Source organism: Zea mays, chromosome 4, assembly GCF_902167145.1.
Source record: "Zea mays cultivar B73 chromosome 4, Zm-B73-REFERENCE-NAM-5.0, whole genome shotgun sequence".
Lineage (NCBI taxonomy): Eukaryota > Viridiplantae > Streptophyta > Magnoliopsida > Poales > Poaceae > Zea > Zea mays.
The window spans coordinates 174,827,029-174,899,117 of record NC_050099.1 but is presented as its reverse complement, the minus strand read 5'-3'; the positions used below and the strand labels follow the sequence as shown (position 1 = coordinate 174,899,117).

General features: G+C 44.2%; 2 protein-coding genes across 31 annotated transcripts in view; one reads left to right on the top strand and one right to left on the bottom strand.

Moving 5' to 3' along the window:
* The window catches only part of LOC103654098 (DUF2146 family protein), a 6,532-nt gene extending 1,500 nt beyond the window's left edge, over positions 1-5,032 (top strand). The window contains exons 2-10 of one of the 13 annotated variants that reach the window (XM_035967414.1): positions 1-2,406; positions 2,612-2,665; positions 2,800-3,127; positions 3,214-3,408; positions 3,504-3,649; positions 3,866-4,060; positions 4,188-4,333; positions 4,403-4,515; positions 4,784-5,032. The exon at positions 1-2,406 is cut by the window's left edge and continues 402 nt beyond it. In XM_035967414.1, the coding sequence (XP_035823307.1) occupies positions 1-2,406; positions 2,612-2,665; positions 2,800-3,060 (2,721 nt within the window). In that variant the 3' untranslated portion in view covers positions 3,061-3,127; positions 3,214-3,408; positions 3,504-3,649; ... (2 more) ...; positions 4,403-4,515; positions 4,784-5,032. Of the gene's footprint in view, positions 2,407-2,611; positions 2,666-2,799; positions 3,409-3,503; positions 4,061-4,187 lie in introns of all 13 variants that reach the window. The other 12 variants (XM_008680920.4, XM_008680921.4, XM_020552697.2 and 9 more) reach the window with 12 other exon arrangements.
* Positions 5,033-45,218: 40,186 nt separating this feature from the next.
* Positions 45,219-57,495, bottom strand: LOC103654097 (pentatricopeptide repeat-containing protein At5g14770, mitochondrial). 18 transcript variants are annotated; one of them, XM_035967407.1, is made up of 5 exons: positions 56,341-57,477; positions 54,228-56,231; positions 53,991-54,049; positions 45,497-45,711; positions 45,219-45,338 (listed from the first exon to the last, which is right to left on the bottom strand). In XM_035967407.1, exons 1-2 carry the CDS (start codon positions 57,461-57,463, stop codon positions 56,092-56,094), a joined length of 1,263 nt encoding a protein of 420 aa, XP_035823300.1. In that variant the 5' UTR covers positions 57,464-57,477; the 3' UTR covers positions 45,219-45,338; positions 45,497-45,711; positions 53,991-54,049; positions 54,228-56,091. The 18 variants fall into 18 exon arrangements, with proteins under 18 accessions (XP_035823300.1, XP_020408280.1, XP_035823297.1 ...); XM_020552691.2 differs by having other exon boundaries at positions 52,728-54,049; positions 54,228-57,491; XM_035967404.1 differs by having other exon boundaries at positions 54,228-57,491.
* Between the last annotated feature and the right edge of the window lie 14,594 nt (positions 57,496-72,089).

Here is a 72,089-nt window from a genome sequence, read left to right as displayed (position 1 = left end):
CCTGATGGACTACCAAAACAGAGCTTAGCTTCAAAAAGTTCTGGTTCAGTAATTATGCTTTCCCGGGCAGCAAACAAATCTGAGGGCAGTTCAGGCAAAAAACTGCATTCGTCACTGGAGGGACAGATCCGTGTCTTGATCAAGAAGTGCAGGGTGCTTGCAGGCATGGAGCCTGGACATATTGGCCCAAGGGGCGTAAGTAACATGAGTCATCATTTACCCCTGTTCTCACTCGATACCTCGAGGGTAGTTGCACTGTTGGAACGGTATATTAATAAGAAACAGGAACCACTGGACACCATTGCAGGACTATTTGAAGATTCTTTGTGCTCCAAATCGCCATTGGATATTCTTTCGCTCGAAAACAACTACCATCCAACAAACCATGATGACTTTCAGTTGATCAAGGATTTTATATTTCGGCAGTCTGATGCGCTGAGAGGGAAAGGGGGATATTCAAGCAATGCAAGTGCCGGGTCTGTTGCAGGTGTTGGCATGGTGGCTGCTGCTGCTGCAGCAGCTGCAGCATCAGCTGCATCTGGGAAACCAGTTAATGCACCTGACCTCCCTACTTTTGATAAATGGTTGTCCATAAGTACCTCTATTCTAACTGCACTGTTGAGTGGAAGAAATGTGCTGAGATGTCAGTCTGAAAGCAAGACTCATACAAGTCCTACTGAGAAGAATGGCCAACTTCCTGTAGGATCTAATGCTATTGAGATCGCATTATCGTGCTTGGAAAGTAACAATGGGCTGAACATGAAATTTTCTTCATCATGGTGTCAAAGGGTGCTTCCAGCTGCTAAGGAGATATACCTGAAAGGTTTGCCTGCCTTTTACCCCACAAGAATGCATGAAGTGCAGCTACAGAAGGCATTGCGGTCCTTTGGCTCAATGGTTAAAGGACCAGCAGTCAGGGTATTCTCAAAGAAGCTAGAAGATGAGTGCCGGGCAATATGGGAATCTGGAAGGCAGCAATGTGACGCTGTTAGCCTAACTGGCAGACCATGTAAGCACCGCAGGCATGGCGATTTCTTTTCATCAGATGCAATGGAGCAACATTCTAGTGGATATGTCTTCCTCCATGCATGTTCCTGTGGCCGGTCACGCCGCCTTAGAGATGATCCTTTTGACTTTCAGACAGCCAACGTGTCTTTTAATTGTTTCCAAAATTGCGATGACCTATTACCTACCCTTGCGCTTCCAAGAGGCAGCAATGATGGTTCATTTTCAGTATCCTCTTGGTGCTTGGTGCGTCTTGGAGGAGCAAGGTACTACAAGCCAACAAAAGGACTCCTTCAAAGTGGATTTAGCTCCAAGGAGAGGTATCTTCTAAGGTGGATTGTATCTGTTCATAAGGGGCAAGTGAGAAATGACATTCGTTCTAATACTATTACTTCATCCGCAAGATCTGGTATGAACCCGCAGACTCCCCCAATAGTCACTGGTGAAGTAAAATCTGCCATAACCCAAGTCACAGCACAAATTAAATATGCAAAGCTTGAAAATTCTGGAAAACAAGCTGAAGTTGAACCAGTGAGCAACTTAGGCATTAATTTTGGTAAAGGTCTGCCAAATTTTACTATGAAAAAGCCCTTTTCTGAAGTTGTTGCTGGCACCACATCAAAAGATACCGAGTTTCCTGCTCTTCAGCAGACAAGGCCACCAAAACCTGGTGGTCGAAAAGATGAGCAGCGTCAAATGAATATAGTAGACCAGACTAATGGCCGAGGTCATGTGGCTGTCAGCCAAGGGTCTGTAGCTGAAACTGAATCGGCAAAAGCAAGCAGAAACAAGAGTAGTGAAAATGCTGATGGGAAGCCCTTTTTACAGATAGGGAGCAATATAGTACCAGTGATTGCTGGAAATGAGACTAGAGAAACTAGTCAGCCAGTACAACAGTTTGTTGTGTATATTGGATTTGAGCATGAGTGTCCCTATGGTCATCGCTTCTTACTGTCAGAGAAACATATGAAGGAGATCGAGTCTTCCTGTTTGCAGTATCAAAGACCTCATCTAAACAAAGAAGCAGAAGTCAAGCATGCACAAAAGTTGCTCCAAAATGCATCTGGTTTAATAGCATCTGCAGTGGACATAAACAGTGCACGGAAAAACAGTAAGCCATTGGAATCATCAGGGAGAAACAGCCAGCAGCAATCACTGCAGCTGAGGATTGATGCAGAGACCTCACAGCCTTCTCCTCGGCTTTCAGATCCACAGAATGCCAAAAGGTGGGAGCATTATTTTCGAAGCGTTACAATTGATGATGGTGGAGAAGCATTTTCACTGATGAACAGAAACTTGCCAATATATATGCGCTGTCCACATTGCAAGGTCTCAGAAAGGAAGGAACATCAAGATGTAAAGTTTGCTGGTGTTGTGTCTCAACTTCAGCGGATTTTCATTGTGAGTTATAATGTTCTGACTGAAGTCTTTTTTTTGTCATAGTATCATCATTCACAATCTTACAGCAGGGGAATAGATTTTAGTTGCTCCCTGTTTCGTGTAGTACCCATTGAATTGAAGTTGAGACATGTTTCTTGTAGTATCCATAGGGACATTGTTCTGTAATCTTGTCTTCCTACTAATATCTAGGTTCTTTTTAATGCAGGTGACACCTGATTTCCCTGTTCTGTTGGCAAGCTGCCCACTTGTACAGTTTGAGGCAAGTACGCTCACCTATATTCAGCAGTGTTAAAGACATAATTTCCTTTACTCACACATAGAGTAGTTATGGGAAGACATTATTTTAACCTAGATGTAATGAAGTTATTGCCTTTTCCCTTTTTCTTGCATCAGGGGTCATGTTTGCCATCAAATGTCTCTGATCATGATCGAGAAGGATCATTCAGTATTGGGTGCCGAGTTATCCTCCCACCTGAGAGCTTTCTTACTATGAGGCTTCCCTTTGTCTATGGTGTTGAGACAAAGGAGGGAAGTAAATTTCCCCTCAAATACTTTGAGCGACAACCAGAACTCACAGCATGGCTTGTTGCAGGCACAGCCCTGCAAATCGTGTCGGTAGGGGATGTCACTGAGAAAGAAACCGTTATGAAGTGATAGACATGTCATATAAAGCTTTACTGGCTTTAGCATGTTCTAGTCATATATCAGTGATTTGCTATCGGTGAGATGATAATAACTTCTCTTTTCTTTCCTGCTTTCTTCCCCCACATAGTTTTTCTTAGTTCTCCTTTGTTTTGAATACTCAAGGCATTGAATAGGTCTGTTGATGGTTATATTCTGTCTGAAGTTTTCACTTCTACTCCTGAACTTGTGCTGCTAAGCTGTTGACACAACTATTGCTTGCTTTCACTGTGCTGGAAGCATTGTGAAATAGAAGTTCCGCTGATATCTGCCTGACCTGGATGGTGTATATAGATGCAAGCAGAGGGGGCAGGCCCACAGGTACAAGTTTGGCAGTTGTGTACTTTCATCCTTTTGATACCACGGTACTTGGCACACTGGTTCATTGCTAAACATGATATGTGTAACTGATGCAGGCAATCACGCCGTTCTTGTCTTTGTACATGAAAGGTGCCAGGAGGTTAAGTTTAGCTGGTTATGTAAAGGTCCGCTTTTTGAGGACCTGTCCAGTGGATCAATCCCATTCCTAGACTGGTTTGCCTTGAGGCTTGGAGATTTTGTAGTAAGACTATTAGTTCAATTGAGCTGTTTGTCCAGTTGATGAGTTGTTTTATTCCTAGGCTTGTTGAGAAATCTGGCCTTGGAATATAGAACCCAGAAGAAAGGATTTTTCTGAATGATGTTGTAGCAAACGGTTGCTTGAGATGCATGATCTCCTCAAATAAACTTGACTGATCTGCCTGTATCCCTTATTCTTTCTTGTATATAATGTATGCAGTACAGGTATTTCCCCGCAGTCTTTGGAGAAGAAGATGGATTTGTGAAGTGATAGCACAAAAAAAAAAGTCATCAGGCGCTTCTGGTGGTAGACTGGAGACTGGGCTGGAGAAATGTTGGAGCTGGAAGGAAACGCACGGATGGCTCCTGCTTGACAAGTGTAAAGGCAGGCGGCAAGCAGGGACGTCGAGTCGAGGTCTGCCCTTTTTTGTTGTTGTTTTTCACCTGCAAAACAGGCGTTTCCATGTGATATGAATCATTCCAGAATGGCCGCCGCTGGACTGGACTGGAGGCGTGACACGTTTGGGTTTATACTCATGCAGGCCCCGGCCGGCTCCAAGAGCTTCTTTCTCCAATCCAATCCAATCCAATCCAGAACCCTGACTGCAGTCCATGGTATTGTAGCGCTACCATTTGTCCACGTCCGATGGGTGAAGTGAAGCATGACTGACTGACTGCATGGGTTTGAGTGAGTTGCTTGGACAAGTGGCTGTGTGTGGTGCTGCTACTGCTACCTAACCTTTTGCTTGGCCGATAGATAAGAATACCGGACTGATGGATGGAAGTGGATGTGAACAAACAGCTGGTTGGCTCAGGGCAGGCTCCACACCACCAACGGCCGGAGCAGATGGACATGGACGTCTCACTTAGGTTAGCTAGCTTCTTTTCCTTTGTGACCGTGATCTGCTACTGCAGGAAACCATGCATGATTCACAAGCAGCTAGCAGCCTCCAGTCATATTCCTCTTTATTTTATTTTTTTATATAAAAAAAAGAAAGAGGAAAGCAGGATGGGAGCTGCACGTGATGTTCCGTGCTTGCACGAGCAGGATGGTGTGGAGCATGTGACGTGTAGGCTGGAGCTTGGCTTGGCTTAGAGGTTACTAGCTAGCTCACTCTGAATGATCTCCATTCTTCAGGAGGAGAAGGCAGATGCGGCAGAAGCACCAGCACACTGAATGCAATCATTCAATACTCATCTACAGCTAGCCAAGATGTGAGAAGAGAGCAAGGAAGAATTGTCAAGCCTCCCACGTTTCCCCAATCTTCTCTCTTCTTTTCATTTCCCCACTTTTAATATGTTTATTTTCCTCTTATTTGCAACAGCTCCTTTAATTATATAGCAACATTTTTTTTAAGATATAGTAGTATATATATTAATTTTATCATATCTCTAGTCCGAATACCACGCAAAAGTAGCTAGTAAGTAGGATGTACCAACTAGCTACAGCAGTGTATAATAAAGAAAAAAGTCGTTGGGCGGTCGATGGAGTAATGCACATCATATACGTACAGCTTGGTACAAAACGACCGCAAATTCACAAGGCAAAGCGTCGTACAATGTGCACAAGTCCATCTCATATACATCTTTCCAAAAAAAATCTTTCACATATATACTTGACTCTGGCTACCAAGCCTCTAAATATCCCAAAAGGACATAACAATGTTAGGAAACAAATGAACCTTTCAATTAGCATAGTTGTTAGGACCTGTATGGCTAGAGGGAGGTGAATAGTCTATAAAAGTTGTTCTATAACTCATAATTATCACTAGAGCAAAGTTGATTAGTATGAAATGTAACACATAAGTGTATACTTTAGATTGCTCTAATTTATTCTATGCATGCATGCCCCCTAAACAAGACTAGTGGCTTCATTTCTAGTATATATTGATTGAAGCAAGCTACTTGCAAGAAATATCAATATAACGATTAAAACTATGTAAAATCTACACAATACCAGACAAGCAGTGTTAAATAATAAGTAGATAGATGTAATTGCAAAGGTGATGTTTTTGGTGGCACATTCCTTATTGGAAACATTTTCCATAATCCACCCTCCCTCTTCCATATATAGGAGTTATGCTTGGAAAAGTCTAGTTTTTTTACTATATATATATATATATATATATATATATATATATATATATTGTTCTCTTTGAAATATGTGGAATTCAAAAAAATGTGTGTGTACTTATCAATCTTTCATCCTTTATCTCCGACCAGTCTGATCCCTTCGCCATTGAAATTGATGAGCACTGGAGTAAGCGTACCGATTCAAAACAACATTATTGTTGCTAGTTGGGGCACTTTTGTGTCTACAGGAGGATAAAACAGAGGACAAACACCATATAGGGTAGGATCACCAAATAGGGGGGGAACAGAGGAGGAACACCATATATCAATACAGGTATGAAGGAGTGAAAGGGAAATGTGCCCTTGGGCCATTTCTAAATATTTTGGTGATTTAGTGTCCAACACAAGTGCCTAAGTGTAAAAGGTGGACAAAGTACAAATCAAGAATAAAGGTACGTTTCTCAGACTTAGTACATTGTTTTATGGACTAATGTATTGTGTCTAAGTGCTGGAAACAGGAAAAATCCAATTGAAAATGCCTTGGCTCGAGCAGCCAAGACTTTGCTCACTCTGGAGCACCGGACTGTCCGGTGGTGCACCGGACAGTGTCCGGTGCGCCAGGCTGGCTCGAGCGAACTGGCCGCTCTCGGGAATTCACCGGCGACGTACGACTATAATTCACCGGACTGTCCGGTGTGCACCGGACTGTCCGATGAGCCAACGGTCGACCGGGCCAACGGTCGGCCGCGCGATCTGCGCGGGACACGTGGCCGAGCCAACGGCTAGAAGGAGGCACCGGACATGTCCGGTGCGCCAACGGCTCTCAGGCTGCCAACGGTTGACTGCGCCGTTTATGGAAAGAAACCGGGCACCGGACATGTCTGGTGTGCACCGGACTGTCCGGTGCGCCAATCGACAGAAGGCAAGATCAGCCTTCCTAGATTGCTCTCAACGGCTCCTAGCTGCCTTGGGGCTATAAAAGGGACCCCTAGGCGCATGGAGGAGTACACCAAGCATTCCTACAACATTCCTAAGCACCAAGACATCGATTTCGCGCCTTTGATTCTTTGCGATAGCAATTAGAGCTCTAGTTGAGTGGTGAACTCATTGAGTTGTATTGTGAGCTCTCGTTGCGACTTGTGTGCGTGATGTTGCTGTGATTTCTTGTCTTGAGTGCGTTGCTAATCCCTCCCTTGCTCCGTGTTTCTTTGTGAATTTCAAGTGTAAGGGCGAGAGGCTCCAAGTTGTGGAGATTCCTCGCAAACGGGATTGAGTAAAGCAAGCAAAACACCGTGGTATTCAAGTGGGTCTTTGGACCGCTTGAGAGGGGTTGATTGCAACCCTCGTCCGTTGGGACGCCACAACGTGGAGTAGGCAAGCGTTGGTCTTGGCCGAACCACGGGATAACCACCGTGCCATCTCTGTGATTGATTTCTTGTGGTTATTGTGTTTTGACTCCTCTCTAGCCACTTGGCAATTATTGGGCTAACACTTAACCAAGTTTTTGTGGCTTAAGTTTCAAGTTTTACAGGATCACCTATTCACCCCCCCTCTAGGTGCTCTCAATTGGTATCGGAGCCGTTCTCTTCACAAAGGGACTAACCGCCCGAAGAGATGGATCCTAAGGGGAAGGGTATCGTGATCAACGATAAAGAGAAGGAGTCTTTCATCAACGAGCCAAAGGATGACAAGCCTACCGACTCGGGCTCGGGTCATAGACGAAAAGATGGGAAGAAGAAGAAGACAAGGCACATTAAGGAGATCGTCTACTACGACGACAGTGATGAGTCCACTTCTTCCCACAAGGACAACGACGACAACGACTACGACAAACGAAAGACGGTTAACTCGAACTTTTCTTTCGATTATTCGCGTATTCCTCAAAGTACAAATGCTCATTTATTATCTATTCCACTTGGTAAACCTCCTCATTTTGATGGAGAGGACTACGGATTTTGGAGTCACAAAATGCGTAGTCACTTGTTCTCTCTCCATCCTAGTATATGGGAGATTGTAGAGAGTGGAATGCACTTTGATAGTTCGGATAGTCCCATGTTCATTAATGAGCAAATTCATAAGAATGCACAAGCTACTACTGTTCTTCTAGCTTCATTGTGCAGGGATGAATACCACAAAGTGAGCGGCTTGGATAACGCCAAGCAGATCTGGGACACCCTCAAGATTTCACATGAGGGGAACGACGTCACCTTGCTCACCAAGATGGAGTTGGTGGAGGGCGAGCTTGGACGATTCGCGATGATAAGGGGCGAGGAGCCGACACAAACATACAACCGGCTCAAGACCCTTATCAACAAAATAAGGAGCTACGGAAGCACGCGATGGACGGACCACGACGTCGTCCGATTGATGCTAAGGTCCTTTACCGTTCTTGATCCTCATTTGGTGAATAACATTCGTGAGAATCCCAGGTACACCAAAATGTCGCCCGAAGAAGTCCTTGGAAAATTCGTAAGCGGGCGAATGATGATCAAGGAAGCAAGGTACGTGGACGACGCTCTAAACGGTCCAATCAATGAGCTCTCAAGGCAACAAGGAGCAAGGAGACGTAACCCAGCAAGGTAGCACAAATTGAGGCTGCCGGACTCAATAATGAAGAGATGGCCCTCATCATCAAGAGATTCAAGACGGCGCTTAAGGGTCGCAAGGGACAGCCAAGCAAGACCAAAGTCAAGGGGAAGCGCTCATGCTTCAAATGCGGTAAGATTGGTCATTTTATTGCTAACTGTCCCGATAATGAAAGTGACCAGGAACACGGGAGCAAGAGGGAAAAGAAGAAAAATTACAAGAAGGCCAAGGGCGAGGCACATCTAGGAAAGGAGTGGGACTCGGATTGCTCCTCCTCCGACTCCAATAATGAAGGACTCGCCGCCACCGCCTTCAACAAGTCATCTCTCTTCCCCAACGAGCGTCACACATGCCTTATGGCAAGGGAGAAGAAGGTATGTAGTCGAAACTCTATTTATGCTTCTTCAAGTGAGGACGAATCTAGTGATGAGGATGAAATAGATTATTCATGTTTGTTTAAGGGCCTAGATAGAACCAAGGTAGATAAAATTAATGAATTGATTGATGCCTTGAATGATAAAAATAGGCTTTTAGAAAAACAAGAGGACTTGTTGTATGCAGAACATGACAAATTTGTAGAAGCTCGAAAATCTCATGCCTTAGAAGTTAAGAGGAATGAAATGCTTTCTTGTGAATTATCTTCTTGCCATGAGACAATTTTTAGCTTAAGAAGCATTAATGATGATTTGAATGCTAAGTTAGAAATAGCTAGTAAATCAACAACTTGTGTAGAAAATGTTGTTATTTGCAATAGATGTAAAGATTTTGATATTGATGCTTGTAGTGAACACATAGCTTCTATTGCAAAGTTAAATGATGAAATGACTAGTCTTAATACCCAACTTAAGGCTAACAAAAGTGATTTTGATAAACTAAAATTTGCTAGGGATGCCTACACGATTGGTAGACACCCCTCAATTAAGGATGGGCTTGGCTTCAAGAGGGAAGCCAAGAACTTAACAAGCCATAAGGCTCCCATCTCCGCCAAGGAGAAAGGAAAGGCCCCTATGGCAAGTAGTACTAAAAAGAACCATGCTTTTATGTACAATGATAGAATACAGTCTCATAGGAGTTGTAATGCTTTTGATTCACATGCCTATGACTCTTATGCTATGTATGCTTCCAGTTCTTCCTATATGCATGGTAAAGATATGCCTAGGAAAAATATTCATCATTGAAAGGGAATTAGGCTTACACCTATTTCCTATACTAATTTTGGTGGTTGAATTGCCCAACACAAATAAATGGACTAACTAGTTTGCTCTAGTGTATAAGTTATACAGGTGCCAAAGGTTCACACTTAGCCAATAAAAAGACCAAGTATTAGGTTCAAACAAAGGAGCAAAGGGCCAACCGAAGGCACCCTGGTCTGGTGCACCGGACTGTCCGGTGCACCACCGGACAGTGTCCGGTGCACCAGGGAAGGTCGACTTCAAACTCTTCACCTTCGGGAATTCTCGGAGCCGGCACGCTAAAATTCATCGGACTGTCCGGTGTACACCGGACAGTGTCCGGTGCTCCAAGAAGTCGCGGCTCCGAACTCGCCAGTCTCGGGAATTCGTTTCGGCTGCTCCGCTATAATTCACCGGACATGTCCGGTGTACACCGGACTGTCCGGTGTGACAGCGGGGCAACGGCTACTTCGGCGCCAACGGTCACCTGCAGCGCATTAAATGCGCGCCAGAGCGCGCAGAAGTCAGGCACGCGCGAGACGGCGCACCGGACACTCTACAGTACATGTCCGGTGCGCCACCGGACATCCAGGCGGGCCCAGAGTCAGCGCTCCAACGGTCGGAACCCTAACGGTCGGGTGACGTGGCTATCGCACCGGACATGTCCGGTGTGCACCGGACTGTCCGGTGCACCATACGACAGACAGCTTTCACCAACGGCCAGATTTTGGTTGGTGGCTATAAATACCACCCCAACCGGCCACTTCAAGGAGTGGGAGCCCAAGCAACATTCCAAGTCATCTAGTTGACATACTCAAGCCCTCCCAACCACATATATTCATTGATCCATCCTATACACAAGATTTAGTCCACTACAACCAACACAAGTGCCACAAAAGAGAGAGCAAGCAATTGAGAGCTACTCAATTGAGTTTAGCCCTAGCGCCTTGTGAGATTCATTGAGAGATAGTGTGTGCTACATCTTTGTGTTCATTTGTGTGTGGAGTTTTGACTCCCATTCGAACTTCCTCCAAAGTGTTGGAGACTTGTAAAAGCTAGCAAGAGACACCAAAGAGTGTGGTGATCCTTGTGGGATCGAGAGTGATCCTTGAGAAGAAGAAGAGCTCACCGATCCTTGTGTGATCGGGGGAGAGAGGGAAAGGGTTGAAAAAGACCCGTCCTTAAGTGGACTCCTCAACGGGGACTAGGCCTTCGAGGGCCGAACCTCGGTAAAACAAATCACCCGTGTCCATTGTGTTTACTGCTTGTGATTTGTTTGTTTTTTCCCTTATTCTAAGTTTTCTTGCACCATTATTTGCTAATATCATTTGGTGTTGCTTCAAGTTAAATTCCCATTTAGTAAAGCAACACGTTGCAAGAAAGAACTTGACCTAGTGCTCTTCTCATCTAAGGCTTCTTGCTTTGTTATTCTATAACTTATTAATTGTATTGATTTATCACTCCCGCATTATTTAGCAATACTCTTTTCAAGCAAGAACTTAGTTTGTATACTCCTATATTTGTATATCTTGTTCTAACCACTAATCAAGGGATCTAGTTGGGGGATAAAGTTTTAATTTTCAGGTTTCGCCTATTCACCCCCCCTCTAGGCGACTTTCAATTGGTATCAGAGCTAGGCACTTCATCTTGAGTCTAACAACTCGAAGTGATGGCTCGTAGAAGATCCCATAAGAACAAGAAGACCCAGGAGAACAAGGAGGTAACTCTTGAGATATTACTTTCCGATTGTTCTAATTATGATTCATGGTCTACTAGAGTGATAAATGCTTTTAGAGCGGTAGACCCACAATTAGAACAAATTTTAGACAAGAGTATTATTCCTCCTAACTATGCTAGGGAAAATGCCTCCGAAGAAGATTTAAGATGTATACGCTTAAACTATCTAGCTTATGACATCTTAAGTAAATCCCTTAGCAAAGAAGATTATCATGCCTTCATAATAAAATATGACAAACCCATTTGTGATGTACATGATATTTGGACTAGAATTAAAAGCAAATTTAATAAGTCCAAACATGATAGTTCATTTTGTGCTTCTACTTCCTTTGGTATCTGTGATACTAACCCTTGCAAGGAAGAAGAAAATGAACGGTGGAGACCAAACGATGAATCCACCTCTCCAAAAGGTTTGTCTTCCCATTTCAATTCCCACATGTGTTGTGTGGCTAATGCAAATGATAGCGGAAGCACAAATGAGGATGAGGAGGAAGAAAGAAGCTTTGTGCAACTCTACGCTCGCCTAAGCCAAGAAGATAAGGCGGTCATGCTCAAGCTTCTAGAAAGAGCGAGAGAGCAAGGCGAAGCTCGTCAAAGGCTAGAAAGTATTCTCTCAATGAAGATGCAATGCTTTGACGAGTTGACTAAAGAACATGAGGAGCTAAAATGCTCTCATGTTGATTTGGTCCAAAGGTATGAAACTATTTCAATTGAGCAAGATAACGCTTTACATTGTATCGCTCAATTAGTAAATAGGAATACCTTGCTTAAGGACCAAGTAGAAAAGCTAAAGGTTGAAAATCTAGCTTTTCAAGAAAAATATGATATGCTCCTATGCTCTCATGAAAATCTTAGAGATGATCATATCATATTAAACATTGCTCATGAGGTTGTGATAGAAAACTTAAAATCTCAACAACCTCACTCATGCACATGTATTCAAATTGATACTATATTACCATGTGCTAATGCCTGTTGTCCGTCGACAAGCAAATCTTCCTTTGAGCTAGAATTTACAGGAACAAACGATGATTCATATCAAAAGCTCAAGGAAGAAAATGAGAGGCTAAAAATGAGCTTGACACAACTAAAAGGGAAGTGCATTGCTCAACCTTCTCAAGATAACCGTGACCACATGGTGAAGAAGCTTGAGACGGGAACCACCGTGGCATGCACTAAATCCCTTGAGGAAAATGTCAAGGATTTGAGGATTGCCAAGAGGAAGAAACAAAAGATGAAATTCAACACTTCCTCCAAAAGCCTCAACCACGCCTCCACAAAAGGTAACATCCAAGGTAATGATCAAGCCACACTTCACATTAAGAGGTGTAGTGAATGCTTTGAAGAGGGGCACTTGATTAGGTCATGTCCCTATATTAAGAATGGCTTGATTATTAACAAGGATGATAGACTTTGTTTTAAATGCTCCAAGAAGGGACACTTGCTTAGATCTTGTCCCCATTTAAAACAAAAAGGCATAGGGTTAGAAAAGGAAGTTTTTACTAACCATGTAGCAAGAAACAAACAAGGAAAGAAGAAAGCTTCAAAACTTGAAAAACGCCTATGCTACACATGCCGAAAGAAGGGACATCAATGCAAGGATTGTCCCATTGGTAACAATTCCACTCCTAGCTTGTCAATTAATTCTCATGTAACTAGGCAACCCAAAATTGCAACTTGTACTAGAAAGGTAATGAGTTTACCTAGTGCTAACACAAAGGACTTTTGGGTTCCTAGATCTTTGTTAACTAACCGTGATGGACTTATCAAGCGATGGGTACCAAAATATGCTTGACACGCTTTGCAGGAAAAGGAGATGATATGAAGCCTTGGGGTGCTTGAAAGAGTCCATTCGATTCTTATCAACTCAAGCCATCAATCGTCAATGATCTATATACATAATTGACCCAAGGTTATTTTTCAAATTGCTATGTCTTAAACTCATATCATCTCGAGGAAGATATTGTATGTTGTAGGAAGTGAAGAGATATCATGTGCAAAAATCAAGGCCTACAACATGGAGGAAAGCCAAAGGATGGTAACACTTATATTTTAAGTGCAAGTATTTTAGAATATCATTTCTTATGTGTCTTGTGTAGTCACATAGAAAAATTGAAGCACTTCAAATGTCTTTAAATTGATATTACCATTCTTTGAAGAATTTCCTCTCATATGGTAGATTGCATATTTATCATTTCTATTCTATGGCAATCTGAAAGGGAAATGTGCCCTTGGGCCATTTCTAAGTATTTTGGTGATTGAGTGTCAACACAAGTGCTTAAATGTGATTCAATGCCCATGGATGAACAAAGTGCAAATCTAGAGCAAAGGTATGTTTCTAAGTCTTAGTACATTGGTTTTGTGTACTAATATACTTGTCTAAGTATCAGAAACAGGAAGAAGAAGAAAAGAGGAGAGTTGGTTGTGTACAGCCAAAAGGCTGTTTCGGTCTGGGGCACCGGACTGTCCGGTGGTGCACCGGACAGTGTTCGGTGCGTCAGGCTGCCTCGGGCGAACTGGCCGCTCTCGGGAGTTGACTGGCGACGTACGGCTAAAATTCACCGGACTGTCCGGTGTACACCGGACTGTCCGGTGTACACCGGACTGTCCGGTGAGCCAACGATCGGCCGGGCCAACGGTCGACCGCGCGATCTGCGCGGGACACGTGGCCAAGCCAACGGTCGGAAGGGGGCACCGGACTGTCCGGTGTGCACCGGACATGTCCGGTGTGCACCGGACATGTCCGGTGCGCCAACGGCTCCCAGATCTCCAACGGTCGACTGCGCTGTTTAAGGAAGGAAATCGGGCACCGGACAGTGTCCGGTGTGCACCGGACTGTCCGGTGCGCCCGACGACAGAAGGCAAGGATGGCCTTCTGGATTTGTTCTCAACGGCTCCTAGCTGCCTTGGGGCTATAAAAGGGACCCCTAGGCGCATGGAGGAGGACAACTAGCATTCCTGCAACATCCCTAAGCACCAAGACATCGATTCCACGCATTTGGTTCATTGTGATAACATCTAGAGCTCTTGTTGAGTTGTGAACTTATTGAGTTGTGTTGCGAGCTCTTGTTGCGACTTGTGTGCGTGCTGTTGCTCTGATTTTGAGTCTTGTGTGCGTTGCTAGTTCTCCCTTTCTCCGTATTTCTTTGTGAATCTTAAGTGTAAGGGCGAGAGGCTCCAAGTTGTGGAGATTCCTCGCAAACGGGATATTGAAAGGCAAAGCAAAACACCGTGGTATTCAAGTTGGTCTTTGGACCACTTGAGAGGGGTTGATTGCAACCCTCGTCCATTGGGACGCCACAACGTGGAGTAGGCAAGCGTTGGTCTTGGCCGAACCACGGGATAAACCACTGTGTCATCTCTGTGTTTGATCTCTTGTGGTATTGTGTTTTGTTGTGACTCCTCTCTAGCCACTTGGCAATTATTGCGCTAACACTTAACAAGTTTTTGTGGCTATAAGTTTAAGTTTTACAGGATCACCTATTCACCCCCCCTCTAGGTGCTCTCAATTGGTATCGGAGCCGTTCTCTTCAAGAAAGGGACTAACCGCCCGAAGAGATGGATCCTAAGGGGAAGAGAATCGTGATCAACGACAAGGAAAAGGAGTCCTTCGTCAACGAGCCAAAAGATGACAAATCCAACGACTCTGGCTCGGGCCACAGACGTAAAGATGGGAAGAAGAAGAAGACAAGACGTATCAAGGAGATCGTCTACTATGACAGCGACGAGTCTACTTCTTCTCACAAGGACGACGACTACGACAAACAAAAGACGGTTAACTCAAACTTTTCTTTTGATTATTCGCGTATTCCGCACAGCTCAAATGCTCATTTGCTCCCCATTCCACTTGGCAAGCCTCCTCACTTTGATGGAGAGGACTACGGATTTTAGAGTCACAAAATGCGTACACACCTATTTTCTCTCCATCCAAGCATTTGGGAGATTGTGGAAAGTGGAATGAAATTTGATAGCTCGGATAGTCCTTCGTTTATTAATGAACAGATCCATAAAAATGCACAAGCTACTACTGTGTTGCTAGCCTCTTTGTGCAGGGACGAGTATCACAAGGTGAGCGGCTTGGACAATGCCAAGCAGATTTGGGACACCCTCAAGATCTCTCATGAGGGGAATGATGTCACATTACTCACCAAGATGGAGTTAGTGGAGGGCGAGCTCGGACGATTCGCGATGATAAGGGGTGAGGAGCCGACGCAAACATACAACCGGCTCAAGATCCTTATCAACAAAATAAGGAGCTACGGAAGCACGCGATGGACAGATCATGACGTCGTCCGCCTAATGCTAAGGTCATTTACCGTTCTTGATCCTCATCTCGTGAACAATATTCATGAGAATCCCAGATACACGAAGATGACGCCCGAGGAGGTACTCGGAAAATTCGTTAGCGGGCGAATGATGATCAAGGAGGCAAGATACGTGGACGACGCCTTGAATGGTCCGATCAACGAGCCGCAACCCCTTGCTCTCAAGGCAATGAGGAGCAAGGAGGCGCTACCGAGCAAGGTGGCGCAAGTTGAGGCGGCCGGGCTCAATAATGAGGAGATGGCCCTCATCATTAAGCGCTTCAAGACGTCGCTTAAAGGTCGCAAGGGACAGCCAAGCAAGACCACGACAAAGGAGAAGCGCTCGTGCTTCAAATGTGGTAAGATTGGTCATTTCATTGCTAACTGTCCCGATAATGAAAGTGATCAGGAAAAAGGGAACAAAAGGGAGAAGAAGAAGCATTACAAGAAGGCCAAGGGCGAGGCACATATAGGAAAGGAGTGGGATTCGGATTGCTCCTCCTCCGACTCCGACAATGAAGGACTCGCCGCCACCGCCTTCAACAAGTCATCTCTCTTCCCAACGAGCGTCACACATGCCTTATGGCAAGGGAGAAGAAGGTGAGTACTCGAGACTCCACTTATGCTTCCTCTAGTGATAATGAGTCGAGTGATGATGATGACATAGACTATTCATGCTTATTCAAAGGCTTAGATAGATCTAAGATAGATAAAATCAATGAATTGATTGATGCCTTGAATGAAAAGGATAGGCTTTTAGAAAAGCAAGAGGATTTGTTGTATGATGAACATGATAAGTTTGTAGAGGCACAAAAATCCTATGCTTTAGAAGTTAAAAGAAATGAAGTGCTTTCTAGTGAATTATCTTCTTGTCATAAAACCATTTCTACTTTAGAAGGTGTCAACAATGATTTAAATGCTAAACTAAAAGTAGCAAATAAATCTAATTCTTGTGTAGAACATGTTGTAATTTGTACTAGGTGTAAAGATTTTGACATTGATGCTTGTAGTGAACACCTAGTCTCAATTTCTAATTTGAATAATGAAGTAGCTAGTCTTAATGCCCAACTTAAGACTAGCAAAAGCGAATTTGATAAATTAAAATTTGCAAGGGATGCCTATACGATTGGTAGACATCCCTCAATTAAGGATGGACTTGGCTACAAAAGGGAAGCCAAGAACTTGACAAGCCATAAGGCTTCCATCTCCGCCAAGGAGAAAGGGAAGGCCCCTATGGCTACTAGTGCTAAAAAGAATCATGCCTTTTTGTATCATGATAGGAGACAAACTAGAAATGCTTATAGGAGTTATAATGCTTACGATGATTTTTCTCATGCTATGTTTGCTTCTAGTTCTTCATATGTGCATGTTGGTAGAAGGAATGTTGTTCATAATATGCCTAGGAGAAATGTTGTTAATATTCCTAGGAAAGTTAATGAGCCTTCTACAATATATCATGCTTTGAATGCTTCCTTTGCAATTTGTAGAAAGGATAGAAAGGTGATTGCTAGGAAGTTAGGGGCAAAATGCAAGGGTGATAAAACTTGCATTTGGGTCCCTAAGACAATTGTGACTAACCTTGTAGGACCCAACAAGAGTTGGGTACCTAAGTCCCAAGCCTAAATTTGCCTTGCAGGTTTATGCATCCGGGGGTTCAAGCTGGATTATCGACAGCGGATGCACAAACCATATGACGGGGGAGAAGAAGATGTTCACCTCCTACGTCAAGAATAAGGATTCCCAAGATTCAATTATATTCGGTGACGGGAATCAAGGCAAGGTAAAAGGGCTAGGTAAAATTGCAATCTCCAATGAGCATTCTATCTCTAATGTGTTTCTAGTGGAGAGTCTTGGATATAACTTGCTATCTGTTAGTCAATTATGTCATATGGGGTATAACTGTCTATTTACAAATATAGATGTGTCTGTCTTTAGAAGATGTGATGGTTCACTAGCTTTTAAGGGTGTATTAGACGGCAAGCTTTACCTAGTTGATTTTGTAAAAGAAGAGGCCGGTCTAGATGCATGCTTAATGGCTAAGACTTGCATGGGCTGGCTGTGGCATCGCCGCTTAGCACATGTGGGGATGAAGAACCTCCACAAGCTTCTAAAGGGAGAACATGTGATAGGTCTAACCAATGTTCAATTCGAAAAAGATAGACCTTGTGCAGCTTGTCAAGCAGGTAAACAAGTGGGAGGAGCACATCACAGCAAGAATGTGATGACCACTTCAAGATCCCTGGAGCTGCTGCATATGGACCTCTTCGGACCCGTCGCCTATCTGAGCATAGGAGGAAGTAAGTATGGTTTAGTTATGGTTGATGACTTTTCCCGCTTCACTTGGGTGTTCTTTTTGCAGGATAAGTCTGAAACCCAAGGGACCCTCAAGCGCTTCCTCAGGAGAGCTCAAAATGAGTTTGAGCTCAAGGTGAAGAAGATAAGGAGCGACAACGGGTCCGAGTTCAAGAACCTTCAAGTGGAGGAGTTTCTTGAGGAGGAAGGGATCAAGCACGAGTTCTCCGCTCCCTACACACCACAGCAAAATGGTGTGGTAGAGAGGAAGAACAGGACACTAATCGATATGGCTAGAACAATGCTTGGAGAATTCAAGACCCCCGAGTGTTTCTGGTCGGAAGCCGTGAACACAGCTTGCCACGCCATCAACAGGGTCTACCTTCATCGCCTCCTCAAGAAGACTTCGTATGAGCTACTAACCGGTAACAAACCCAATGTATCGTACTTTCGTGTATTTGGGAGTAAATGCTACATCTTAGTGAAGAAGGGTAGGAACTCTAAATTTGCTCCCAAAGCTGTAGAAGGGTTTTTATTAGGTTATGACTCAAATACAAATGCGTATAGAGTCTTCAACAAATCATCGGGTTTGGTTGAAGTCTCTAGCGACGTTGTATTTGATGAGACTAATGGCTCTCCAAGAGAGCAAATTGTTGATTGTGATGATGTAGATGAAGAAGATGTTCCGACGGCCGCTATACGAACCATGGCGATTGGTGAAGTGCGACCACAGGAACAATTGGAGCAAGATCAACCTTCTTCCTCAACAATGGTGCATCCCCCAACTCAAGGCGATGAACAGTGTAGGAAACAGGTGATGCCTAAGAGGGGGGGGGGGGTGAATTAGGACTTCTAAAACTTTTACTTAACTAGGCCACAATTAAATCCCTAGAGCAAAACCTATGCAAATAAGCAAAACTAGAATGTGCAAACTAGGTTTTGTCTAAGTGTTGCTATCTCTACCGCAAAGGCTAAGTTTCAATCTACACTAAATAAGTATGACTACAAGATTGAAACTTAAATGCTTAATGTAAATGCGGAATGTAAAGAGCTAAGTAGAGAAGCAAACTCTCGTGGATGACGCCGGTATTTTTACCGAGGTATCCGGAACCACGCAAGGTCCCGACTAATCCTCGTTGGTGCCCCTACGCAAAGGGAAGCCCACGCGAGGGCCAAGCACCACGGTCGAGTAACTCCGTAGAGAGCCACGGGCCTTCTCCACGCGCAAGTGGTGCTCCGCTTCCGGCTCCTCTCGGACGCTCCCCGCCGTCTCCACTATCGAGCTTCCGGCTGAAACACCGCGGGCCTCGTTCCCTCCGGTACACGGTGGCGGCCGTGACACAAACACGGTTGTCACGGTCTCGCAAGACTCTCGCCCCACTCGGTACAATTACAACGGCCCGCGCAAGAGCCGAGGGGTTGTGTGGTTTGTCTAAACTCACTCAACTAACTAGGATTCTCCTAGAGCAAGCGCTAATGCGGTCTAACTAACCTAAGCACTTCGCAAAGCACCTACGCTAATCACCGAGTGATTCTATTAAGCACTTGGGTGTTTGAGCACTTGGAAATGTCTACAATATGCCTTGATATGTTGCTTGGGCTCCCACCCTTGAGAATGGCCGGTTGAGGGTGTATTTATAGCCCCCAACACAATTGTAGCCGTTGGAGAAAAGCTGCTGCCCTCTGCGGCACACCGGACAGTCCGGTGTGCACCGGACAGTCCGGTGGTGCACCGGACAGCGCACTGTAGCCTGTCCGGTGCGCCTAGCCGTTGCCTGTCCGACTCCTGTCAGAGCAGGTGACCGTTGGCGCCGCAGGCTCCGGGTGCCACCTGGAACTAGCCGTTGGGCTGAAGTTCCCAGGTGCACCGGACAGTCTGGTGCGTGGGCACCGGACAGTCCGGTGTGCCACCGGACAGTCCGGTGCTCAACGCACAGACAGTCCGCAGGCAGCACACGCCTCCTTTCTTGGACTTTTCTTGATCTTCTTAATGTCTTCTTTTGAGGTGTTGCTTTCCTCAATTCCTTAGTCCAAGTAGTTCTTGCATCCTGTGAACTACAAACATAAACACTAGAAAACTTGTTAGTCCACAGATTGTGTTAATCATCAAACACCAAAACTTACTTAGCCAATTGGCCCGGGGTCCATTTTCCTTACAATCTCCCCCTTTTTGGTGATTGATGACAACACAACCAAAGCAAGCAAATAATACAAGTATTTGAATTAAAATATGCAATCTACTTGCTAAGATGCATGATTATCCCCACAATGTGGAATTATGGATTTAAGCCTCCCCCTAACTCCATAATTCACTTACTTCCTATGTTTGGACCAAATAACCAAAACCACTTGAAAAACCATTTGTAGATATAAAATTTTAAATTGGTGGTGTTTGGTGTTTGATAAAGTTTTCATTGCTTTGGTCCCTAAACTTCTCCCCCTTTGGCATCAACCACCGAAAAGGAAGACATTAAGAGCATGTAGGAAGTAAATAAGACTTGCCCTCAAGGAATTGAAACTCTTGAAGAAAAACATATGAAAACTCCCCCTAAATGAGTGTTCTCTTTTAGAAAGAAATTTCTCCCCCTTTTTAGAGACGAAGAAATACTCCCCCTGACAGAGATCATCTACTTAGGAAAAAGCATGTGAAAATTAGAGGTGCAAGTCATGATTTGAAAAGACTAACTTCCCTTATGCATAGGTAACAGAATATGAGTTAACTACTTATGCATTTTTAGCAACATGGAAGCATATGATATAAAATATGGTCTAATCAAATATTGGAGAAGACATGTAAATGATACTGAATGTAGTCTCAAAAGATACCAATTGAAGATCAATGGCGAGCTTGAGAGACATGAGAGTTCTTGGAGATTTCGCAGTGGAAGATTGTTGTCTTTCTCCGGGGACTTCATTTTCCTTACAATGAGACTATCACATGAAATAGACTTGAAAAGGTGTTAGTCTCAAAGTGTTAGATTATAGAGTAACCTCCCCCTTAAGTTGTGCATACAAGTTTTGAATACTTGTAGGAGACATGCACTTTGATTTGATATCAAGAGGGGTAAATTATCCATAATCCAAACTTTGGCACATATAAGTTAAATGATACACTTTGTAGAAATCAAAATTTTCAATTGATGCATCATTTACTATGGAGTGATATAAAAGCTATGTGTCGTGCTTTAACTAAAAATTTTAAGCCATGTAGGTTTGCTTAAGTATATGAATTAAAAACTAGCAATCCTACCATATGATTTACCTAGTATGTATGATTTTGAACAAAAGTACATAACAAATGTAATACTAGGCAAGAAAGGTAAACTAGATAAAAGATAAATAGATACGCATATCTAAAAACGAGAAATACAATAAAACTAGTTACCTTAGTCATGGGTGGGAAATTTGGGTCCAAAATTTTCACTAACCCACTTGGCAATAAACTTGATCCAATATGATGTATCCCATGATATACATCCCAACTTTGCCAAGTCTCCAAATTTCCCGCAGACCTTCGGTCCACTCACTTCCCTTTCGGGATCCAAACCTTCTTGGTGCTTTTCATGGTTGAAATTATCTCCTTTGGCACCCAGATGCGTTTGGCCCCCTTTCCTTTGTTGGCTTGCTTGTTGGCCTTGATTGCTATCACCTTTCCGTTCTTTTTCTTCTTGATCAAATATGGTGTAGCATCCTTTTTGTTCACCTTTTTGATGTAGGTGTTGGAGATTTTGCTTGATGGCTTTTGCTTGAGCTTTCGCCGTTGTTTATCCCCGATCATCGCCTTGCATTGGAAAGACTTGTGGCCTTCCATGTGGCATAGTCTACAAATCACAGTTTCTCCCTCCATAGGCTTGTTCACTCCCGCAGTGGTGTTATCCTGTGAAGGTCGGATTTGTTTGGCTTTGCCTTTCTTGTCATACAAAGCCTTGCCAAGGCGAGCCACTTCTTGCTTTAATTGTTCATTTTCCTTTGCAACCTCATCCGAACATGTCTTTACAACAATATTCTCAACAACGACTTGGTTGTAGTGGTTAGAATCATCAATTAAATCAAAGCAGGAAGTAGAAGCATCTTTCTTAATTATTTCAGGTATTTCAACTAAAGATGCTGCTGGGGTGCTACCAATGTTTTCTAGCTTAGTAGTTAGCTCATTATTGTGTATGCTAAGAATTTCCATTTTCTCTAGCAAATTTTCAATAGCTTCTTGGGAGCTAGCTAACTTAGCCTTAAGTTTTTCATTTTTTTTAATAAGGCTATCATCGGTAGCAGTGGATGGAGCACTAGATTCTAATAGCTCAATTTTAGTTGATAGCTCACTATTTAAGTTTGCAAAAGTTTCAAATTTTTCTAGCAAACCTTTGTAATCATTTTGAGAGCTAACTAACTTATTTTTCAAAGTTTTAAGTTGAGCTTTTTGCTTAGTGCAAACATCCTGGAAAAATTATACGGCTTCCGCAAGCTCATCTAGAGAGGGCTTTCCCTCACCTTCATCATTACTACTACTTACATCACTAGAGGATGGAATGCTTTTGTTACCTCTTGCCATAAGGCATTTGTGTGATGACCGTGATGATCGTGACGAGGACCGGTGGCTGTGTGTCCTTGGAGGTTCATCTTCACTTGAAGAATCATCCCAAGTTCTAACACTTGTTAGCGCCTTGCCTTTGCTCCTCTCCTTTTTGGGTTTGGCCATATTTGGACAGTTGTCCCTGAAGTGACCCTTCTCCCCACATGCGAAGCATCCTCTCTTCCTTTGCTTTTTCCTGTCAATGTTAAAGAGAAGATCCTCGACCTGCAGGGGCACACCCATTAGATTAATCTTGCGGATCATCCCCATTACCTTTCCGACGCGTCGGATCGTTTCTTCGTCCTCGGAGGATGATGTGCATGGTTGATTATCTTCATCATCATCACTTTCTTCTTCTTCCTCTTCTTCACTTGAGGAACTTGGAGTGGGAGCCTTCTTTTTGCCCTTCCTTTCATCACATGCAAAAGCATATGGTCTTGAGGAAGTTGGCTCCTCTCCCCGACTCATTTTTCGCGACATCTCGAAGGCCGCGATTTTCCCAATCACAATGGTTGGGGTCATGTTGCTCAAGTCCTCCATGTTGTGAAGGATGGTGATGATGCTCCCATATCTTTGTTGTGGTAGCAGGGAGATAATCTTCCTCACAATGTCCGCATCACCTAGCTTATTAATGCCAATAGAATTGAGCTCATTGATTATTAGATTCAAACGAGAATACATGTCTCTAACAAGCTCATCATCTTTCATAGCAAAAGAATTATACTCATTTAAGACTAGGCAATGTTTTTGCTCACGGACATTTGATGTGCCGTCATGGAGCTCATGCAATTTTAGCCAAATCTCATTAGCAGTTTTCAAGGTAAATACTTGATTAAAAATATCCATGCTAAGAGATTCATACAAGCAATTTTTGGCTCTAGCATTTAAATGAATTTCTTTTTCCTCACTCGTGGTTGGTTTCTCGGGATTCTTGAGGGGTTTTATCCCGTCACGAGTGACTCTCCAAACACCTAGATCAACGGCCTCTAGGTAACAAGCCATTCTAGCACTATAATATGGGAAGTTAGTGCCGTCGAAGTGTGGTGGCCTATGGGTATCCATCCCTTCCTCTAAAAAGCGTCGGCTCTTTTTAGCGGTGAAGCTAAAGCGTTTCAAATGAGCCAAACCGGCTCCGATACCACTTGTAGGAAACAGGTGACGCCTAAGAGGGGGGGGGTGAATTAGGACTTCTAAAACTTTTACTTAACTAGGCCACAATTAAATCCCTAGAGCAAAACCTATGCAAATAAGCAAAACTAGAATGTGCAAACTAGGTTTTGTCTAAGTGTTGCTATCTCTACCGCAAAGGCTAAGTTTCAATCTACACTAAATAAGTATGACTACAAGATTGAAACTTAAATGCTTAATGTAAATGCGGAATGTAAAGAGCTAAGTAGAGAAGCAAACTCTCGTGGATGACGCCGGTATTTTTACCGAGGTATCCGGAACCACGCAAGGTCCCGACTAATCCTCGTTGGTGCCCCTACGCAAAGGGAAGCCCACGCGAGGGCCAAGCACCACGGTCGAGTAACTCCGTAGAGAGCCACGGGCCTTCTCCACGCGCAAGTGGTGCTCCGCTTTCGGCTCCTCTCGGTCGCTCCCCGCCGTCTCCACTATCGAGCTTCCGGCTGAAACGCCGCGGGCCTCGTTCCCTCCGGTACACGGTGGCGGCCGTGACACAAACACGGTTGTCACGGTCTCGCAAGACTCTCGCCCCACTCGGTACAATTACAACGGCCCGCGCAAGAGCCGAGGGGTTGTGTGGTTTGTCTAAACTCACTCAACTAACTAGGATTCTCCTAGAGCAAGCGCTAATGCGGTCTAACTAACCTAAGCACTTCGCAAAGCACCTACGCTAATCACCGAGTGATTCTATTAAGCACTTGGGTGTTTGAGCACTTGGAAATGTCTACAATATGCCTTGATATGTTGCTTGGGCTCCCACCCTTGAGAATGGCCGGTTGAGGGTGTATTTATAGCCCCCAACACAATTGTAGCTGTTGGAGAAAAGCTGCTGCCCTCTGCGGCACACCGGACAGTCCGGTGTGCACCGGACAGTCCGGTGGTGCACCGGACAGCGCACTGTAGCCTGTCCGGTGCGCCTAGCCGTTGCCTGTCCGACTCCTGTCAGAGCAGGTGACCGTTGGCGCCGCAGGCTCCGGGTGCCACCTGGAACTAGCCGTTGGGCTGAAGTTCCCAGGTGCACCGGACAGTCTGGTGCGTGGGCACCGGATAGTCCGGTGTGCCACCGGACAGTCCGGTGCTCAACGCACAGACAGTCCGCAGGCAGCACACGCCTCCTTTCTTGGACTTTTCTTGATCTTCTTAATGTCTTCTTTTGAGGTGTTGCTTTCCTCAATTCCTTAGTCCAAGTAGTTCTTGCATCCTGTGAACTACAAACATAAACACTAGAAAACTTGTTAGTCCACAGATTGTGTTAATCATCAAACACCAAAACTTACTTAGCCAATTGGCTCGGGGTCCATTTTCCTTACAAACAGGTCCATCAAAAGGAGGCATATGATCAAGGGGAGCACAAGATAATCATGTGTTGGAGGAAGAGGCGCAACCGGCACCTCCAACCCAAGTTCGAGCGATGATTCAAAGGGATCATCCTGTCGACCAAATTCTGGGTGACATTAGCAAGGGAGTAACTACTCGATCTCGATTAGTTAATTTTTGTGAGCATTACTCCTTTGTCTCTTCTATTGAGCCTTTCAGGGTAGAGGAGGCCTTGCTAGATCCGGACTGGGTGTTGGCCATGCAGGAGGAGCTCAACAACTTCAAGCGTAATGAAGTTTGGACACTGGTGCCTCGTCCCAGGCAAAATGTTGTGGGAACCAAGTGGGTGTTCCGCAACAAACAGGACGAGCACGGGATGGTGACGAGGAACAAGGCTCGACTTGTGGCAAAAGGTTATGCCCAAGTCGCAGGTTTGGACTTTGAGGAGACATTTGCTCCTGTGGCTAGGCTAGAATCAATTCGTATTCTGCTAGCATATGCCGCTCACCATTCTTTCAGGTTGTTCCAAATGGATGTGAAGAGCGCTTTCCTTAACGGGCCAATCAAGGAGGAGGTGTACGTGGAGCAACCCCCTGGCTTCGAGGATGAACGGTACCCCGACCACGTGTGTAAGCTCTCTAAGGCGCTCTATGGACTTAAGCAAGCCCCAAGAGCATGGTATGAATGCCTTAGAGACTTTTTACTTGCTAATGCTTTCAAGGTTGGGAAAGCCGATCCAACTCTTTTCACTGAGACATGTGATGGTGATTTGTTTGTGTGCCAAATTTATGTCGATGACATAATATTTGGTTCTACTAACCAAAAGTCTTGTGAAGAGTTTAGCAGGGTAATGACGCAGAAATTCGAGATGTCGATGATGGGCGAGTTGAACTACTTCCTTGGGTTCCAAGTGAAGCAACTCAAGGACGGCACCTTCATCTCTCAAACGAAGTACACGCAAGATCTGCTGAAGCGGTTTGGGATGAAGGACGCCAAGCCCGCAAAGACTCCGATGGGAACCGACGGACACACCGACCTCAACAAAGGAGGTAAGTCCATTGATCAAAAAGCATACCGGTCAATGATAGGGTCATTACTTTACTTATGTGCTAGTAGACCGGATATTATGCTCAGCGTATGCATGTGTGCTAGATTTCAATCCGATCCTAGGGAGTGTCACTTAGTGGCGGTGAAGCGAATTCTTAGATATTTGGTTGCTACGCCTTGCTTCGGGCTCTGGTATCCAAAGGGGTCTACCTTTGACTTAGTTGGATACTCAGACTCCGACTATGCTGGATGTAAGGTCGATAGGAAGAGTACATCGGGGACGTGCCAATTCTTAGGAAGGTCCCTGGTGTCATGGAACTCTAAGAAACAAACCTCCGTTGCCCTATCCACCGCTGAGGCCGAGTACGTTGCCGCAGGACAGTGTTGCGCGCAACTACTTTGGATGAGGCAAACCCTCAGGGACTTTGGCTACAATCTGAGCAAAGTCCCACTCCTATGTGATAATGAGAGTGCTATCCGCATGGCGGAGAATCCTGTTGAGCACAGCCGCACAAAGCACATAGACATCCGGCATCACTTTCTGAGAGACCACCAGCAAAAGGGGGATATCGAAGTGTTTCATGTTAGCACCGAGAACCAGCTAGCCGATATCTTTACCAAGCCTCTAGATGAGAAGACCTTTTGCAGGCTGCGTAGTGAGCTAAATGTCTTAGATTCGCGGAACCTGGATTGAACTGTAGCATACATGTGTTTATGCCTTTGATCATGTTCATTCTGCATTTTGTTGCTTATTGTGGTGCTCAAGTTGTACAAACACTCCCTGGACCTCACAAGTCCGTTGCAAAGTGATGCACATGTTTAGGGGGAGATGTGTTACAACTTGATCCTTTGAGACTAACCATATGCTTGAGTTTGCTTGATTTAGTCTCGAAGGAGAATTGAAAGGGAAAAGGTGGACTTGGACCATGAAAGACTTCCACTGCACTCCGATGAGAGGGTAACTTATTCCAAGTTCATCTCATGAACTCTTATTGCCATTTGCTCTTAATTGATGACTTTGGTGAGGCAATGGGGTTAAAGGGCCAAAATTGATCCCGTTTTGGTGCTTGATGCCAAAGGGGGAGAAAATAAAGGCCAAAGCAATAAATGGATCAGCTACCACTTGAGAGATTTGAAAATAGGAGAGTAAAGCTTTTGGTTTGTCAAAACTCTTTCATATCTTTTGTGTCAAAAGTTGGCTTCTTGTGGGGAGAAGTAGTGATTATGGGAAAGAGGGGGAGTTTTTTTTAAATCTTTGATCAATCTCTTATGGAATGACTCTCTTTATGCTTCATCATGTGTGTTTGACTTAGAGATAGAGAATTGAGTTTGATTTGCAAAAACAAACCAAGTGATGGCAAAGGATGATCCATATATGCCAAAAACGAATCAAAATAAATTTGAGGTTTATTTGAAGTGATTTTGCACTTGTTCTAGTTGCTTTATGTTGTGTTGGCATAAATCACCAAAAAGGGGGAGATTGAAAAGGAAATGTGCCCTTGGGCCATTTCTAAGTATTTTGGTGATTGAGTGTCAACACAAGTGCTTAAATGTGATTCAATGCCCATGGATGAACAAAGTGCAAATCTAGAGCAAAGGTATGTTTCTAAGTCTTAGTACATTGGTTTTGTGTACTAATATACTTGTCTAAGTATCAGAAACAGGAAGAAGAAGAAAAGAGGAGAGTTGGCTGTGTACAGCCAAAAGGCTGTTTCGGTCTGGGGCACCGGACTGTCCGGTGGTGCACCGGACAGTGTCCGGTGCGCCAGGCTGCCTCGGGCGAACTGGCCGCTCTCGGGAGTTGACTGGCGACGTACGGCTAAAATTCACCGGACTGTCCGGTGTACACCGGACTGTCCGGTGAGCCAACGGTCGGCCGGGCCAACGGTCGACCGCGTGATCTGCGCGGGACACGTGGCCAAGCCAACGGTCGGAAGGGGGCACCGGACTGTCCGGTGTGCACCGGACATGTCCGGTGCGCCAACGGCTCCCAGATCTCCAACGGTCGACTGCGCTGTTTAAGGAAGGAAATCGGGCACCGGACAGTGTCCGGTGCGCCCGACGATAGAAGGCAAGGATGGCCTTCTGGATTTGTTCTCAACGGCTCCTAGCTGCCTTGGGGCTATAAAAGGGACCCCTAGGCGCATGGAGGAGGACAACTAGCATTCCTGCAACATCCCTAAGCACCAAGACATCGATTCCACGCATTTGGTTCATTGTGATAACATCTAGAGCTCTTGTTGAGTTGTGAACTCATTGAGTTGTGTTGCGAGCTCTTGTTGCGACTTGTGTGCGTGCTGTTGCTCTAATTTTGAGTCTTGTGTGCGTTGCTAGTTCTCCCTTTCTCCGTATTTCTTTGTGAATCTTAAGTGTAAGGGCGAGAGGCTCCAAGTTGTGGAGATTCCTCGCAAACGGGATATTGAAAGGCAAAGCAAAACACCGTGGTATTCAAGTTGGTCTTTTGACCACTTGAGAGGGGTTGATTGCAACCCTCGTCCATTGGGACGCCACAACGTGGAGTAGGCAAGCGTTGGTCTTGGCCGAACCACGGGATAAACCACTGTGTCATCTCTGTGTTTGATCTCTTGTGGCATTGTGTTTTGTTGTGACTCCTCTCTAGCCACTTGGCAATTATTGCGCTAACACTTAACAAGTTTTTGTGGCTATAAGTTTAAGTTTTACAGGATCACCTATTCACCCCCCCCCTCTAGGTGCTCTCACAATCTACATGCTTTAATTTGTTGCAAGTTCCCATGGCATGTTTTTACTCTAGTCATTCTATTATTGCCATGATTCTAGATATAGAGAGATTTTTCATGTTCCTAAAAGAACAAGGTGTTATGCAAGGAATTCAAATCCTTAGGATACTTTTAAAAGGAAAACTCTCTCTATAACTAGAATGGTGAGACTATTGATCTTATTTAAGTAACCCAAGTAGTCTCACTTATAGAGAATAAGTTTCTCTTTGGAAGCATGTAATCTAACATGAAAAGAAAAATCAATCCAATGTTTTATGATGTATTTCTACTTGCTCAAATTGGATATGATTCTTTCACATTTATCGCTTTCCAAATCATGAATTAGATTTATTCCTATAATCTCAAAGGATTATTTATGCTTATTTTATGAGTTAAAATTGAGCATAACATCATCTATGGATAATCTAGTTCATGCTATGAAGTTTCCATGTTTTAGTAATCTAGCTTTTCATTCCTTATCAAAAATGGTTACAAAAATGGAAAGTAGTGCTTGTGTTACTAACAAAGCATCTCTTGAGCTTACTTTTGAATATCTACAAAAGAAAGTGCACAAGCCTCATGGGTTGCTCTTCACCCAAAGGAAGAAAGGTAAAAGCAAAGGTATGCGAACTCATCTCTTTAATATAGTTTCCATCAATGATTGTTTACTTTAAATTATGTCTTTGTGAAGAAATAGATTCTTTATTAAATTTAAATTGGCTAAGTTATGCATTCAATCTCATTCTCATCAATGCACTTATCCATTAGAATCTATTTCACGCCTTTGCTATATTTGTTATCATATTGATTTGCTTCCAAGTAATGATTAACTAAATTCAATATGATAAAGTAAAACCTCCAATGATTATTAAAATGCTTAAAAAGTGGTCACTCATATTTCTCAAATGAAATGCACTAATGTTAAGGATTTTACTTCATGTCTGTGTGACTTATGAATGATGAACTGACTATATTTTCTATCTAAAGAGATCATCTTTCATCATATACTCCCTTATGCTATTAACATCTTTCTTGAGTATTTTCAATAAGTTTGAAAGGAAAAGGAAACAACTACAAAGGGAGGACTCTCAAATGAACGAGGAGGACATCAAGAACAACAACACCTACTTGATAATAAGGTCTACAAAACAATCAATGGTGTGGTTGTGAGTATTCTAAATACTTTCATTATGAGATTACTAGGCTTAAGTTGTTATTGCAAAATTTATGAGCCTTGATCAAGATGTACAATGCTTCTCCATATTTGTCTTTAAAGTAAATGCATCCATTCAATTCAAATACTTGATGCATATCTCTAGGGGGAGCCTCTATCTACATCTTGATTGCGTTGAGACTATTGCTTTATCTCAGTTATTTCATATAGTCTCTTGCATGAGAATGAGTTTCTCATGAAGTATGCTACTATTTTTAATTCTTGTCTTTCACTCTAAAGTAGCATATTTGCTGGATTCTCCGACTCTAAGCTTTATTGACAATTTATTGTGTATATTGTTCTTTTGATCACATATGTTATTTGTTTGATCATTGAATGACTTCAATCAACAATCATGCTTCTTAGTGCCGTATATACTATCAATCGATATCTCTCTTTATATGCACTAAGTTAAAAGGAGAATTCATGATACATTTATGCTACTTGTGATCCATTTGATATATGCTAACAATAACTTGAAAAGATCACTAGTTGTAGAACTCTCTTTTGTGCAAAATATTTCCATATATTGTCATTAAGAATAGGTCTTAAGCATCTAAGACTAAGGTCAAAGCACAATGAAGAGAGCGTCCCTATGTAAAGGTACAAAAAGGTAAAACTATCTCCTTTCATTTAAACTTGTACCTAAATCTTATTTTTCTATACTCTCTTTACATATCTTGTTTAAAAGGAAGAGAAAGCATGTCCATGCATATCCCTACTTCATATCTAGTTTAACTTCTCAAAAATTCATTCATGCTTTAATGCATCTTTGTTGAAACTAGATGAAGTGATTTAATTGTCAAAGAGCCTAAAGCTTAACCTTGTAATGAGGATAAGCTGCCTTTATTCCAAAGGTGGATGGTCCTTAAGTCTCTTTGAAATCTTCAAGGGTAAATGCTTGAAATGTTTACAACATGCTTTCATAAGTGCATAAACTGTCATGAGCATCACACTTATAATATGACACAATGCACTTCACATTCTGTATGATATAGATATGTTCTCATTAACCTAATTATGTGCAATTGGCATTTAAGGCCATAATATGTGTTCCTCTCCATACTTAGGGGGAGCAATCTATGTTATATAGAATTATGATCATGCTTAATTTGACATATTCTTTTTGATCATATCTCTTTTATGTCTATGACTAATGTGTTTTCAAGTATATTCTCATGCTTAGTCATAGGATTGAAAGGGAAATGGAGTATTCGGCAAAGACGACGCTTCCACTCAACTCCATCGATATTATCCACTCTTTGTCGGTATTCCGCATAGTTCTCCACTTTGGTATAATCTTCACTCATATCTCTATTTCAATTGAATATTTCAATTGTTTGCCAAAGGGGAGAGAAAGAAAAGGGCCTATATTTCATTCCAAGTATCCGTTTTTGGCGATTCATGCCAAAGGGGGAGAAAGTATTGGCCCAAAGCAAAAGGACCGCACCACCACCCTAATTTTTAAAATTAATGGTTTTCAATTGGAAAATTTCAAATTGGTATCTCTTTGTGTTCTAAAGGGGGAGCAAGTAATATTTTCAAAACTTAATATCTTAAAACCCTCTTGAACACTAAGAGGAGAATTTATTTGAGGGGGAGTTTTGTTTAGTCAAAGGAAAAGCATTTGGATCAAAGGGAGAAAATTTCAAAACTTGAAAATGCTTCTCAAAATCTCATTCATTTACCTTTGACTGTCTTGCAAAAGGACTTTGAAAAGAATTTACAAAAGGATTTGCAAAAACAAAACATGTGGTGCAAATGTGGTCCAATATGTTAAAAACAAAGAAACAATCCATGCATATCTTGTAAGTATTTATATTGGCTCAATTCAAAGCAACCTTTGCACTTACATTATGCAAACTAGTTCAATTATGCACTTTTATATTTGCTTTGGTTTGTGTTGGCATCAATCACCAAAAAGGGGGAGATTGAAAGGGAATTAGGCTTACACCTATTTCCTATACTAATTTTGGTGGTTGAATTGCCCAACACAAATAAATGGACTAACTAGTTTGCTCTAGTGTATAAGTTATACAGGTGGCAAAGGTTCACACTTAGCCAATAAAAAGACCAAGTATTGGGTTCAAACAAAGGAGCAAAGGGCCAACCGAAGGCACCCTGGTCTGGTGCACCGGACTGTCCGGTGCACCACCGGACAGTGTCCGGTGCACCAGGGAAGGTCGACTTCAAACTCTTCACCTTCGGGAATTCTCGGAGCCGGCACACTAAAATTCACCGGACTGTCCGGTGTACACCGGACAGTGTCCGGTGCTCCAAGAAGTCGCGGCTCCGAACTCGCCAGTCTCGGGAATTCGTTTCGGCTGCTCCGCTATAATTCACCGGACATGTCCGGTGTACACCGGACTGTCCGGTGTGACAGCGGGGCAACGGCTACTTCGGCGCCAACGGTCACCTGCAGCGCATTAAATGCGCGCCAGAGCGCGCAGAAGTCAGGCACGCGCGAGACGGCGCACCGGACACTCTACAGTACATGTCCGGTGCGCCACCGGACATCCAGGCGGGCCCAGAAGTCAGCGCTCCAACGGTCGGAACCCTAACGGTCGGGTGACGTGGCTGTCGCACCGGACATGTCCGGTGTGCACCGGACTGTCCGGTGCACCATACGACAGACAGCTTTCACCAACGGCCAGATTTTGGTTGGTGGCTATAAATACCACCCCAACCGACCACTTCAAGGAGTGGGAGCCCAAGCAACATTCCAAGTCATCTAGTTGACATACTCAAGCCCTCCCAACCACATATATTCATTGATCCATCCTATACACAAGATTTAGTCCACTACAACCAACACAAGTGCCACAAAAGAGAGAGCAAGCAATTGAGAGCTACTCAATTGAGTTTAGCCCTAGCGCCTTGTGAGATTCATTGAGAGATAGTGTGTGCTACATCTTTGTGTTCATTTGTGCGTGGAGTTTTGACTCCCATTCGAACTTCCTCCAAAGTGTTGGAGACTTGTAAAAGCTAGCAAGAGACACCAAAGAGTGTGGTGATCCTTGTGGGATCGAGAGTGATCCTTGAGAAGAAGAAGAGCTCACTGATCCTTGTGTGATCGGGGGAGAGAGGGAAAGGGTTGAAAAAGACCCGTCCTTAAGTGGACTCCTCAACGGGGACTAGGCCTTCGAGGGCCGAACCTCGGTAAAACAAATCACCCGTGTCCATTGTGTTTACTGCTTGTGATTTGTTTGTTTTTTCCCTTATTCTAAGTTTTCTTGCACCATTATTTGCTAATATCATTTGGTGTTGCTTCAAGTTAAATTCCCATTTAGTAAAGCAACACGTTGCAAGAAAGAACTTGACCTAGTGCTCTTCTCGTCTAAGGCTTCTTGCTTTGTTATTCTATAACTTATTAATTGTATTGATTTATCACTCCCGCATTATTTAGCAATACTCTTTTCAAGCAAGAACTTAGTTTGTATACTCCTATATTTGTATATCTTGTTCTAACCACTAATCAAGGGATCTAGTTGGGGGATAAAGTTTTAATTTTCAGGTTTCGCCTATTCACCCCCCCTCTAGGCGACTTTCAATCATGTGCCTAGAAAGAATATTGTTTATGTTCCTAGGAAAGTTATGAATGGACCCTCTACAATTTATCATGCTTTAAATGCTTCCTTTGCTATTTGTAGAAAGGATAGGAAGATAGTTGCTAGGAAATTAGGGGCAAAATGCAAGGGTGATAAAACTTGCATTTGGGTCCCTAAGGAAATTGTGACTAACCTTGTAGGACCCAACAAGAGTTGGGTACCTAAGACCCAAGCCTAAATTTGCCTTGCAGGTTTATGCATCCGGGGGTTCAAGCTGGATTATCGACAGCGGATGCACGAACCATATGACGGGGGAAAAGAAGATGTTCACCTCCTACGTCAAGAATAAGGATTCCCAAGATTCAATCATATTCGGTGATGGGAACCAAGGCAAGGTGAAAGGTTTAGGCAAGATTGCAATATCAAATGAGCACTCTATCTCTAATGTGTTTTTAGTTGAGTCTCTTGGATATAATTTACTATCTGTCAGTCAATTATGTAATATGGGATATAATTGTCTATTTACAAATATAGATGTGTCTGTCTTTAGAAGATGTGATGGTTCACTAGCTTTTAAGGGTGTACTAGACGGCAAACTTTATTTAGTTGATTTTGCAAAAGAGGAGGCCGGTCTAGATGCATGCTTAATTGCTAAGACTAGCATGGGCTGGCTGTGGCATCGCCGCTTAGCACATGTGGGAATGAAGAACCTTCACAAGCTTCTAAAGGGAGAACACGTGATAGGTTTGACTAACGTGCAATTCGAAAAAGATAGACCTTGTGCAGCTTGTCAAGCAGGTAAACAAGTGGGAGGAGCACATCACAACAAGAATGTGATGACCACTTCAAGACCTCTGGAGCTGCTGCATATGGACCTCTTCGGACCCGTCGCCTATCTGAGCATAGGAGGAAGTAAGTATGGTCTAGTTATTGTTGATGACTTTTCTCGCTTCACTTGGGTGTTCTTTTTGTAGGATAAGTCTGAAACCCAAGGGACCCTCAAGCGCTTCCTAAGGAGAGCTCAAAATGAGTTTGAGCTCAAGGTGAAGAAGATAAGAAGCGACAACGGGTCCGAATTCAAGAATCTTCAAGTGGAGGAGTTCCTTGAAGAGGAGGGGATCAAGCACGAGTTCTCCGCTCCCTACACACCTCAGCAAAATGGCGTGGTAGAGAGGAAGAACAGGACGCTCATTGATATGGCGAGGACTATGCTTGGAGAGTTCAAGACCCCCGAGCGTTTTTGGTCGGAGGCCGTGAACACGGCTTGCCACGCCATCAACAGGGTCTATCTTCACCGCCTCCTCAAGAAGACTTCATACGAGCTGCTAACTGGTAACAAACCCAATGTATCGTACTTTCGTGTATTTGAGAGTAAATGCTACATTCTAGTGAAGAAGGGTAGGAATTCCAAATTTGCTCCCAAAGCTGTAGAAGGGTTTTTATTAGGTTATGATTCAAATACAAAGGCGTATAGGGTCTTCAACAAATCATCGGGTTTGGTTGAAGTCTCTAGTGACGTTGTATTTGATGAGACTAATGGCTCTCCAAGAGAGCAAGTTGTTGATCTTGATGATGTAGATGAAGAAGACGTTCCAACGGTCGCGATTCGCACCATGGCGATTGGAGATGTACGGCCTCAGGAACAATTGGAGCAAGATCAACCGTCTTCCTCAACTATGGTGCATCCCCCAACCCAAGATGACGAACAGGTACCTCAAGTGGAGGCGCATGATCAAGGGGGAGCACAGGATGTTCAAGTTGAGGAGGAAGAAGCACCTCAGGCACCTCCAGCCCAAGTTCGAGCGACGATCCAAAGGGATCATCCCGTCGACCAAATATTGGGTGATATTAGCAAGGGAGTAACTACTCACTCGAGATTAGTTAATTTTTGTGAGCATTACTCATTTGTCTCTTCTATTGAGCCTTTCAGGGTAGAAGAGGCATTGCTAGATCCGGACTGGGTGTTGGCCATGCAGGAGGAACTCAACAACTTCAAGCGCAATGAAGTTTGGACACTGGTGCCTCATCCCAAGCAAAATGTTGTGGGAACCAAGTAGGTGTTCCGCAACAAACAGGACGAGCACGGGGTGGTGACAAGGAACAAGGCTCGACTTGTGGCAAAAGGTTATGCCCAAGTCGCAGGTTTGGACTTTGAGGAGACGTTTGCTCCTGTGGCTAGGCTAGAATCAATTCGTATTTTGCTAGCATATGCCGCTCACCATTCTTTCAGGTTATACCAAATGGATGTGAAGAGCGCTTTCCTCAACGGGCCGATCAAGGAGGAGGTGTACGTGGAGCAACCCCCTGGCTTCGAGGATGAACGGTACCCCGACCACGTGTGTAAGCTCTCTAAGGCGCTCTATGGACTTAAGCAAGCCCCAAGAGCATGGTATGAATGCCTTAGAGACTTTTTAATTGCTAATGCTTTCAAGGTTGGGAAAGCCGATCCAACTCTTTTTACTAAGACTTGCGATGGTGATCTTTTTGTGTGCCAAATTTATGTCGATGACATAATATTTGGTTCTACTAATCAAAAGTCTTGTGAAGAGTTTAGCAGGGTGATGACGCAGAAATTCGAGATGTCGATGATGGGCGAGTTGAACTACTTCCTTGGGTTCCAAGTGAAGCAACTCAAGGACGACACTTTCATCTCCCAAACGAAGTACACACAAGATTTGCTAAAGAGGTTTGGGATGAAGGACGCCAAGCCCACAAAGACGCCGATGGGAACTGACGGACACACCGACCTCATCAAAGGAGGTAAGTCCGTTGATCAAAAAGCATATCGGTCCATGATAGGTTCTTTGCTTTATTTATGTGCTAGTAGACCGGATATTATGCTTAGCGTATACATGTGTGCTAGATTTCAATCCGATCCTAAGGAGTGTCACTTAGTGGCTGTGAAGCGAATTCTTCGATATTTAGTCGCTACGCCTTGCTTCGGGATCTGGTATCCAAAGGGGTCTAACTTTGACTTGATTGGATACTCAGATTCCGACTATGCTGGATGTAAGGTCGATAGGAAGAGTACAGCGGGGACGTGCCAATTCTTAGGAAGGTCCCTGGTGTCATGGAATTCTAAGAAACAAACCTCCGTTGCCCTATCCACCGCTGAGGCCGAGTATGTTGCCGCAGGACAGTGTTGCGCGCAACTACTTTGGATGAGGCAAACCCTCAGGGACTTTGGCTACAATCTGAGCAAAGTCCCACTCCTATGTGATAATGAGAGTGCTATCCGAATAGCGGAAAATCCTGTTGAGCACAGCCGCACAAAGCACATTGACATCCGGCATCACTTTTTGAGAGACCACCAGCAAAAGGGAGATATCGAAGTGTTTCATGTTAGCACCGAGAACCAGCTAGCCGATATCTTTACCAAGCCTCTAGAAGAGAAGACCTTTTGCAGGCTGCGTAGTGAGCTAAATGTCTTAGATTCGCGGAACTTGGATTGAATTGAAGCATACATGTGTTTATGATTTTGATCATGTTCATTCTGCATTTTGTTGCTTATTGTGGTGCTCAAGTTGTACAAACACTCCCTGGACTTCACAAGTCCTTTTTGCAAGCAATGCACATATTTAGGGGGAGCTGTGCTACAACTTGACTCTTTGAGACTAACCATGTACTTGAGTTTGGTTGTTTTAGTCTCAAAGGAGGATTGAAAGGGAAAAGGTGGACTTGGACCATGCAAGACTTCCACTGCACTCCGATGAAAAGAGTAACTTTTCCAAGTTCATCTTTATACTCTTATTGCCTATTTGCTCTTAGCTGAAGATTTTGGTGAGGCAATAGGGTTAAGGGGCCAAGATTGATCCTGTTTTGGTGCTTGATGCCAAAGGGGGAGAAAATAAAGGCCAAAGCAATAGATGGATCAGCTACCACTTGAGAAATTTTGAAAATAGTAGAATAGAGCTTTAGGTTTGTCAAAACTCTTTTATTGTCTCTTATGCCAAAAGTTGGCCTCTTGTGGGGAGAAGTGTTGATTATGGGAAAAAGGGGGAGTTTTTGAAATCCTTGATCAAATTTCTTTGGAAAACCTCTCTTTATGTCTCTACAAGTGGATTTGACTTAGAGATAGGAATTTGAGTTTGATTTGCAAAAACAAACCAAGTGGTGGCATAGAGTGATCCATATATATCAAATTTGAATCAAAAAAAATTTTGAGTTCTTAGTTGAATTGATTTTGTACTTGTTCTACTTGCTTTATGTTGTGTTGGCATAAATCACCAAAAAGGGGGAGATTGAAAGGGAAATGTGCCCTTGGGCCATTTCTAAGTATTTTGGTGATTTAGTGTCCAACACAAGTGCCTAAGTGTAAAAGGTGGACAAAGTACAAATCAAGAATAAAGGTACGTTTCTCAGACTTAGTACATTGTTTTATGGACTAATGTATTGTGTCTAAGTGCTGGAAACAGGAAAAATCCAATTGAAAATGCCTTGGCTCGAGCAGCCAAGACTTTGCTCAGTCTGGAGCACCGGACTGTCCGGTGGTGCACCGGACAGTGTCTGGTGCGCCAGACTGGCTCGAGCGAACTGGCCGCTCTCGGGAATTCACCGGTGACGTACGGCTATAATTCACCGGACTGTCCGGTGTGCACCAGACTGTCCGGTGAGCCAACGGTCGGCCGGGCCAACGGTCGGCCGGGCCAACGGTCGGTCGCGCGATCTACGCGGGACACGTGGCCGAGCCAACGGCTAGAAGGAGGCACCAGACTGTCCGGTGTGCACTGGACATGTCCGGTGCGCCAACGGCTCTCAGGCTGCCAACGGTCGACTGCGCCGTTTATGGAAAGAAATCGGGCACCGGACATGTCCGGTGCGCCAATCGATAGAAGGCAAGATCAGCCTTCCTAGATTGCTCTCAACGGCTCCTAGCTGCCTTGGGGCTATAAAAGGGACCCCTAGGTGCATGGAGGAGTACACCAAGCATTCCTACAACATTCCTAAGCACCAAGACATCGATTCCGCGCCTTTGATTCTTTGCGATAGCAATTAGAGCTCTAGTTGAGTGGTGAACTCATTGAGTTGTATTGTGAGCTCTCGTTGCGACTTGTGTGCGTGGTGTTGCTGTGATTTCTTGTCTTGAGTGCGTTGCTAATCCCTCCCTTGCTCCGTGTTTCTTTGTGAATTTCAAGTGTAAGGGCGAGAGGCTCCAAGTTGTGGAGATTCCTCGCAAACGGGATTGAGTAAAGCAAGCAAAACACCGTGGTATTCAAGTGGGTCTTTGGACCGCTTGAGAGGGGTTGATTGCAACCCTCGTCCGTTGGGACGCCACAACGTGGAGTAGGCAAGCGTTGGTCTTGGCCGAACCACGGGATAACCACCGTGCCATCTCTGTGATTGATTTCTTGTGGTTATTGTGTTTTGACTCCTCTCTAGCCACTTGGCAATTATTGGGCTAACACTTAACCAAGTTTTTGTGGCTTAAGTTTCAAGTTTTACAGGATCACCTATTCACCCCCCCTCTTGGTGCTCTCAAGGAGGGTATAGATAAGTGAAAGGTGGAAAAGGAAGGGCGTCAGTGGTAGGAGGAGCGTTAGTGGTATGATCATAATTGGGAGGAGGAGCGTCCATGAATGGTCAGTAGGGATAAATAGGAGGAGGATATAGTATGTAAATAGAGATTGCGGACTCAGAGAATTGGGATGGGTAGAAACATCCTCCTAACAATGCAACCTTGTACCACATAGGTAAGGTTGTCCAAAAGTTGTGGAGATTGATCGTTGAGCAAGTTGGTGAAGGTTTCAAAGTTCGAACTTCATCCATATTGGAATAGAAAGTGAGATACTATAATGGGGAGGAAGTTCTATTTATAGGGCATGTTCCAAGATTTTTTTGAAATTTTGGAATTTTTTTGAACTTGAAATAAGACTAAACCAATCAGAAGACAATCAGACGATGACCAATTTGGGTCAATACCGACTCGAACCTCCAATGCAGTGGTCGCTACCGATCGATCCAACTCTAACGTGGTCGATACCGATCAAACTGATCGGTCGATAGCCACACCGACAAGTTGATCTAACCGACCACCATTGAGACCATTCAAATCGATATCAACCGTCGGCTAGCGATGGGTGCTAACCTCAATTGGAACCAAACTTACCCCTATTTGGATGTGCTAGAGCTAATAGTTAATTCTTAAAATTAGTCTACTTTTGGTTATAGGCATCCAAACACCATTAGCTAATAATCCAACTAATTATTAGTTACACCCTCAACTAGTTCAACCTAGCTAAAATTAGCTAATAGTTAGCAAGCTATTTTTAGACAACTAATTTCACTAATATTTTTAGCCAACTAATTATTAATTCAAGTGCATTTAAACGGGGCCATTTACATCCCATTGTCAATTCGTCATTCACCACTAGTTTGTTCTAGTTGGTTAAGTGACTAACATCTAGGTCATAGGTTTAGTGTTCAAACCGTGGATTTTTTTTCTATTTTTTTTCTTTTTTTACAATTTATCCCATTAATATTTTATTTATTTTAATTAACTTTTAGTTATTTTAATTCTTTTATTTTTATGTAATTTTTAATAACAATATTTTTTTTATCTAATTTCTTGTGATATATTAGTCAACCATCACTAAAAAATGAACCTGCCTCTATAGCGATCCATCGTTGATTCCAACGATATCTATAGTGGTCAATCATAAGTTGTTAAATTTCTAGTCTTTTAGCGACCGTAGCTACAAATAGATTTAGCGACCAATCATCAGTCCAAAATTTTTAGCAACCAACAGTTGGTAAGAAATAAAAGTCCTTAAAGATCAACAGTCGTGTAGTGATAGATCACATGCTCGACGTCTTGCATAGTTGCATTAAGAAGTTTTCAGTGTATTGCCCCACCCCGGCCAGTCTGTTGCAGCCTGCCTGCTGCCAAAGCTAAGTGCAGGTCACGGAAAGTATTGCCTGCCGCCGCCGCTATCTAGATAGGAGTACCTTCAATCCACACCGCCAGCTCCAGCTCCAGCAACGTGAAAAGATAGTAAACTTTTTTTATATCACTCATCCTATTATATTTCATATTTCAGGTGTTGTCTGACTTTTTTTTGGCTGGAGTTCAAACGACATGTAATTTTGTCATAGTTTGACTTGTAGAAAAAATATATATATGATTTATCTCTGGTGAGTTACTAATACTAATTGGTTGTCTAAGGTAATTAAGTTGTCTGAAAATTCAATTCAGACACATGAAATACAGCAGTTCTTTTTTTTGTATACACTTTATGTATGTATATCATGAGTTACATGTTTTGGCACAGAGAAGGACATGCGGAAAAGGTGGATATGATAGTAGCAGGCCACAACATTGCACCCACTCAGTTTCAAGTTGGGAGAACAGTGGTGGCATGGCATGGCATTGCCACTACCCTTGCTTTCATCACATTTCAGAGAACACCCACCACTCACTCGTCACTGCTCACTACTCTACTTGCTCCCACACACTCACTAGCTACTCCTCCAAGTGGCTGCCACCCAAAGAATTGAAAGAATCAAATTTTGTATATATCAGTTTCATTGATATACATATTTATATATATCCCAATATATTGATCCCAATATATCGATATATAGGAATAAATTGTAAGTATAGTTGAGGATAGACCTATTAATTTATCCCCAAGGAGGAGAGAGAAGAAGAAGAATTAAAGAGATCAATCAGTACGTTGCGTGTTTGTTAACAAGCAAAAGAATTCATGAGGCTGGCTGCTAGCTAAGGCCAGGCATGCAGATGCAGGGCCGCGCTCATGTCGTCAATAATGGCAATCCACCAGTGCTGAGGCTGTCAGCATATGCCCAGCCTTGCTGCCGTCGTTGAACTGGCCGAGACCGAGCATGACGGCCGGCGGCGGAAGAAGCGACACGACGGCTTCCTCGTCGGACGGCGCCGGCAGGTTGAGGTCCAGCTCCAGGTTGATGCCTTCCTTCTTACTGTTACTGTTACCGGTGGCGACGGTGACCGCGCGGTCCGGCGCGTTGAGCGGGCGGTGGCGCCGCATGTGGCCGCCCAGCGCCTGCCCCGACGCGAACTCGGCGCCGCATATGGAGCACTCGTGCGCCCTCGGCTTGCCGCTCGCGGCGGCTGCGACGCTGCTGCTGCTGCTGAGGCTGAGCGCGGTGGCCACGGCCACGTCCGGGAATTCGATCGGCGTCGTCTGGCGAGGCGGAGGCGGCGGCTGAACAGCAATAGCTAGGGGAGGCGGTGGGGACGGCGACGCGGTCATCGTCGTTGCTGTGGTGGTGGTGGTGGTGCCGTCGACGTTGACGGCGGCGAGGCGCGGCTTCTTGTGGCTGGCGCGGTGGCCGCCGAGCGCCTGGAAGGTGGGGAAGCACTTGTTGCATGTCTTGCACTCGTAGACGTAGAAGCCGGCCCTGACGCCGTCCGGCGTGGCGGCCGCCTCCGTGTACTTGCGGCTGGTGTACCTCTCGGCCCTCGGGGGCGGCGCCTGGCTCTGGTGTGGTGCCGTGGACGACGGCAGCAGCGCCGGCGATGGATCGGAGGCATGGGCGGCGCCCGCTGCCAGGAGGATGAGGCAGTGCGCCATGTCCTCCTCCTCCTCGGTGGTGGTGCTCTCGGACGATGACGCGGGCGCGGAGGGGCGCGGCCTCTTGGTGCGCTGCTTGCGCTTGATGACGGCCGTGGAGGAGTGGTCGTCCGTGGAGGAGGAGGTGGGCGTCGGCGTCATGAGGAGGGTGGTCGTCGCGATCCTCTTCTTCGTCGTCACCACCTCCGACGATGTTTGCATGGCGGGGAAGCAAGAAAGAAAGGTAAGAGAGAGAGGTGGGGGTGGGTGGGGAAGCAAGAAAGGGGCTCCTCTTTTATTGGAAGCCTGGAAGGGAAGGGAGGGAAGAGAAGGAAAAAGTGGTCAGCAACTGTAAACACGTGTCAAACACTGAGAATATGTTTACCACACACATAAGTAGTAGTAGCTAGATGGAGGGAGGGATTAACGCTAGCTGTGACAGAGGCAGGCAGAAGATAGAAAGCAAACGAAACGATTCCTTTCCTGGTGTGATAGTGTCACCCTGCAAGCCTGGAGCCACAGGAAAAATGCTCTCTCATCTATTTTCTCTCTCTCACTCACACACAAACACAAAAAAATATTTCGGTTCTTGCATTACATGATACTCGTACAAATATATTTAAAATTTTGGTTTATTGCATTACATGATACTTTATTCCTCGTAATCTAATAATTAGTATATACTACATGAGGAATGTGTTGATTCCACCAAAATTTATGGGATGATGCATCGCATAGGAGGACTCCACGAATCAAACACGCCATTAATTAATCGTTGTGACAGACAAGTCAACGGTTAGTTAGATGCATGAATGGAGAGAAGGAAATGGGAAGGTAGGGGGGCGCATGATTCTTGACGTGTCGATGGGAATTGTTATGTGTATATAATCTAGCTAATACCACCTCCTAGTTAAGATAGCTAGCTAGTTTACTAATAAAATAAAATAAAAAATCAAAGAGCTGTTAGTGATTGGATGCCATACATACATGGGTGGCCGGCGAGGTGGGGGCAAGTAAGGCATCCACCCAACCATCCACCACATGGAAAGGGAAAGCCATAGATAGCCGCCCTTAATTGCTAAGCTATCTCCGGCTGCAGCTTACTCATCCCTATTTACCATTTCAAACTTCTTTCTATAATACAAAACAGTGTTTTGAATGAATTTACATGGAAATTAAAATCGCCTCTAAAAGGATCTCTGACTTGGCATTTTGGGATGCATGGTCATTCAGAGTACGGCAACTGAACAGCAGGTGTGTGCTACTGCTTGCTCCGATGCAAAGGTCAAGGAATAATAAGATTTGGAGGTAGCCGGCCGGGTACCTAGCTGCATGGATGCATCTCGCTGTCATGCTTGTTAGAGGTGAGCGTTCATCACGATGCCCCAACTACAGTAAGTGACAGACAGACAGACAGACAGACATGTCCTCCAAACGAAGCATCGGCAAGCCTAGCACACAAGCGACACTTGTGCACAGTATATATGCAGTTGAGAATATTAAAGCCTTGTTGTAGGAGGCTATCCAACTGCAACCATGCATGTGCTAGAATCATCTTCTGTTCCTTGTCACAAGTCATGCATCTGTCCTATCACATCTATGCCATTGGTACATGGAAGGCAGGGTGAGTTCATGCATGCATGTTCCTGCAGCAGCAGCTGCTGATTAGTTAGTTAGTTCATGGACAACATGGTGGCATGAACTGCTGATAGCCACATACAAACAATACACTCTAATGCTAGCTAGATGCATCTTCCTTCTTTCAGAAGTTGGGACATCAATGGACCACGAAAGTAGATTAGGTAGTACCTACAGCACACTGAGAAATACACTCTTTATCCAAGAACCAAGTACCTACAGCACACTGAGAAATTAGGAGAATCCACAAAAAAAAAAAGGAACTAACTAACATGACCACATCTGTCTCCCTCAGGCCTCAGCCACACTGATGACTGGTCCATGCATACAATACATATAGAGCAGCTGCAGCAATAGTAGTAGTATTCATTCATTCCTTCCACTGAAAACTGGCCTGGCTGGTGGCCTACTTTCAGCTCCAACCTAAACTCTGCTTACAAAGCTAGCAACTCTTATCTCTCTCTCTCTCTCTCTCTCTCTCTCTCTCTCTCTCTCTCTCTCTCTCTCTCTCTCTCTCTCTCTCTCTGCTGTAACACTACAGTGTGACTGAGCTCATCACAGCATGCGTGCATCTCGTTTGAAAAGCAAACTAAAGGCACATATATATAGCTTCATTCACTAGTAGCTCAGTCATGTGGCCGAGGCCAGCCATCTCCGTCCTTAATCCTGCCGATCCCGTGACCACCACCACTCGTATCCTCCTTCCGTTGTACGTTCGACACATGCATGCAGATGCAGCTAGTATCTACAGTCATACTGCACTGCATGAATGATTCTTCTTTCTTTCTTTCTTTCTTTTTTGATACTCAACCCATGCATCATGCTTGCCCAACCAGGCAGGCCGCCCACTGCTGAGATGACAGGCTTGGCCCACAGTGGCCGTCCGTTTTAACTCTCATAATAATCTTTCAAAGTAATGTTTTGGTTGACAGACTATTGGATAGATTCCAAAATATCCACACACACACACACACACAAAAAGACCTTGGTCCCTTTGTGAAAATTCCATCCAAAAAAACTACCTTTGCTGGCTGATGCTGCGCCACCAAACCAAATTCTTTAACCTATTGGCTATTTGCCTTTTTGGATGCGGATGCCATATGCTAGGTCCAAGCAAGAGTGGTGCTAGCTTCTGCACATATCTCCTCGATCGCTCCTCAACCACTGGCCTGTATGTGGTCGCCAATCAGCTTGCTCCTCACTCGCTTTCAGACACCTTCCTTGCTTTTGGCAAATTCAAGCTCCAACGCGCGTCCAAACAGTCTTTGCCATATGGCACTCCCTCCAGTAGAGAGTGTTTCTAGTTACCACAAACACTGCACCGGCAATTCCATGCCATATTCATGTGATACCGAACATCTTCAGTAGGTTTACTTCCCTAAACCTTAGAAGGCACCTTCACCATATACCAGGCCATCCTTAATGTTCACATTCTGTATAATAGATCTGACTCAAAAGATCCTCGTACTGCCATGCCCTAAAAAAAACAAGCCATAGCCTTTGAGCTACCGATTTGATGAGGACCTCCTTTCCTCCGCATTTTCCCATCCAACCTTGAATTTTGCTCCATATCATGTCTTTTAGATGTTTGAAATAGCTCCTTAATCTCCTCTCGCACTTGGGTGTAAAATGAATGGCTCATTCATAAATAACCAGTTGTCCAGAAGCTTGACAATACGGGCGAAGGGCACCCCTCGCCTCCTCCGCATTCTTCCTGCTTGCACTAAAAAATAGTAGGCTGTCATCTGCAAAGAGAAGGTGACTCACCCTCAGCGCTGACAGAGACAACCTAATGCCACTAAGCCTGATGAGTGCATTCTAGATTTACAAAAAAAAAAGAAGAAGAAGAAATTGGATCTCTTCACTTCACAATTGGGCCCAGGATGGGGATTCTGAGCTATACCGTGTCCACATTAAGAAATTGGGCCGGCCGGCTCAATACAGCGCCACTGTGCCGTTCCGTTTCTTTCTTTCCCCCTTTTCTTGCTGCTGCTTCTTCCCCTGCCCTAGGTTTCTCGTGCTCCTGTTCTTCTCACCATCCAGCAGGCAAACTAATAAAAAATCTATCTGATCTGAATCCCATCCGCCGTTTCTTTGGTGTCTGTCATGATTCTGCAGCTGCACATGAACTTTGTGAGCATTACCATCATTCTGTGACTTAATCAGTGTGTATCGGAAATCAACGCACTTGAAAAATGGATACCAACAGGGAGAACAATAATAGACAAAATTGATATAAACTTGGCCGATAAGGGAAAGACTGTCCCCACAGTATTATATTAAGCATAATCGGAGCCCCGACCAAAAAAGGTCAATAAAGCTGTCCCCATGCAACATGAGGGTCCGCCCGTGCTTTAAGCCCTCACATCCTCTACACGAGGATCTGCCTCCCATAGGTGCTCAGTCCATCTCATATGCACACAAACAGGGGAACCAACGAGTGATCTTTTTTAACCTCAATTTAAAATTCGCTCCAACTGGAATTCAAACTCGGGACCTGATAAGTACTACTCTGACCACCTATCAACTCAGCTAGAGGCCCTTTCGCCAAAATTGATATAAACAAAACGATAAATTGATCATTTATTGATTTTTTTTTCTATTCATGTGCTATCTTGACTCAAACTGCAGCCAATCTTTTGCATTGTTGATAGGAAGTACCCTGCAGAATTCACTCCGACATATGCATATCACGTACAATAAAATCATAGCAGAGTAAAAGTTATCTAAAGATGTATTGAGGATACAATTAAACCTTGTATGGAGTTGCTTTACAAACTACAAATGCTCAGTTATGGTATTCCAATCCTAAATCTGCAGCTGTGGAGTCTTCCATTTTTTTCTCTCGAAAATGCAGGAGGACTGCGCATCATTATATTAAGAACAAAAATAGGCCTTATAAAGCAAAAACAGTACAAAAAATGGCCTCCTGACGGCGGCCAAACACATGCATACACATAAATGTCCATGAAAAACCACACTACTACAACCAGCAGCAAACAAGCACTCCCAGGACTAAGGCCAAAGTCTCCTAATGTCTGCTGCCCCAGCCATTCCCCACATATGAGCATCTTGATGGATATGTTGCAGGACAAGGTTGCTGTTTGGAGAGGCACCATCAATGTGTTTCCACAGTCACCAAGCCACAAGGATCACAATTGAATTGAAGCCCTTTTTCTGGAGTTTTGGCGCCCTGCTCTCAGCCTCCCTCCACCATTCCTGGAATCATCCATGACCTTGATGTATAGGAAAGAAGCCGGCTACAGCAACAAATAACAATCCTAACACAAGATGGTGAAGGATGCAAAATGAGGAATTTCCTTTGTCATATAGCATCCTTTGTTTGAAGAGAGGAACCAACTTGTTTTCCAAAATAGCTCCTCTCCATCTATGCACATAAAACATGTTCTGATTATCATGCTTGTGAAAACTACAAAAGGAGAAAAGAGCAAATAAACAAATAATCAAAAGGCAGATGAGAAACGGATTCATGAGCAGGGCACAGAGGTCCTTTGGAACAATCTCCCACAGGGATGACAGAGTCATTGATTCCTAGAGCGTGCAGCAGGTTGAAGCAAGAGCCAGGCGCCCAGCTCAGAACATGGTGTTCTACAACTTGTTTAGTTGTTCAATTCATTTTATTAAAAACACTCGGACGGTAGGGGAAAGACCGCTCCCACCGTCCCACGGTAGTACATTAAGAAGAAGCTCAATGTAACACCTCAAAATTTTATTTTTCGAATTGGTTAAATTCTCCAGAGGTTTTGAATTAATAATACCCTAAAAAGAATCTCCATACCTCTGAAGCTACATTTCCCAAAATAAACATGTTCCTAATACAGATTAAAATAAAATGATCTCTACATAAAGTCCAGTCATCCGTTTGTTGAATTATATGTTTATAAGCTCTCTCTTAGGGATTTTAATATACTAGAGATCATTTTTCTCAAAAATGCCTATTTTTTAGTGTAGGAGTTGCATGTGTAAAGGCATTTGCTTAAAATAGGATAGTAAATTAACTAATAACATTAGGTATTTGCATCTCATGCTGGTATATTTTTGTTTGCTGCATTTGTTTGAATTTGAGAGCTTAAACACAGATTTAAAATTTGAAATCAAAACTTGAAATTGAAAACAGCAAAAAATAATAAAAAAGAAGGGGAACTTACCTAAACCTGGGCCGAGTCCTCCATTTTTGGCCCAACTAACTAGCCAGCCCAACCATCGCGCGCTGACAGGTGGGCCAGCCCTGTCAGCCGCCCACACCCCGTGACTGTGCCGCGCTCATCCGCTCGCATAAGCCGGGAATAAGCGCCGACGGGCGAGACCTGGGGGTCAGTCTCACCAATCCCACGCTCGCATCTCTCAGTCACCGGCAGGCGAGACCCGCATCGCCAGCTCCTTACCACATCGCGCCTGCACCTCCTTGGTCTCTGTTGGGTGGGGCCAAGGTGCCAGAAGCCTCTTCCTCCCGCAAACACCGCGCGCGGTAACAACCACAACCAATTCCATCACGAGATCTTCTACAACAACCCACCGACCTTGGTGCCCTCTGCCCTATATATGGCGCCCCCGGAATATCCCGAGCCAAGCCGTCAAGAGAGAGAGAGAGAGAGAGAGAGAGGGCAAATAGAGAGATGGGGCGCCACCGAGGCCAATCCAGACCACCGGCGTCGCCAAGACCTTAAGACTGCTTGCGAGTGTTTGCGGGAGATCGCTGAAGGAAGGAGCAACGACAGGGCGCACGGGATGCAACTCAAAAAAGCAGAATTGCTCGTCAGAGCGAAGACTTCCCGCCGAGCCGCCGTTCACGTGGTCAGGGCTCCCCGTTGCCGTACATGGTAAGGAACCTCCCATCTAATTTGCCTTGAGTCGAGCAACGTGTAGTACCTTTCAATTTGGGGTGATGGAGCTCTGAGGGCAGGAATCGCCCCTCATGTCGGCGACCTCGCCGACGGGTAGGCGGCACCGCCTTGCTACACCATCGGGGAAGGGGGGATGGCTCTCAATCATTGATCGTGCGGGGGATGGCCCAAATCAAATCATGGTGTATCCCTTCGAACCATTAAATTGGATCTGTCGATCTCGGATCGAACAACCAGTGTGGCACACTGGTTCATAGGATTAGGAGATCTAATCTGGATCGTTTATTCATAATCGCGCGGCCCAGAGCGAAGGATACCGCTTCGGTCGCGGTGATTTTTCAAAAGAGACCTCGCCTTTCTAAGAAACAAACCCAAAATAGTAAATTAAAATAAATGAAAATAAGTCAGGTTTTTGCAGCTGAGTCCCTGGAAACTAATTTGGGCATAAAAATAATATTTATATGTCCAGAAACTTGTAAATTTCATAAATCCCTCATCTTAACTCTGATTTAGTCTGTTCCAGTTGTGTTAGCTTCGTAATAAAATTACATATGCAGTAACAACATTATTTGTAACATATCATATACTTCTATAATTAGATATTTATTTAAACCTATGTTTAGTAGATTAATCTTGCTAATAATTATAATCTGACCAAAATATGATCTCTACTCAAGTTATAACTTAGATTAAAGATAAGATAGTTATTTCTTTAGATTATCTATCTCACATGATCTATAAAATCAACATAAGACCTATTTTTAATTACTTAATCACATAGGTCTTCCGAAAACCATATCTTTTCAACCATAACTCCGATTTTAGTCATTCTCGAACCTACGATCTCGTAGCGACGTGTAGAATACTAATGTATGGTTTGTTCTTATGCTCTGGTGTAATGTTATCATATCCATTATTTGTTTGATTGTATGTATTGCTACGCTAGAAGCGAGGTGACGAGGAATCTGAGACCATCTTGGTGAAGTACCTAGAATCGCAAGTAAAAGGCAAGTTGTGCACTTGATCACTATCTTTACCTAATAATGTTCATGATAATCACTGTGACATGTCTAGGTTAACTTGATGGGACCTAATAGGTTACCCTAGTTTTATTCACCCTACACCTTGCAAACAAATAAATCATTGGGTAGTCTTGCTATTGCTCTACCAGGTGTTGGGATTGATATTATATCTGAACTATGATCATGCTTTATTATTATTGTTGGCTCAATTATTGTTCATGGTTAAGATTATTGTGGTAATTGGAACATGGAGCGACAATCTGAGAAAACAGTGCTACACAAGGGTGGAACGGGACACCCTTGGCTGATTAATTAGGAAAGCTAGTGTGAGTTAATCCTTTCCCAAAAGGGGCAAGTGGGGTGTGGGAAGTTGCTGGTATAGGGAAGTTCTCGAGTCGATCATGCTACGATGGCTTTTCAGACGAGGGATTCCTATATCGCCCCCTTCTGCCTGAAACCGTAACGGGTTCTCTCATGCTAGTGGAACTTTGGAAAGGCCTCGTAGTGAGCCCTTGCCTACTCACCTTGGCAGTGTTTAAGGGTCTGCGCAACCCGAGGCAGATAAGGGATCACGGCTTGTGGATAAAGATGTGCAACCTCTGTAGAGTGTAAAACTGGTATATCAATCGTGCTCACGGTTAAGAGCGGCTTGTGGATAAAGGTTACTAGGCCACTGCATCTTGGTGGTCTTGGCCTCCCAAATCTGCTTTACAGAAGCTGGGCACTACAAGCCAGGTGGTTGTGGCTATATAGAAAACCGACCCTAGCAGGTCCTGGATTGGTCTTGATATCCCTGTTCAGCCACAAGTCAAGGCTTTGGTTGCCATTTCAGTGATCTCCCATGTGGGAAACGGTAATGATACTCTCTTTTGGATTGATAGGTGGTTGAGCGGGAATTCCATCAAAGATTTAGCTCCAATGGTATTCTCAAAGGTGGACAAGAAGTTAACCTCCACTAGAACTGTGGCCCAAGCCCTTATTAATGGTCAATGGATCAGAGATATCAAGTTACCTCACTCTGATTGGAATGCAACAATACCTTCTCCTTTGGGACTCTATTAGTGAGGTTGTTTTATCTCCAGAAACTGATCAACATGTTTGGAGGCATGAGTCATCTGGGCAGTTCACTTCTAAATCTTGCTATAATGTTTTATTTTATGGTTCCATCACCTTTGAGCCATGGAAGCGGTTATGGAAATCTTGCCCCCCCCCCAAAATGCAAAACCTTCCTATGGCTGGCCATAAGAAATAGGTGTTGGACAGCTGACAGATTACGCAAGTGTGGTATGCCCCACCCGGTTGTTTGTCCCCTTTGTGATCAAGAGCAGGAGACAGTTCAACATCTCCTAACTACATGTGTTTTTACACGTCAGTTCTGGCATGGCATTCTAGCCCCTTTTAACCTAGGACACCTTATTCCTAGTCCTGTGGAGGCCTCCTTTGTGGAGTGGTGGGGAGGAGTGATCAATCAGATCCACAAAGACAAGAAGAAGGGCTTCAACAGTGCTATCATCCTTGGGGCATGGTACCTTTGGCTTCATAGGAACCGAGTGATCTTCCATGAGGAGTCCCCTTCCATTGCGAAGGTGCTGAGATCCTTCCTTGATGAGCTTGCTTGCTGGGTTCTAGCTGGAGCCAAGCAGCTGGGGAGCATTGGTTTGGCTGACTGTGTTTCTGCTTTGTAGACGTCGGGTCCTGCGTGGCAGATCTCCCTGTCCTGGTGTGTTCTTTAGAAGTGTGTGTGTGTGTGTGTGTGTTTGGCTGTATGTTTGTGTTCTGTATTTTTGCCCTTTGTGGGTGTTTTTCTTCTCTCTAATATATAAAGATGTGCAGTCCTCCTGCACATTCGAGAGAAAAAAAGTGAAGTGGAGGCGGCAGCGTATAGTCTACCTCCCTGGCGGCACGCAGCGCGTGGGTGGAGCAGCTCCGCACGGGCGCGGCCTCGGCGGCGCACTTGCTCCCTCTCAAGCAGCGGCGGCCCACCCTCTTAGGCACAACGACGTGCAGGAAGAAGTAGAAATGCGGGGAAGGAGAGGGAGAAGCTGCTAGTGGCTGAGAGAGAATTGCTGGTGGCTGAGAGGGAGAAGAGGGAGAGAGAGATTTGTGCTAGGTGAGGACGTGAAGTAACCCTAAATTTGTTAGGTTGGGCTGATTGTGGGTTTCTTTATTTTTTTCCCTGTTTCTCTGTTCTATTAGGCTGAAATGGTCTTAGGCCTTACAGTTGTGCTAGCTTGTTTATTACCTCGAATTAGTGATATATAAATAATATTTGGTCTATTATATATATATATATATATAAATATATATATATATATAATTAAGGCGTCGCCTCGCCTTACGCCTTTCCGCTTAAAAGGTAAAAAAGGGGACGCTCGCCTTAACTCGCCTTAACGCCTTAATAACTATACTAGTCATTTGCCCGTGCTTTTGCTATAGTTTTTATATATTATATAAATAGGTATTAAGATATTTATTTAAATATAATTAGTGTTTATTTTTAAACACTAAGGTACATGTAGTCTAGTGGTTAACCCTAAATTTCTAGAATATAGGAGAGCGTGTGTTCAAATGCTCGCTTTGCACTAATTTTTATATATATATTTTTTTATTTATAAACACTAAGGTATGTGTGGTCTGGTGGTGGGTGTGCGGGCGCTGGGGTCCATAGGTCAATAGCTAGGTCAGTAGCTGAGAGCGTGCTGAGCGTGGGGACCAACAGGGAACGACACCGAGGCGGGAGACGCGTGGGGCAGGCCCAGTGTGTCAGCGTGGGGTGAAGCCATGGTAGCACCAGGTGCCCACCTTCCGTTCTTAATAGTAGTAGGGACTTGGGACTGAAAAGATTGTTGTTGTTGTTGTTGTATTCCATTTCCTTGGCATATTAGACTAGTTCAAAACTTCAAATCCAAAGCTTGACATCAATGTTTACAAGTCGGGCGACCAGGCGCCTAATAGCGATTAGGGCGACGATTAGGTCGACTAATCGGTCCTGGTCGACCTCTAGTCGTCCGTTAGTCGTCCTATAGATTTAAGGACATATGTATATGTATATAACTATATATTAACTATATATGCACTGCATTTCTGCAATAATATAGGCATAATTAGTAGCAGACTAGCAGTAATTTCTGCAATAATAGACTGCTCAAACAGAGGTCTGCAGGTGCACCTTCAGATGACGAGCTACCAGTGGTAATAGAGGGAAGGGAGACTGGGAGATAATCAGAGAAGGGAGAGCAGGTGCTACCTTCAGATGACGAGCTCATCTTCAATTCTTGACTAGGTGACAGACGCCGGAGCACTGGAGTACTGGACGCCGGAGGCAGATGCTGGACGGCTGGAGCACTTGGAGCAGAGACGTCGGCAAAAACCAGAGAGGACAGAGGAGAGAATTAGGGTTTACTGGCGGCTGGGAGGGTTTCTGGCGGCTAGGAGGATTTCTGGCGGGTTTGTGGCGGCTGATTTACTGCTGGAGGGGCGGGCTACTATAGATGGGCCAAAAACTAGAGTGAAGCCCAGTACCAAAACTGTGACAACAAAAACGACCAGCAAGCGTTCGACCGGACGACTAATCGCCCAGGTCGACGATTAGTCGGACGACTAGGACGACTTGAAATCCTAATCGCGTCGTCCACCTAATCGCCCTCTTCCAGGCGACCAGCCCGACTAATCGCGATTAATCGCGATTAGTCGGACGACTTGTAAACACTGCTTGGCATTGTGTAGCGGTCATGATTCCTCATGATGATGATGATGATGATGATGATGATAATAATAACAACAATAACAATAACAATAATAATAATGATGATGATGATGATGATAATAATAATAATAATAATAATAATAATAATACCATGCAAGTGAGCGGAAACAGAAAAGTGTACTGATTTCAGTGATACTGCTCTCTGCCACAAAGATCACTCTTACACATCTGGTGACTGCCATAGCCTTATCAATTACTCCCTCCATTCAGATATGATAGTCTCTTTTTAGAATGGCACGATGGTCAAGGGAAGAGTGGCTTGCTTATCACCTAATTACTTCATCCATCGGTAATATCCGTTAGTCTGCTGTTTTTCCGCCACGGGACTGTTCAGTGTCACAGGCCTTTAATACCACGAGGCAACTCCGTGAAACAGTTCGTTTTTTCCCGCTTTCCCGTGCCAAATCCTTCCTTTTGTCTCTGTCCTGAGAAGCGCGTCCGCACGGCGAAGGAAAGCGACACAGGCGTACATAGTGGAACCCAAGGTGCATACGTAAAAAAGACTATCATATCTGAATTTCTCAAATTTGAAGAAAAGACTATCATATCTGAATGGAGGGAGTACCATAGTTCATATCAGATAACTTCTAGTGATCAACTACATGTTGCCTAATATAATCAAACATGTTAAGCAGCAGATTAAATAAACACATACTTTTGTAGTGCAAGGAATAGATCACCTCAACTTTATGGAAGTGCAAGCAGTCAGTAACTGGTTTGCAGAAAGCAAAGCATATAACTTACATATGTCATCCAAGCCATTTACAACTGTAGGAGGTCATCAATCAAGGCAGATTTGAAACCTTCATAAATTCAAGAAACATATTCAATTTTCTTGGAAAATGTAAGAAACTGCATAAGTAAAGGAAAAAAATTAAGCATATCCCAAGCTGCAAACCAACAAAAGCTGAGTACCATAACCAATCAGTCCAGCAAAGAGTTGTCTTTGGTCACTTAGATGGTAGGGGCAATGATACTTACAGTGTAAAACAGTCTCAACCTCATGCATTTAGTTCATTGCAAATGGTGCTTCACTCCAGAATCCCTGAGTGACAAACTGCCTAACAACTTTCTGTCCAAGGGCAGAGTATAACACAAGTATATATTTTTGGGTTTCAGCTTGTTAACCAATGTAAGTCACGACATCAAGCTGGTCTTCTGAAGCACCTACCCATCTCTTTTCAGAATTAACTGCATTTGCTATGATCTCTTTATGCACGAAACAGCATATCTGGCTTAGCAAAGAAGACACTCCAACAGTAAGGACCCCTTTTTGCAACTGTACAGTTCTGGGAGAATCATCTCAATTGAGCATCTATCCTAGACAGATAATATATTGACACTTCATGTTTTCCCTAAACCTTGAAAAGGGTCTTAAGTAAACGTCGAGCTTCCCAAGTCATTCCCGGCTTTGAAAATGCTCTGGACATAGAACTAATAGTGCCTTTAGATGGTTTAAACCCTAGCTCTTTCATATCTTTGAGAAGTATTCTTACCTCAGTTCCATTTCTAAGCTTTGACCATCCATTCAAAAGGATATCATAAGTTGAGGACGTATGTAAAACTCCTCTCCTTTTCATCTCACTGAACAACTCTTTAGCTTGATTCATCATTCCAGCTTTAGCAAAGTCACTTATGAGTGAATTATATGTGCTTGCTTTGGGAATAAAGCCTTTACTCACCATCTCACAATACAGCCTCAGTGCTTCAACTTTGTTGCTTTTCTTTGCATATCCTGTCACCAGTATATCATAGGTGAGATTATTGGGTTCAAGGCCCATCTTCTTCATCTCACAGATAACAGTATCTGCCTCTCCAATTCTTCCAGCGGACTCAAGGCCACCCAGAAGTGTGTTGAATGTAGCTATATTTGGTGAGAGTCCTTGATGAAGCATCTGAGCATACGTTGCAAATGCATTATCTAGATGACTGCTCTTACAATGGCCAAGAATGAGAGCATTGAATGTGATAGTGTCTGGTGCAATTCCTCTCCCCAACATTTCATCCAAAACAATTGTAGCTTTTCTTGTCATTCCATGGCAACACAAAACATGCACGAGTGTATTATAGACAGTGATATCAGCATGAAGACCAGCACCCATCATCAATTCATGAACTTCCAAAATCACGTACGGGCTCCTGCTTCCAGAACATGCTTGCAGCACCCTTCGATAAGTCAGAGGGGTTGGAGTGAATCCAGCAGAAGCCATCTCATTTAGTAAATATTTTGCCTTCTCCACAACCCCAGCCTCAAGAAGGCCCACAACAAGTGTAGTATATGTGATGAGATTAGGCTTTATTGAACTCCACTTCATTTCATTCAGTAGCTTTAGAGCTTTTGAGGTATTCCCTTCCCGACACTGTGCAGAAATCATAGTGTTATATGTTGCTTGATCAGGTTCTAAGCCCGTATTTCTCATCTCTTTCAAAAAAGATTTTGCTTCACTGAACTTGCCAAGCCTGCAAAGGCAATTGATAAACACATTATAGACAACAGCATCAGGTGACAGATTTCTCTCCATCAACTCCTGACCAACCTTAAGAGCAGCTGGCATGTTTCCTGTTTTAAAAAGCCCATCCATTAAGGTGGCATAGTTGACATGGTCTAGCAACAGACCACGTTCACCCATATCTTTAAATAATGCTTCAGCTTCCTCTATATTCCCATTCTTTCTCAAACCATTCACCAGTGAGTCAACAATAAAGTTGTTTGCCTCAACACCCTCATGCAACATATCACGGTACACATCAAGAGCTGCTTCTTGCCCCTGGCACTTGAAGAAGCCGTCGATAAGCGTTCCGTAAGTAACAACATTAGGAGCAATGCCACTGTCCTTCATCTTCCTCATATAGCCAGCTGCTTTGGCGATGCATCCTCTTTTAACAAGACCATTGAGGATTGATGAGAATGTGACAACATTGGGGCTAACGGATTTCTCCTCCATTTGCAACAGCATCTGCTCTGCGCCATCGATATTGCCAGCTCTGCAGTGTGCATCGACCAGTACAGTGTAAGTTACACAATTGGGAGTAATATTATCCGACAAAGCATGCCGAAGCACATCCTTAGCTTCCTCAATCTTCCCTTCCTTACCTAAACGGTCCATCACAGTTGTATACATGACCAGATCCATGGCCACGCCCCTTGAGACCATCTCTCCCAATAGACCCAGTGACTCGTTCACCCTCTGCACTTTCGCTAATGAATCGATAAATGTACAATATGTCACATGGTTTGGAGCGACTCCAATCTTGTCCATCTCCCTGAAAAGTGCATATGCCTCTGAGAACCGGCCATCCCTGCATAGGCCATCAACAAGAGCACTAAGGGTGACCACATCAGGCAGCACACCCGACCTGACCATACCCTCGTACAGAGTGAACGCCTCCTCGATCCGCTTCATCTTACAATACTCCCCAATGAGCGTCGTGTGTGTGACCACACTCGGCTCCACCCCATCCGCCTTCATCCTCTCCGCTACCTCCCATGCAGCATCAGCATCGCCGGAGTAGAAAAACCCGGCAACCAGGGTATTGTACCCCACCACATCAAGCGACAGCCCTTGTGTAGTCATCCTCTCCACCACCGCCAATGCTGCGGCCATGTCCTGGACTTTACAGTAGCCGTCAATGAGAGCATTCCATCCCACCACACCCAAGCCATCAATTCCTCGGCCTCGGACCAGCATCTCCGCCAACGCCGCGGCCTCGCCGACAAGTCCGGTCCTGCTCAGCCCCACGAGCGCCGTGCTCATGGTGACCCCGTCCCAGGGCACGCCGCGCTTGCACATCTCGGAGAGCACGGGCGGCGCGAGCCTCCCGTGTCCCTGCTCGGAGAGGCCAGCGAGGAAGATGTTGTAGCTGACGGTGTCGGCCGCGACCTGCGGCTGGGGCCCCGAGGAGGAACGGAGCAGGCTAAGCGCGGGCCGGAGCGCGTGGAGGCTGCAGTAGGAGAGGATGATGGAGTTGAGGGTGAGCGGGTCACCTGGGACGGGGCGGAAGCGGGAGGCGGCGGCGACGAGGCCCGAGGAGGCGAGCGCGGGGATGAGGCGGCGGAGGAGGCGGGCGGGAGGCGGAGCGGGGAGTGAGGAGACGACGTGAGAGGCAGCGGAGAGGCGGCCGGCCCGGAGGAAGGCGAGCGCGAGGGAGCAGAGGAAGGAGGCCTGGAGGGTCGGGGCCGGGGGTAGGGCCTGAGGCGGAGATGCCGCCCCCGCCATGGTGGGTGGTGGTCGGCGACGAGGGGAATGGAGTGGAGGGGAGGGGAGGGGAGGGGAGTTGCTGAGGAAGGCCGAGGACAGAGCCCGTTGGGCCTGGCTGGGGAGAAGCTGGTGGGCTTTAGTGGCTACTAGATGAGCCCAGTGGTAGAAAATGCCAGCCCAGCCGAAATATGCGTTCGGGTGTTCCGAATTTTTTGTTTTTTAGCCCTTTATGCGACAAAAATATACAATTAAACCCCCAGAAATTTTATATGCATGTTTAGACCCGATACTCGGCGTTATAGCCTATGGCGCCGAGGTAACACATCTCGGCGCCATAGGCTATGGCGCCGAGCTCTGACGTGGCACTAACGGCTACCTGCGTCTTACGGATGACGCGGCGTCGATGCGGCCTCGTAGCTCGGCGCCACAGATCTTGGCGCCGAGCTACGGAGGCCTATAAAATCGGTCGCGCTGCTGGCGGAGAAGACCTCATCTCCTCTCAATTCAAAACTTCGTCAAAAGTTGTTGTATTCAAAGTTTCGAGTTGCAACACTTCGTAGACCAAGGTTTGGTGTCTCACTGATTCGTTTTGTATATTGGGATGTACTTTTTCGATTATTAGTTTCCAATGTTGCTCATAATATATATAGTATCGTTAATATGATGAGTACATTTCATTTGATAGTTTGTGTAAACCGATTATAAAGTCTATTAGGTACAAGTGATAATTATAATCGTTTATTAGATGAAAGATATGTACCGGGAGGCGTTATGGCAGAAGAGAGGTCGTCCTCGGAAGTTATATCCGGACGTATCTAGTAAGGATGCTCCTGTTCCTCCTAAACTTTCTGTGCTTAATTATGACTGTGGCAGACTAGCTTGGGTATGTCAATCCAAACATCCAGACACGGCTGCTCGCTGCGTCTACCTTTGTGGCGGTTTTAACGTACGTAGCTTATGACTTGTGACTTAATTTTGTTTGAATTTTTTATTTACTAGATGTGTAATAGTGCTTCGTTCCATTGTTTTAGGAGCACCTGAGGTGTTTCTTTTTCCAGTGGATCGATGGTCCTGATAAATTTGACCCTCGATATTTTCTTTTCACTAATTGGTCGTGTGGAAAGACTAGTCATGAGCGTTTTAAACGTTGGATACCTCCTCCCTCGAATCCTCCACCAATGACGGATGCGGAAAAGGAGGTAGCAACAGAAAGAAGGATGGACTCACCGTCTCGATGCGATTGTGGAGATCGTACTGTCATCGACGAAAACACTGTGAAGCACTTCGTGTGTCCGAACATTGATTATGTGAGCCCATCGATGCGCGAGGTTATATAAACTTGTTTTTTACAATAAATTACTAATTTATTCTCCTGCAGCCATACGGGTGGCGTAAGTGTCGTTTCAGAGAGTGGTTGTATGGTCCTTTGTCCCATTGGCCAGAGGCAGAGGTAAAGGAAAAGAGAAAAAAAACGGTGGGCGAAAGAGTTGAAGTTTGATCCAGTACTCTGCAAATGTGGTATTGAAGCTAAATATGGATTAGTTCCTTCCGAACTTGGTGTTAGATATTTTTGTGGACATATGGTAGATTACAATGAGGTTGATATTTATTTATTGTTTTGCACCAGCTGTAATGTTAGACCCGTACTTACTATTTTTTGTAAGAGACGAGGAAATACAGTTGGAAGAGTTACGACGACAAAGGGCGCCGAGATGTGTTAGCTCGGCGCCACAGCCCATAACGCCGAGCTTTGGGTCTAAAGTTGCATTTAAAAATTCTAGGGTCCAAATGTAAATATTTTTAATAAAAAAATCGGCCGAGTGTTCAACTCGGCCCACGCGCGCGCCGCAAAGTAAACCGTAGTCCACAAAAAGCAGCTACAGGAGCGCCGTGTATGTGGGTATATATAGCACTGTTTTTTTGTGCAAGGTAGATGCACTATTTATAAAGAGAAGTTTAAAATAAGAGTGAGATAAGGAGTAAGATAGAAAGTTTGCTGGAGATAGTAAAAAAGTGTCCAACTATAGTTAAGGTGATGTTTGGTTCACATATTTGTAATGTAAACAGTAACCGATAACGTTAAATATGTTTGTTTAAGTTCGATCGTAATGTGATACAACATTAAAAACGGATATCGTCATATTCAAACTAGTTACCACTGGTAACTGAGTGTAAATCATTACCATTAGAGCAATACAATGGTGTTTAATGTATAAGCTTTTGAGGTGTCGAAAGAGGTATTTTTAAAAAAATCGTGGAGCCATCTCTCCATGAAGAGACGCTTCTGGCTCGTAACCCCAAGTAACAACAGACAACTCATTTCCCACTGTACGAATTCGTCATTTGTTTTATCGATCCGATGATGTACAAGTGCATTTACTTCTGTATTTATTAATAAACTATATTTATAAACACTCTATTATATAATAGAGTCTCTTAGTTATCTTTTATGTACTGGGAGAACCGTTTTAGTGTTTCTCCCCTATACATGTTCTTATCATTTAAGTTACATTTCGTGTGAACCAAACTACACATAAATGTTTTTGTTTGCCATGTGCCGAGCCATCAGATATGACCGTCACTCGAGAAAACTTTCAACAAGGTGTACTAGGCAAATCTGGATAGATCATCATGCATGTACTCCTACTGGTTGCTTTTTCTTTTTCTTTTACTTTTGCCATGTGCTGCGCCTGGAATATATGCAATTAAGTGCTTAATTCAATGTGTTTTAAACGTGTGCTGGTACTACGCATCTAGTTGATTGATTGATTGTATTAGTTTTAATATGCATTTTTACTGTCAACGGGAAAGTCTTTTAGACGGCATAATAATCTACCCCGGCAATATAAAGATGTGCATAGTCTTGATGTTTGGCTTCTTCTTCACATGGGATTAAAAGGGCATATTATATTTGTTATGACAAGTGCCTCAAGAATCATCATAATGTTTTGATGAGGTGCGTACTAACATATGTATATATACTTTCAGAAGAAATTAAGGCGTGCATTCAAACACCGCGTGCCTTTTCAAAAAAGGGAGAGAGAAAGGTTCTTACTCTGTATATTTTTGTTACGAAACTCAGTATAAATGTTGACGCAATATGCAGACATTTTGTTTGGTGGAGAACATATACCAACTCTAGAAGTGAGATATATGTGGTGTGCGCTAGGCTATAGTAATACCAGGGAAAGGTTTTGTCGGAGGGAAAATCCTCCGACTGGGTGGTGGAGTGCATCCACCCTGATCCTAAGATGGAGAGGAGGTCAAGGAATTGTCTGATTAGTTGGAAGAACACAAGAACATAAGGGTTAGAGTTCGGACCGTCGGAGCGTAATACCCTACATTTATTGTGAGTTGTATTGTCTGAGAGTCTCCGTGTGTATCTGTGTTCGTGTGAGGTTCAGTTGAAACTTCTCCTCCTTGTACTGTGTGTGTGCCCTCCCTTTAATAGTCCAAGGGAGGCACATACATGATGGCTGAGCCCCGATAAGTGGGTCTGGTAAATCTAATGCTAGGTATATCGAAGTCGAAGTGGTGGCTTGCGGTGGATGGATATCTTCTCTTGGTCTTCGAGTACATCTTCTGGCTTGTCATACCCTTGCCCCGTCTAGTCGGCGTAGGGCACAGGTGTAGATTGCGCGCACAGGCTGATGCGCTACCGCTTGTAGGGGTGCTCAGGCGACAGCGTCATGTCTTCTCCATCTGTCTCATTTTGCCTCGGTAACACGCGGGCTATAGTGGGAGTCATAATGACAGTAGCCCATGGGCGAAGGGAGTCAATGGTCTTGCCTCGATAATGTGCGGTCTATAGTGGGAGTCATAATGACAGCAACCCACGCGGTGCAGGGAGTCAATGGTCTTGCCTCGGTAAAGCGCGAGTTACTGTGCGTTCTGCATACTGCGGATGCACCGCCTGCCACTGGGGCGGCACTACAGGTAGGTATGAAAATGGACGGAAAAACCCCTCTCCGTTTTCGTATCCACATTTTATCATCGGAAACAGGATCGGGTCTGGAATAGTCGGGAACGGAAACAGGAGCGGGATAAACGGAATTGCGAAAATGGACGGAAACGGAAATACTAACGGAAACTCATAATTTAATACAAATAGAAATGTTATTGATGTTTGACTAGTGATTGATTGGCAGAACAATAACATAAAACAAATAGATATAGAGAGGCAACATTCTATTGTTGTTTGGTTGCTAAATGTGTACATTTAGCTACATCCGATGTTGTTTAAGACTTTAGATCACTTGTCATTTGAAAAGAGCCGGTGGTTACAATGGCCAATTGTGCTATAATTTGTCACCTAAATACACGAGGATTTAGTTTATATACTAATGCATATTAGGCTCGTCCCATATTTGTCAAATACGGAATAAATACGGGTTCAATCTGGAAAAAAAACGGGATCCCGCAAAAACGGACGGAATAAGTCATCTCCCATTTCCGTCTCGTTTCCATATTTTTCCGTAAATACGGAAACGATCAGGTCAAATGTAGAAAACGGTACGGGTCGGGACGAGATTTTTTCGTCCGTTTTCAACCCTAACTACAGGAATCTCGTTGATTCACGTCGGCCAGATTAATTCCCGTCGTCCAGTGAAAAAGCCGACGGGAATTAAGGAATTCCCGTCGGCCATCTAGTAGCCGACGGGAATTAATTTAAATCCCGTCGGCCAAGTCACAGGGCGACGGGGGTTAAGTTATTCCCGTCGGCCACGTCACAAAGCCGATAGTGGTTAAGTTATTCCCGTCAGCCACGTCACAAGCCGACGGAGATTAAGTGTTTTAGAGCCAGGCCACGGACGCGCGCGGGCTCATTTCTTCTTATCCACTCGAATCGCCGTCGTCTGCTCCCCGCCCGCCGCGCGCAGCCCCCGCCCGAGCGCCGCGGAGCCCAGCCCCGACCGACCGCCGCCTCGGCTGGAGCACCGCCCTCCGAGGCCACAACCGCCCGTGCGCCCCCTCCCCCCGACTGGCTCAAGCGCTGCCCAGCCCCCAAGAGCGCCGCCCTGCGTGGCCGCACCCGCCTGTGCGCCGCCGCCCCCTGGCTCGGCTCGAGCGACGCCGCCCCCTCGGCCCGGAGCGCTGCTGCCCCCACCCGAACGCCGCCTCTAGCCCCCGAGCGTCGCCGTCTCCAGCCCGCTGTCGTCCACCGTCCGCCCGTGTACCGACGCGTCGTTCAGCAACCGCAGGCTCACCGAGGTATAATCCTACCTATATGTAAATACATATGATTATTTTCGTCGGTTTTTTATGGCCGACGGGAGTTAGCTTTCATGTGATTAGAGTTAGTTTAATATAACATGTGATTAGAGTTAGTTTAATATCACATGTGTGGCTTGATGTTAGGTAAGTATTAATTTGTTATTATAGTAGATTAACTTATGCTATTGGATTGTTGAATTTAATGTTATTTATTGATGTAATAATAAATTTGATGTTCTGAAAATATTATTTAATTTAATGGATTTAATGTTGCAAATATTGTTTATTTTCGTCGGTTTTTATGGCCGACGGGAGTTAACTGTAATGCGATTACAATTTATTTAATATTGTTATTTGTTAGTATGATTTGACCTAAATTTAGATGTTGCAATATTATTAATTAATGATTATCATGTTAATGTGATGAAGGTGATGTTATGTATATATATAGTTTTACTACTTACCGATAGATGTATTTGTGACGTGTAGAAACATTAATGTCTCACACGCACTCCTTTCTCGTACACACAGCCGCAATAATGGGTGATAGACGTGATTGGATGTATGAAGGTTTCAAGAAGGGTGGGTGTCACACAAGTGAATGGTTTGCCAAGACGTTGATGTTTCTGGACCATGCAGCTGCTTTGTCACAAATAGATAGTATTAGGTGTCCATGCAATAAATGTAGAAATATGACGAGCCACACCAAGAGGCAGGTCACACTACACATGTGCTCACATGGTTTTGTGCTAGCCTATAAGGTCTAGTATCTCCACGGGGAGTCACTCCTTGAACGAGCAGCAGAAGTAGAAGTTGATGACAGTGAAGATGTGGATAGGATGGACCAGATGCTTGAGGATCTGTAGCCTGAACTGGCCCCTGATCATCATGATTCACCTACACCGGAGGTTCAGAAGTTCTTCGACCTCCTCAAAACATCAGAAGAGCCTCTTCACGGGCACACTTCGTGACCGTCCTCGAATTCGTGACCCGGCTGATGTCAATTAAGTCCAAGTTTGCATTCTCAATTAATTATTACAAGGAGCTTGTGGATTTGATTAGTGAGGTTCTTCCTACGGGTCACAAGATGCCCAAAGACATGTACCAGTCCAAGAAATTGCTTGAAGGTCTTGGTATGGAGTATGAGAAGATTGATGTTTGCCAGGACAACTTTATGCTTTTTTGGAAGGAACATGACAGAGAGCAGAACTGCTTAAAATGTGGGAAGTCAAGGTACGTGGAGCTTGTAAATGAAGAAGGGGAGAAGGTGGTGACAAAGGTTGCACATAAACAGCTTCGGTACATGCCTCTCACTCCTAGAGTGAAACGTTTGTTTCTCTCGAGGAAGACCGCTATGCACATGAGGTGGCATAAAGATTGTATGGACAGACAAGATGGGTTAATGGTGCACCCGTCAGATGGTGATGCATGGAAGGCTCTTGACAACTTTGATCCAGATTTTGCCAGCGATGCAAGAAACATTCGTATCGGCTTGGCAACTGATGGTTTCACACCTTTCAATATGACCGTTGTGTCGTATTCATGTTGGATTGTCATTGCCATACCATACCATACAACCTTCCACCTGCTCTTTGCATGAAATATGAGTTTATGTTCCTATGTCTTGTTATACCTGGGCCTGAGCATCCTGGCGTACGCCTTAATGTGATGCTTCAACCACTGATTGAAGAGTTAAAGAAGCTATGGCAAGGAGTGGAAGCCTATGACTGCTTCAAGAAGCAGAAATTCAATCTTCGTGTTGCGTATCTGTTCTCGGTTCATGATTTTATGGCGTATGGTATTTTCTCTGGATGCAACATGCATGGTAGATTGATGTGTCCTTATTGTGCTAAAGATACAGATTGTTTTCGCCTTAGTGCTGATGGCAAGATATGTTACTTTGATTGCCATAGATGTTTTCTACCCTTCAATCACCCCTTCAGAAGGCAGAGAAAGGAGTTTAGGAAGGGTACCATCGTCACGAAGGGACCGCCCAAGCGACGTAGTGGGATAGAAACTACAGAAGAGCATAGGAAACTTGTCCTAGACGAGAGTGGGAAAAGGTATCAAGGTTTTGGTGAGGACCATAACTGGACTCACATATGTGGCTTGTGGGAGCTTCCTTATGCTAAGTCATTGATTTTGATGCACAACATCGACGTCATGCATCAAGAGAGTAACTTTTGCCAAGCCCTCATAAATACATGCATGGATTTCCCTGATAAAACGAAAGACAATGACAAGGCACACATGGACTTAGCCGTGATTTGTGATTGTCCAACCCAATTGCTTAGAGAAAACGGAGGCAAACCAAAAGCTGACTATGGTATGAAACCTAAGCAACGGAAAGAAGTGATGAAGTGGATGAATGATATTAAATTCCCCGATGGTTATGCTGCTGGTTTTAGAAGATCTGTGAACTTGAAGACAATGAAGATGAATGGACTCAAGAGCCATGACTTCCACATAATTATGGAAAGGCTCATGCCTGTAATGTTTCGTGGGTACATTTCTGATGCTATGTGGAAAACGTTAGCTGAAGTTAGCTATTTCTACAGACAGTTGTGTGCTAAAGAAATCAGAAGAGATGTGATGGAACATCTGGAGAAAGAGGACAGTTGTGTGCTAAAGAAATCAGAAGAGATGTGATGGAACATCTGGAGAAAGAGGCACCGGTGCTTTTGTGCAAATTGGAAAAAATATTTCCACCGGGTTTCTTCAATCCTATGCAACATCTCTTTATACATCTTCCATATGAGGCTAAGGTCGGTGGTCCTGTTTAGTATAGGTGGATGTTTCATATAGAAAGAGCATTAAAGAAGCTTAGAGCAATGGTGGGCAATAAGGCAAGAGTTGAAGGATGTATTGTGGAACAATTTAAACTGAAGGAGGTAGCACACTTCACAAGTTGTTACTTTGCAGAAGAACATAATGTATTTGTGAGAGCACCTAGAGGGGGGTGAATAGGTGATCCTGTAAAATTCAACACTAATAGCCACAAAACTTTAGTTATGAAAGTTAGAACGGCTAAGTAGCTTGAAACGAGCTCTTGTGAACACAAACAATCAAAGAGAAAGCACACAAGAGACACGTGATTTTTATCCTATGGTTCGGCCAAGTAATACTTGCCTACTTCCACGTTGTGGTGTCCCAATGGACGAGTGTTGCACTCAACCCCTTTCAAGTGATCCGATGATCAACTTGAATACCACGGTTTTTCCTTTCTTAGTCTTTCTCCCGTTTGCGAGGAATCTCCACAACTTGGAGCCTCTTGCCCTTACAACGATGATCACAAAAGAAGCACAGAAGTAAGGGAGAGGAGAGCAACAGACACAAGACTCAAATCCACAGCACAATCACGCACACAAGTCACAACTCGAGCTCAAAACACAATGCATGGAGTTCACTACTCAAATGGAGCTCAAGTCACTATCTCAAAGAATCGAATGCGTGAAGTTGGAGTCTTGGAGTCTTAGAATGTTTCTTGTAAGCTTGGGTAGCTCCTCCATGCACCTAGGGGTCCCTTTTATAGCCCCAAGGCAGCTAGGAGCCGTTGAAGATCAACAAGGAAGGCTATCCTTGCCTTCTGTCGAGTGGCGCACTGGACATTCCGGTGCGCCACCGGACAGTCACTGTAGACGGTCCAGTGCAGATCTCCTTCCTTTTCTGGCGCAGATGACCATTGCATCTCTGAGGCAGCTGGCACACCGGACATTGTCTGGTGCCCCCTGCCGACCGTTGGTGCGGGCCACGCGTCGCCCGCGGATTGCGCGACCGACCGTTGCGCTGGCGGCCGTTGGCTCACCGGACAGTCCGGTGCACCACTGGACAGTCCGGTGAATTATAGTCGTACGCCGCCAAATTTTCCCGAGAGAAGCCTGTTCACCGGAGTCCAGCCTGACGCACCGGACATTGTCCGGTGCACCACCGGACAGTCCGGTGTGCCAGACTGAGCTGGACTTTGGCTGCACAAAGCCAAGTCACTTGCAATTCTTTTCTTTTCTTCTTTTCTCTGTTTCTAACACTTAGACAAATATATTAGTATACAAAAACAAATGTACTAAGTCTAGAAACATACCTCATGCCTTGATTTGCACTTTTTCAATCTTTGGCATATTTAGAACTTACTGTCCGTTTGTTTCCTTTCATTTTGAGGAATTGGAATCTTACTATTGGAATAAGCTATTTTTTTAGAATGTGACATTCCACCACCTTTTAAAGTTATCATATAAGCCTAACTCAAATTCATGGGGGTGAGAGATGGAAATTGATTCTATAAATTTACATGCTATTTTTCCGATGTACAACTTATAGCATACTCTTCTACTTGCTTCGTTATAATATGAATGTAGTATATAACTATCTCTCTCATATGATTTAACATAATATACAAATATATTACATATATAAATATATAAACTTAATTAGTTTTATCTAAATTATAATTATTAAAATGGAATTCAATTCTAACGAAACAAACGGGGCCTTAGAGAATATGTGTTGGACACTTAATCATCAAAACATTGTAGAAATGGCCCAAAGGCATATTTCCCTTTCAATCTCCCCCTTTTTGGTGATTTATGCCAACACAGCCAAAAGCAAGCAAAAGAAGTGCAATATCAATGAAATAGAATACCAAATTGTTTTTGTCTATAATTTGGCGTATTTGGATCGTTCTTTGCCACCACTTGGTTTGTTTTTGCAAATCAAATTCATTTTCCTATCTCTAAGTCAAACTCACTTGTTTGGGCATAAAGAGAGATAATCCAAGAGTGAAATTGATCAAGTGCCAAACACTCCCCCTTTTTCCCATAATCATAGATTCTCCCCCACAAGAGACTAAATTTTGTAATAAGAGCATTTTGGACAAATCAAAAAGTGCTAACTCTATTGTTTTCAAAATTCACAAGTGGTAGTTGATCCATTTGCTTTGGCCTTAATTTCTCCCTCTTTGGCATTAAGCACCAAAACAAGATCATTATTGGCCCTTTAACCCCATTGCCTCACCAAAATTGTCAATTAAGAGCAAAAAGGCAATAAGAGCATAAGAATGAACTTGGAATTAAGTACACTAATACCGGAGTGCGGTGGAAGTCTTTGCATGGTCCAAGTTCACCTTTCCCTTTCAATTCACCTTTGAGACTACATCAAGTATACTCAAACACAAAGGTTAGTCTTAAAGGGTCAAGTTGTAGCACTTCTCCCTCTAAATATGTGCATCATTCACACATGGACATGTGAGGTCCGGGGATCCCTTGCACAACTTGAGCACAATAAATAAATAACAAATCACATAAATACATGAAGTAACATGATCAAAGGCATAAAACACGTGTATGCTATAGATTAATCCAAGTTACGTGAATCTAAGACATTTAGCTCACTACGCAGCCTGCAAAAGGTTTTCTCATCTAATGGCTTGGTAAAGATATCGGCTAGCTGGTTCTCGGTGTTAATATGGTACACCTCGATATCTCCCTTTTGCTGCTGGTCCCTCAGAAAGTGATGTCGGATGTCTATGTGCTTAGTGCGGCTGTGTTCAATAGGATTATCCGTCATGCGGATTGCACTCTCATTGTCACATAGGAGTGGGACTTTGCTCAGATTGTAGCCAAAGTCCCGGAGGGTTTACCTTATCCAAAGTAGTTGCGCGCAACACTGTCCTACGGCAACATACTCGGCCTCAGCGGTGGATAGGGCAACGGAGGTTTGTTTCTTTGAACTCCAAGACACCAGGGACCTTCCTAGGAATTAGCATGTCCCTGATGTACTCTTCCTATCAACCTTGCATCCAGCATAATCGGAGTCTGAGTATCCAATCAAGTCAAAGGTAGACCCCTTTGGATATCAGATCCCGAAGCAACGCGTAGCAACTAAATATCTAAGAATTCGCTTAACGGCCACAAGGTGGCATTCCCTAGGGTCGGATTGAAATCTAGCACACATGCATACACTAAGCATAATATCTGGTCTACTAGCACATAAATAAAGTAATGACCCTATCATAGACCGGTATGCCTTTTGATCAATGGACTTACATCCTTTGTTGAGGTCGACATGTCCGTCGGTTCCCATCGGTGTCTTAGCGGGCTTGGCGTTCTTCATCCCAAACCTCTTGAGAAGATCTTAAGTGTACTTCGTTTGAGAGAGGAAGGTGTCGTCCTTGAGTTGCTTCACTTGGAACCCAAGGAAGTAGGTCAACTCGCCCATCATCGACATCTCAATTTTTTGTGTCATCACCCTGCTAAACTCCTCACAAGACTTTTAATTAGTAGAACCAAATATTATGTCATCGACATAAATTTGGCACACAAAAAGATCACTGTCACAAGTCTTAGTGAAAAGAGTGGGATCATCTTTCCCAACCTTGAAAGAATTAGCAATTAAGAAATCTTTAAGGCATTCATACCATGCTCTTGGGGCTTGCTTAAGTCCATAGAGCGCCTTAGAGAGCTTACACACATGATCGGGGTACCTGTCATCCTCAAAGCCAGGGGGTTGTTCCACATACACCTCCTCCTTAATTGGCCCGTTGAGGAAAGCGCTCTTCACATCCATTTGAAACAACCTGAAAGAGTGGTGAGAGGCATAGGCTAATAATATTCGAATAGACTCTAGCCTAGCCGCAGGAGCAAAAGTCTCCTCGAAATCCAAACCTGCGACTTGGGCATAACCTTTTGCCACAAGTCGAGCCTTGTTTCTTGTCACCACCCCGTGCTCGTCTTGCTTGTTGCGGAACACCCACTTGGTTCCCACAACATTTTGCTCGGGACGTGGCACCAGGCTCCAAACTTCGTTCCTCTTGAAGTTGTTGAGCTCTTCCTACATGGCCAACACCCAGTCCGGATCTTGCAAGGCCTCTTCTACCCTGAAAGGCTCAATAGAATAGACAAACGAGTAATGCTCACAAAAATTAGCTAAACGTGAGCGAGTTGTTACTCCCTTGCTTATGTCACCCAGAATCTGATCGACGAGGTGATTTCTTTGAATCGTCGCTCGGACTTGAGTTGGAGGGACCAGTGGTGCTTCTTCTTCCTCCATAACTTGTTCTTCTTGTGCCCCCCCTTGATCACGCGCCTCTTCTTGAGGAACCTGTCCATCATCTTGAGTTGGGGGATGCACCATTGTTGAGGAAGAAGGTTGATCTTGCTCTTGTTGTTCTTGTGGTCGCACATCTCCAATCGCCATGGTGCGCATTGCGGCCGTTGGAACATCATCTTCATCTATGTCATCAAGATCAACTTGCTCTCTTGGAGAGCCATTAGTCTCATCAAATACAACGTCGCTAGAGACTTCAACCAAACCCGATGATTTGTTGAAGACTCTACACGCCTTTGTATTTGAGTCATACCCTAGTAAAAACCCTTCTACAACTTTGGGAGCAAATTTGGAATGTCTACCTTTCTTCACCAAAATGTAGCATTTGCTCCCAAATACATGAAAGTAAGAGACATTGGGTTTGTTACCTGGTAAGGAGTCCGTAGGAGGTCTTCTTGAGGAGGCGATGCAGATATAGTCGGTTTATGGCGTGGCAGGCTGTGTTCACAGCTTCCGACCAAAACCACTTGGATGTCTTGAACTCTCCAAGCATCGTCCTCGCCATGTCGATAAGCGTCCTGTTCTTCCTCTCTACCACACCATTTTGTTGTGGTGTGTAGGGAGCGGAGAACTCGTGCTTGACGCCTTCCTCCTCAAGATACTCCTCCACTTGCAGATTCTTGAACTCGGACCCGTTGTCGCTTCTTATCTTTTTCACCTTGAGCTCAAAGTCGTTTTGAGCCCTCTTTAGAAAGCGCTTTAGGGTCCCTTGGGTTTCTGATTTATCTTGCAAAAAGAACACCCAAGTGAAGCGGGAAAAATCATCGACAATTACAAGACCATACTTACTTCCCCCGATGCTAAGGTAGGCAACAGGTCCGCAAGAGGTCCATGTGAAGAAGCTCCAGTGGTCTTGATGTTGTCATCACATTCTTGCTGTGATGAGTGCTTCCCACCTGTTTCCCTGCCTGACAAGCTGCACAAGGTCTATCTTTTTCGAAGCAGACATTGGTTAGTCCTAACACATGTTCTCCCTTTAAAAGTTTATGAAGGTTCTTCATCCCAACATGTGCTAGACGGTGATGCCACATCCAGCCCATACTAGTCTTAGCTATTAAGCATGCATCTAGATCGGCCTCCTCTTTCGAAAAATCAACTAAGTAGAGTTTGTTGTCTAATACACCCTTAAATGCTAATGAACCATCACTCCTAAAGACAGAAACATCAACATTTGTAAACAAACAATTGTAGCCATGTGGCACAATTGACTTACAGACAGGAGGTTGTAACCAAGCGACTCTACTAGAAATACGTTTGAAATGGAGTGCCCGGTGATGGCTATCTTGCCCAAGCCTTTGACCTTGCCTTGGTTCCCATCTCCAAAGATGATCGTATCCTGGGAATCCTTGTTCTTGACGTAGGAGGTGAACATCTTCTTCTCCCCCGTCATGTGGTTTGTGCATCCGCTGTCGATAATCCAACTTGAGCCCCCGGATGCATAAACCTGCAAGACAATTTATGCTTGGGTTTTAGGTACCCAACTCTTGTTGGGTCCTACAAGGTTAGTTACAATAGCCTTTGGAATCCAAATACAAGTCTTGTCTCCCTTGCATTTGGATCCCAACTTTCTAGCAACTACTTTTTCATTCTTACATACAAGCGCAAATGAAGTATTGCAAGTATGGTAAATAGTGGAAGGTTCATTACACACTCTCCTAGGCACATGATGCACAACGTGATTTCTCCTAGGCTTACCATGCACAAAAGTAGAGCTAGAGGCAAACATAGCATGTGAATTAAAGGCATCATGATCATAACTCCTATTATAATGAGCATTCCTAGAAAATTTTCTATCATTATAAATGAAAGCACGATTCCTTTGAGCACTATTAGCCATAGGGGCCTTCCCTTTCTCCTTGTTGGAAATGGGAGCCCTTTGGCTTATTAAGTTCTTGGCTTCCTTTCGAAAGCCAAGTCCATCCTTAATTGAGGGGTGTCTACCAACGGTGTAGGCATCCCTAGCAAATTTTAACTTATCAAAATCAACCTTGCAGGTCTTAAGTTGAGCATTAAGACTTGCCACCTCATCATTTAATTTAGTAATGGATGCAAGATGTTCATCACAAGCATCAATATCAAAATCCTTGCATCTATTGCAAATTACAACATGTTCTACACATGAACTAGATTTATTAGCTACCTCTAGCTTAGCATTTAAATCATCATTCAAAGTCTTTAAACTAGAGATAGATTCATGGCAAGCAGATAACTCAGAAGATAGCATTTCATTTCTCTTAGTTTCTAAAGCAAGAGATTTTTGCACACTAACAAATTTATCATGCTCCTCATATAAAATATCCTCTTGTTTTTCTAACAATCTATCCTTTTCATT

What these genes read in the sequence shown, in the direction of transcription:
- LOC103654097 (XM_008680912.3), bottom strand. Translation starts at nt 57,463, where the DNA reads ATGGCGGGGGCGGCATCTCCGCCTCAGGCCCTACCCCCGGCCCCGACC.